The 71,322-nt window shown below is 45.5% G+C and overlaps 2 protein-coding genes and 1 long non-coding RNA gene across 7 annotated transcripts; 2 read left to right on the forward strand and 1 right to left on the reverse strand.

Moving 5' to 3' along the window:
* Window positions 1–741: 741 nt before the first annotated feature.
* LYPLA1 (lysophospholipase 1) lies at window positions 742–20,379 on the reverse strand. Of its 5 annotated transcripts, none has more exons than XR_002174402.3 (10): window positions 20,177–20,379; window positions 19,393–19,424; window positions 13,165–13,230; window positions 11,291–11,338; window positions 9,414–9,484; window positions 6,993–7,066; window positions 5,592–5,693; window positions 4,102–4,278; window positions 2,397–2,501; window positions 742–1,749 (listed from the first exon to the last, which is right to left on the reverse strand). XR_002174402.3 is itself a non-coding variant. In XM_019925337.3 (9 exons), exons 1-9 carry the CDS (start codon window positions 20,243–20,245, stop codon window positions 2,448–2,450), a joined length of 693 nt encoding a protein of 230 aa, XP_019780896.1. In that variant the 5' UTR covers window positions 20,246–20,378; the 3' UTR covers window positions 742–2,447. The 5 variants fall into 5 exon arrangements, 3 of the variants coding, with proteins under 3 accessions (XP_019780896.1, XP_073650492.1, XP_073650491.1); XR_002174401.3 differs by having other exon boundaries at window positions 742–1,791; XM_019925337.3 differs by having other exon boundaries at window positions 742–2,501; window positions 20,177–20,378.
* Window positions 20,380–20,466: 87 nt separating this feature from the next.
* Window positions 20,467–29,391, forward strand: LOC141276885 (uncharacterized). Its single transcript, XR_012327150.1, has 3 exons — window positions 20,467–20,653; window positions 22,026–22,108; window positions 29,373–29,391. It is a non-coding gene; the product is annotated as an uncharacterized lncRNA (long non-coding RNA).
* A 1,725-nt stretch (window positions 29,392–31,116) lies between these two features.
* MRPL15 (mitochondrial ribosomal protein L15) lies at window positions 31,117–36,271 on the forward strand. The gene is made up of 5 exons (XM_004321584.4): window positions 31,117–31,276; window positions 32,099–32,253; window positions 32,834–32,999; window positions 35,185–35,308; window positions 35,763–36,271. The coding sequence occupies exons 1-5, from the start codon at window positions 31,169–31,171 to the stop codon at window positions 36,098–36,100; spliced, it is 891 nt and encodes a 296-aa protein (XP_004321632.3). The 5' UTR covers window positions 31,117–31,168; the 3' UTR covers window positions 36,101–36,271.
* Window positions 36,272–71,322: the final 35,051 nt, after the last annotated feature.

Genomic DNA, 71,322 nt, shown 5'->3' on the forward strand with positions numbered 1-71,322 from the left:
CTAAAAAGTAGCAATAAGAAGAACTTCAGCAGTAGGCAAACCTCCCAATGACTCACATACATAGACACTGTCGTTACCTGTCGACAGACGTAAACAATACCATGCTCTGACCACATCTGATTGTGAACCAAGAGTTTCAAAAGGATGATGAAATCAAAGATTATCACGTGAAATATGATGCTGCTGTGAAGAAGGATAAATCTAAAAAAGAGCTGTTGAAGAGAGCACTACAGTACAGAACTCTCTTACCAGGAGGGCAACCCCAAAATGGAACAAGCAGCCTCACAAAAAGGGGAGCTGTCACTTTATTCAAAAGCAGAAGCTGAAGGACTGCTTAAGAGGCAGAACAGACGGGATTCCTTCCTGGGAAGAGTTAGAAATCAGCAGTGAGATAAAAGGAGAAGAAACTACTTGGATAACTGATTTATGACACGAATTTTAAAAAATCCCATGAATACTACATGGAAGGAAAAGACAGAGCAAAACACCAAACTTCTTAAATAGGTTAGGAACACTGAAAATCAAACTGAAGATTTGTTCAGCTTGTTAATAACACTGAGGAATAGGAAGCCTGGGCCCCGCCTGGAGAGAGCCAGGCGGGGGCCACACCACCATCAAACTTCCCTCTCAATGTGTGTTCCTGGGATTACACTGTCGCTTTCCTCCTTTTCCTTACAGACAGCCATTCCAAGGAAACGCAAATGTTAAAAATCATATTCCAAAGAGCCAGTCACAGAAAAGTCAGAATTACATTTTATTTCACATTGATAGAAACCGTGAAAAAGATTTACATTTTCCCACGTTACAGCACATTTCAATGGAATATATTTCTTGCCATAAATTAGATCTTGCTGATTTGTGTAAGTGAGACAACAGTTTACATTCTTCAAGATAAAAGCAAAATGACTTAGTAAATGATTGTTTAAAAATTGTAAATCCAGACATAAACGTATGGCTTCATTATTAACATCCTACACTGTCCATACGAAATCATTTCCATCATCAAGTAGCACCCATTTATAAAGATGCGTTCCTAACGGTGTTCTAGTCAGTTGGAATACAGCAGAAAAATTAACAACAGTTCAGAAATATCAGGCGTACATTTTTGCTACATATTAAACTGGGTGGTAACTACACCATATGTACTGAGTTCTGACTAACTTTTATTACCCATAAACTTGTTTTCAAATAATGTTAACCAATAATCGGAAAAATCTATTTAAAATCAAATAATTGCTACTTTCATGTTTGCACAGAAACTAACTTAAAAAGATCCTCTCTGACTACAGTGAAAATTTCAAATAAGTCCACTGGCAGATAAAAGTAAAGCAAATTTTTCAAATGGATTGTTCATTTCCTACAGCAGTCGGTTTCAAACATATGTGCAAAATAAGTAAACTAAAACTCTACGCTATGAGGAGAATCATCTTAGAACAAATCATCTTAGAAATTACAGTTTGTAAGATCAGTCTTAAATATTTCGGAACATACTAGAATATGACCTAATTATTCTTTCAGTTAATTACAGAAAAATACAACCACAGAATTATCCTCGTTACCTGTAACTCTGCAGGCCTAAGCTGCAGACAAAGGTCCAGTTTAAGAAGTAGTGTAGAAACTTTGAAGGGATGCCTGGCTTCTTTCTACAAGTATAAATACACTTTCAGTGCCGTCACATCTGTGATTCAGAATGTCAAATTACAGCACGTATTGACAGCAGACGTCCATGGCAAGTAGGCAATATTTGGTCTGTTATGAAGGATAAAAAAGAAGAAAGAACACTTTTCTTTTCTAGAGAGGAAAAAAGAGTATTAAATAGAAATTATATTCAGGAAAGAAAAACCTGGTCCCCAAAATAAGAGGGCCATTAATTGAAGACAGCAATATTTCTTTTTATTGACACTTAGAAGCATTATCCCTATTATTAGGAATAATGTAATAACACCTCTTTCTTATTATGCATTATAATCATTAAGTACATATGAACACATATATAAAAATACAGATACTGCATGGTGACTAAGTAATTTGGGAATAAGTCCAGAGTCTTAAGTCACAGCACGCATAGACTTTTTATGTCTTAACTGCTCATTTATACCTGAGCAGGTTTTCATTAAGCATACTAATAATTTTCAAGTGATGTAATGAAAAATCTGGTTACAGTATTTTATTATTTTGCTGAATTACATATGAGAGAAAGAAGCTAGCTGCTTCACCTACTTTAATACTAATATATTCTGGATCATGTTATACAAATACATACATAGAAACTTAAAAGATCATAAATTTCCCATGAGGAGATTTATTTAGTCTGTGTCATTGGTGTGTATTTGCAAAACATTTTAACACTGCAAACATCAGAGGTTTCAAGATCGGGCACAGAAAAAACTTTATACTCTATGACGATGATGCTGGTGTGCGCTTCTCCACAAGGCCTCTTAGTGACGTCAATCAATAGGAGGTAGGAGTTTATCAATGAACTGCTTGACATCCATCATTTCCTGTTTGGAATAAAGGGATTATTAATATGCAGTTACACAAATCAGAAATTAAATCCCTACTAAATACCACTAACTAAAACCACATTTTTACTACAATTATATAAAAAGTGGTGAAAAAGAAATGAGGCACCGATAGAAATTAGAAAACATTTCCCACGATGATTATTATCGTAATTCAATGATCACTCTCACGTATTACGAAGTCCTATGAAAATGGTCTGCATTTGCACTGCTTGAACAAAATAAAACACTGGGGGTGGCGGGGGGAGAGGAAGGGGGTCTAAAAGTGACAATAACTACACAGAGAAGACTTGGTATGTACACAACTGCCGTCAACCAAGTGTCCGTGCCCAGCTTCTAACACTCCCTCATTAGAATGAGATGCGAAATCAACAGTACCAGATGCTTTGTGCCTTTCCAAAGGATTCACACACAACCAGCCAGCTGAGGCTGAGGGGAGCAGGTCCCCAAGGCAGGCCTGGAGAGACGCAGAGGTGAATCCACCACAGAGGAAACTGCTCGGCACCTCCCGCGTCTGGCCCAGCTTTCTCACTTCCCTCAAACACATCTCCTGCTGCCACCGCCAGACCCACACAGGAGCACGCAGGAACCTTCGCCCGCATCGCCTCCTCACTCGGGAAAGAAGGCACGGCACGGCGGTGGCCTGTCTCACCCGCCGTGTGGCCCCCACTGCGACCCCACCTCCTCCAGCCCCACCTCCTGTCCCTTCCTGCCCCGAACCGTCCGTCCAGTGTTCTCCAGTGTGGTGAACAGTCTCACCACACACACACAGCCGCCTGCATCTGCCCCTTGAAGCCTCAGTGTGCTGACTCAGAGGCACCGAGTCTGGAGTCCTGGCATCTGTGTATTTGTTAAGCTCCGGGAGCGGGGGGTGGGGGTGGGTGGGCAGCGGGTGTGCTTTGAAAACCACTGCTCTGGACCTTCAGCTCCTCCCTCCTGGTACCCGGCGTGTTGCCCTTTCTGGACTCAATGCATCATCAGGGGCTCAACTATGTTCTCAGTAACGCCTAGAATCCCAGGTTCCCCATCTTTCTGGATAAGTCATATTACTACCTGCCTTCTCTGTCCCAAAGCAAATGATTTCGCCAGGCTGACAGGTGCAAAAAATGTTAACTTGGACTGTCTCAATGCTTAGCAACTGATTTTTATTCTAGTCCTTTTCAAGCCTCCAAACCTATCCTGACCTCGTTCTTACGATCACCCGTCTCAGTTTTTCAGAGCACTTTTAAAAAACTCCTAATATAACACATATCACATTCTGCTTTCTATATAGTTACTTGGATATATATCCTTCTCCCTATTCAAAATTTTCATTTTAAGTAAACTACTTTAGATTTTAACAAAGAAATGATTTTATTTGTCCTTGAACTATTTACAGTGTTTACATGTAATAAGAAATTAGTGAATGTCTGTTGAATTAAGTTGCGTAAACTTTGATCTAAGTCCTACTAACCTATGGTTCAATGTGAATTCATTAATTAACTTCTTTAAATCCCCAGTCACATGTTATTTATCTTGAAAATATCACATGCAAACAGTTGCAGACATGTCCCTATAATCACTGCTTCCAAACACTTACCTGTTGACATGAACTGTGCGTCATGCCTCCATAGGTTTTGAAGGTTACATTGGTTGGATTTACCAATGTCTTTAGCCTTTCAGCAGTAAGAGAACCAAACATTAGGGGAACTAAAGGATCCGAATCTCCATGGCACTGAAGAATAGAAATGTCTCTATTCACGCCACTGATAGGACCCTGCAGAAAACAGAACAGGACTATAGGGTCATTTATCCAAGCGTGTGGAGCATCATGCTCGGCACATACAACACGTGCTTGCTCACGTTACAGGTGATCTTTGGCCACAGAAATAAAATTCCTCCCATCCTTATACCCCCCCATCTCTTTATTTAGACTTTTATAGGACATATGATTACCCTGCCTTGTACTGTATGTTTTCCTAATGAATCAGTTCCTTGAAACACATTGTATCCTAATCATATGTTCGGGTGGCTGGACACAAGAAGTATGTTTTAGCTGAGTCATGTTCTTTGCAGCTCTTATTTGATTCTTTCATTTTATTTTATTTTTTTAAGAATGTGTATTTAATTACTTAATTAATTAATTTTTATTTTTGTCCACGTTGGGTCTTCGCTGCTGCACGCGGGCTTTCTCTAGTTGCAGCAAGTGTACGGGCTTAGCTGCTCCGCGGCACGTGGGATCTTCCTGGACCAGGGACTGAACCCGTGTCCCCTGCACTGGCAGGCGGATTCTTAACCACTGCGCCACCAGGGAAGTCCCTCTTATTTGATTTGAATAAGAAAGTTAATAAACAGCACTTACTATGTGCAAGACACCGAAGGGTTACTATATAGTGATAAGAAAAACCCCCTAGGTTTAAGGATGAATTTGAAAATAAAATAACACCCGCATCCCCCATGTGTACTATATATTGCTTTATACTGTTGAGTATTTAGAAATTACATTCTACACTAGAATTCTGCCACCAAGCAATGAACATACTGGGCATTCAAAAACATCATTTCTATGTGTAAAGAATAGCCCTAATTTTGATATGTATCTTAAAATGTACCAAAGACTTCAAATATAGAATTTATGACAGTAAGGGCTTCCTTCCTCCTTCCCTCTCCCTCCCTTTCTTCCTTTCTCTTTTTAAGGACTCATTTCTTATTCTATTCCATGCAACCCACGGTAGAGACAGTGCAGTATACAGGTAAAGCCTAGCGATAGTACATCACAGAAGTCTACGGCAGTTCTTTTTAAAAACGGGTGACTGATGTAGACTACGGGCCTTGAGTGACACTGACGTGTCACCGTAGGTTCACTGGTTAAAACAAATGCGTCCTGTGCTGTGAGATGCTGATGGGGGGCTGTGCATGGACGGGGACGCGGGTATATGGACACCTTCTGTACTTGCCGCTCAATTTGTTATGAACCTGAAACTGCTTTAAAAAATTAAATTTATTAATAATCATAACGTGACGGTGTCCTCAACATCATCTGCCACCCCTCCGCTCAGTGACGCCGCGCTGCAGGCATGCGCCAGGCACCTGTGGAAAGGAAGCCCGCAGGGGCAGCCAACAGCTGAGAGCGGTGACGCCAGCCAGCTTCTGCTGTGTGGTCAGTGCCGTGTACAGAGACAAAGCTCCTCCCTGGAAAGACAACAGGGAAAGTCAGTGGGACACAAATTCTGCCGGCAGCAACGGGAGTGATGCTTGTTCTCAACACCATTCATAAAAAAATCGAAGCGGGTGGCTGATGCCCAATACAATAGGCAAACTGGTAGAAATACATGCACGCCCCGCCGTGTCCACAAGGACCTGACTCTCCACGGTGAAGACCGTCGTGAGACCACAGCGACTGCCCAACCAGCCAACAGCAGAGCCCGCTGCTGCCCTGACAATGCCGTACGGAAGTTCCGAACTTATAGTTACTGTTTTCTTTGTTTTGGCTGCACCATGCATCAAATGGGATCTTAGTTCCCCAACCGGGGATCCAACCCACACCCCCTGCAGTGGGAGCGCGGAGTCTTAAGCAGTGGACCACAAGGGAAGTCCCCTAGAGTAACTATCTCCTCCTCAGCAAACACGTAGGACCAAAATCTGGTCTTAAACTGGTATTACTTTCCAAAACAAGAACTCATGAGAAGAAGCCCGCGGCGGACACCTCTGGAGCACTGGCCGCCAGCTCACAACACCCGTATGCTGGGGCCTGCGTGCCCTCTGACCCGTGCTGTTACCAAGACTGACTCTGCTCCCCTCCCAAGGACGACCCCACCATCTACTCAAGAACGGGAACCACTGAGGGATCCTTGAACATGGGGTGCGGCTGAAGCACCCCCGACCCAGGGACCAGGACAGATGCAGCGGCGGTCAGGAAGCGGCCGGCACAGCCCCTGCGCCGGGGTCGCTTTGTGGGAGTCCCTACCCTGATCTCACCCCGCCGGGATTACAGGGAAGTCCGCAGGGCTCGACCACTGAGAATCTGTGACAAACAGAGGGAGGGAATTCTCCTGTCTTCGACCTTTTTATTCCATTGCTTGTCTGCTCCTGGGAAGGGGACTTACACCGGCGTTTAGGCAGAGTTTCGTTCAGAGAGGTACAGAGTGTTAACTCAGGCCTAACTGCACGTGTACTAGCTATTTTAGAAAAATACATTCCAGGTTCCAATCAGTTTCCTTAAAAAATTGACTTTCAAGACATAATCTATAGGGTGAAGCCTATCACTGAAGAGAGAAAACTAAAAAAGGAAAAGAGCATGACACACTCTCTAATTAATCAATCATTATTTCTGGTCCATTCAAACTTAATTCAGCATTAACAGTAAGCAATATATCAGATTCTAGAACATCTTCTAAAAACAGGACTCCTCCATAGAAAAACGATGGAAACTACAGACTTCTAGATAAATATACTGATGACGCCGACACATCACCCAAACTTTTATCTTACCTGAGAAAATCCTCCCAAAATAATTCTGTGAGAAGGAATGCCATTCTTCACCTCTTGGTCTATCAAAGCTTTTACTAAAAATAACATAAAAGTTAAATCACCAATACTTTCAAAGTTAAGCCCACTGATATAATTTAAATAGGAAAAAAATTAATAACAGAAAACCACCAAGTATATTAAAGGTCAAAACAAGTGAAAAACTTGGAGCACTCTATTAAAATACAAAACTAGAATGGATTTTCAAAAACTCAAGATTTTGCAGCTGTTACTTAAACTTAAACTGTTCAATTATTTGTTGCATAATCTGTAAACAAGTTTTTTCTCGCATCAACAGATGGGTACGGATAGTCCTTTATCCATGGTCCATTCTGCTCATATACATTTTACAGTTCTTTCTCTTCAATGAACCATAGGCATTTGTACCTAAAAGCTGTTATTTTAAAATCGTAGGTAGTTAAGTAGTTTACATGGTTTGTGACTGACGGTGTTTAAACAGTTCACTATATTATTTTAAAAAAAAGAAAAAAAGACACAGTATACTTTTCCCTATAGCCAATAAACAATGCGGGAGAAAAATCAAATGAATTCTTTTGTTTCTGCCAAATACTCTGACATGCATCATTAACTGTATTACTTGATTAACTCCTAGAATTTCCTTTTTCTTTATAATACTATGTTTTTGATAACTGCACCTTTTACAAATTTATCTCCTCTCATTTTTGACATATGTGTAAGTTTCATCTTCTTAAGATGAAACTTGCCAACTTTGTATTTCCTTTTTACCAAAACCCTGCTTTTATTAGAACACTGCAAAAACCCCAAAGCCCAAATTAAACGTTTTTTTCTTTTTGTATAAATTTAGTTCTTAGTTAGAATAGGCTGAAAAGCAAGTGGTACCCTGATGAGTGTGTGGAAAACGGGCTAGAGGAGAGGACAGGAGTAGAGAGGTGAAAGCCTTGCTGAGAAGCCTGAGGCTTCACTGAGGGGGAATGCAGGGCCTGGGCGGGAAAGGAGATGCAGGTGGGCAGCAGCAGCCCTGCGCTGGGGAGGAGCAGGGAGCTGGGGCCACTTTCCCTCCGTTTCAAACGGCTTCACTCCTCTGGTTACACCAAGCGCTGAGATAAAGTTAAACCAGGTATGGTGACAACAGTCAGCTGTGGAGTGACGGGTCCTGATTCCAGGCCCTGGACGCACCCCGAGCCCTTTCTTCTTTGTTCACGGGCACATCTTCCCGGCCCCAAATGGAGACACCCCTCATTCCTAACTCTGGGCCTCAACCCGATTCTCTCCAATCAGACATCACGTCAGACACGAAGAATGCCACGGGCCAACCCTACCCGGGGAAGGGACTTTCACCCTGCAACCCACTGGGCCTGGCCGTCTGCTCCACAAGGCCCACCCTCCCTGACAACCCACCCCCAGACCTGACACGAGCTCTATTATAGGTTGACAAAACCCTAGCTCTAGGAGTGTAGCATTGATCCACTTTTCGATGGTCCTAAAAGTCAGTGTCCTTGGTTTGACATTCCTTAATATCCAATATGTTTTGAATGCATCTTCCCTGTCTTAAAGTTAAGAGTTCTTCTAAAAAATAAAAAGATTTTTAAAAAGGAACCTACCTACCGTTTTTGGTTTTTAAATGAGTTTCGAAAATTTCCAACAAATGTGAAAATAGGAAGACCGTGCAGGGTTCCCTGGGTACCTATCACCTCGCGTCTGTAACGAACGCCTCACAGCCAGGCCTGCTGCATCGAGGCCACCAAGTCATCACCCAGGTCATGAGGGAGGCCGGCCTGGCCACCGCGCTGTCTACTTGTCAATGTTGCAGTACATACGAGTCAAAGACACACGTGCTTCTGGGCATGGGCTAAAACCAGACTTCTCCCGGTAAGTTAGTGTTCTTTATGCTTTCACCCCACAAGTAAGCGGGGTTACCATGTTCATAAGCGAGGACGTGACTGGAGACCCTGCAAAGCAGAGCTCATACCGTTACAGGAGTGCCCAGTGAGATGATTTGTAGGAATCGCCTGGCAGGTCCAGTAGTGTTCGAGCAGGGGCCCCTCACTAAAACTAACCATTACCATAATTTTCATTATATATCATGACATCATTGGTAGCCTTATCTATGTCCTTATTTCAAATCTCTTTAATGACAATAACTGGTCACAGCCATCAACTATGCTGCGATTTTCTCCACTGGCCTACGTCAGTCAAAGCTAAACGACGCATCCGACAGCACTCAAGCCTGACAAGTGCCGTTCCTCCCCACACGCCTCACCTTCACGGGCCATTATTAACGAGTCAAACAAGACAGTGAGCCATCAGAAAGGAAGGACAGCACCACCTGCGTTTACATAGTATGTAGTATTTCATCAACAACAAGAGCACGACTGAATCTACTATAAAACTTTTCTTACTTACCACTTTCTGCTGCCTGTTTAATTCCAGTTTCATCTTCCTGTGAATCTGGTGAAAGCCCAATGATGTCAAACCTGGAAAATAAGGCAAAATTCTAAAAGAATCATTCAATTCTAAGAATATCTACTCTTGATAAGAAGATGGTAATTTTAGAGAAAAAAGGCTAACCAAAGATATTCTCTAGAACATTACACTCAAATTAAACTGTTTCTGGGGACTTCCCTGGTGGTCGAGTGGGTAAGACTCCGTGCTCCCAATGCAGGGGGGCCTGGGTTCGATCCCTGGCCAGGGAACTAGATCCCACCTGCCACAACTAAGAAGTCTGCATGCCGCAACTAAAAGATTCCACATGCCACGGCTAAGACCCGGCGTGGCCAAAATAAATAAATAAATAAATATTAAAAACAAAAAAAACTGTCTCTGGAGGCCAAACGGTCAACTTAAATGCGTGAATGTGACATCCTGTAAGTTCCCCTCACACCAACTAGATACAGATTGTATGAAAAAGTCACAGTACCATGTAATTTTAAGGTAGAAACACCTGGAGAATGACCTAGTCCAACCTGACACCTGACAGGAGTCTCAAACCACAGCCCTAAGATCTTTGGAATAAACTCCAGCCCCTCGCTTCCCTCCTAGTGCATCGTAAGTCAGCCGTCTGGAAAGAGCTACTTCACCACGGCACCTGCGCACGCGCGGCCCACACCTACTGCACACAGGCCACCTCCATCCACATTCTGCAAAACCCGTCACCGCGCACTGCAGCGACCTCAAGCCGGAGGCGGGGGCCCTCCTTTGGCCCCGACTACCTCGCTACCCGCTCGGTGCTTCCACTATGGTCTCGAGCAACGTGAGGTAGAAACTTTGCTTCTGGACAGGAATTGTGCCAGAGCGGGAAGGTGGAAGAATCAAAGGTCAAGGGAGGCAGGAACCTGTAAAAGTTGCCAAGCAATGTCCAGCAGATAAAAACGAAGGTGCAGGGTGGGTTCGAGGTGAGTGGGAACAAGCAGAGGACAAGGTGGCGACAGGCTGGAGTCCCCAGGAGGCCTCAACAGGCAGTGCAGAGACGGGGGAGCAAACTCCCAGGGGGAACAACTACGCTTGACAGTCAGGTCTGAAGTAAGTGCCTTCAGAGATGGAACAGTTCCAGACGACAAAACCCAGGGGATGCTGTGGGTGCCTGAAGCTGAGAGAGGAAAACGTCAGCGGAAAGAGAAGAGTCCAGGAAGTGACAAGCCGGTCAAGGCTTGTGAATGGGTCACTGACATTGGATCCCATAGTCACCTGAAAGGTAAGACGGTGGCAGGAGCTAGAGGGGAAAGGGAAATAGGAATCAGGTGTCAAAGTCATCAGTTTTGAACAGACCTGACGGCAGATCTCAGAGCAGCAGGAAGAAAGCATGGTCTGTAAGTGGCTCAGAGAACAAAGAACCGACTGTAAAGCACACAGGGAACGCCTGACATCACGAATGTCTCGAGAGGGCTCAGCAGGAATTGCTTTCCTTAAAAACTGGCCAGCTCTCCAGGAAGGCGAGAAGGTGGGAGGTGGAGAGGCCACGGCTTCACCAGAGTGGATGCCACACGGGCGCACGAACACGTTTGGGTACTGAAATCAACAAAGGTTTATCAAGCAGTGAGAGGTGCTCTCTGCGGTATCTCTATCCACCCACTCTCTCCTGTTTCTCTACCTGTTGGTGCAGCTCCTTAAGATTTACCCCAAATCTAACATATAAAACCTGAAATAGTCAAATAAAGGTTAAATTTATATAACTTTGCAACTTAAAAATAATTAATTAAAAATTGCTATATGCAAAAGCACTTCTGATTAAAAAAAAAAGTATAAGTAAAAAGTTCTTATTGAATAAGTGAAGTCTTACTTACCAAGAAGGCATGACCATGTTCATATTTAATGTTACAGGCATAACTGGTCTACATGGGGAAGAAAAAGAAAAGGAAAAATAAGTATAGTATACCAAAGTACAAAACCTGATAAATTCCATCAACTGAAGATGATTACTTGAGGCTCTCACAAAATTGAATGCTACAATTTGAATAGATGAGCTGCTTCACTGCACGTACACCTGCACAATTCTGTTCTCCACACCCTCCAAATGGTTCTCAAGACAGAGCCGCAGCTGGAATGGACTAAGCTTGGCGAATAAACAACATCTTCCTTCTTCAACATCTTTATTTGATACTTTCAAACCAGACACGAGAAGGAAAACAGTAACCAAGACAGATGGAAATTTCTGAGACTCTGACTAAGGGGCTAAGGACACAAGCAACTTACTGCACAGGAATGGTGACATCAATTCCCATAGGCTCAAATTACATTTTTGCTTATTTTCTAGTTCTTAGCTATGTACCTGCTTGTTTAAGAGACCTCTAAATAAATAAGGGAAATATAAGTCTTGCCTAAGTGTCCATTATACCCAACTCAATTCTGTGATGAAAAACTTGCTGGACAACCTGAATGCAGCTAGGTACAAAAGGAAAGAAAACCAAATACACTCTAACTACATCTCACCACCATCCTCCTGACTCATGAAACAAGTTTACCTTAGAGGTCACAAAATCTTAGCAAAATTTCCACGAAAACATAAACTTCCCTAGGTTGGGAAATAGCCTTAAACTAAATTCAATCTTGGAGCCAATAACAGTGTAGCAGAAATTCCAACACCATCAAGAATTCTGTCTTGCAGACACAGAGAACAGACTTGAGGACACAGGTGGGAAGGGGAGGCTGGGACACAGTGAGAGAGTGGCATGGACATATATACACCACCAAATGTAAAATAGATAGCTAGTGGGAAGCAGCCGCATAGCACAGGGAGATCAGCTCGGTGCTTTGTGTCCACCTAGAGGGGTGGGATAGGGAGGGTGGGAGGGAGACGCAAGAGGGAGGGGATATGGGGATATATGTATATGTATAGCTGATTCACTTTGTTATAAAGCAGAAACTAACACAACATTTTAAAGCAATTATACTCCAATAAAGACAAAAAAAAAAAGAATTCTGTCTCTGGCATGAGTCAGATTAATGAGGACACCGCAACCCTTTCAGGATAAAAAGAGGGGGGATGTTTTCTTACATAATCTCGCATTTTTCCTCTTTCACATTTATCGACTCTGCTGCTACGACCACTTCCGAGGATGAATTACTAAGCTATCAGCATGTATCTCACCCCACCTGTTTCTTCATGGCTACTGCTTCTCAGCACACTTTGACCTAAGACTTGCTCATCTTAGTGATTTTCTGAGTTTGCTCAAAACTTACTAGTTTCTTTCTGACACCGACAAATGTCTTCAGAATTCAAAACCAAACCTAACAGTCTCCAGAGTCTGTGCTCTTTCCACGCTGCATCACATTGCCTCGAACTGATCAAATTTAGGCGTGTTTTCAAGGTAGTGGAGATTTCTCCCAAACCTGATAGGTAAATCCCCTTCAGAGACAGCTCATGGATGTCCTGAGAACTTAACAGCACTTGTATGTCTACAAAAATTTTTCTGGCTGTGAGTTCAACTGATCTCCAAGAGAGCATTATTTTAAATTTCTCAACAAAAAGGATAAGAAAAAAATTCAACGTAACCAGGACACATTTTAGTTTCACAGAACTTACTAATCTTTATTTTGAAGCTGAACATTTAAAAGATAAAAATTAATTATATTCAAATGCTTTGCTGGAAAAGTAAAGCTATCACGATTGTTCCTCTCCAGACTCTGAATCCCAAGCCTGAAAACTGAAAACACTTACGCGTGCGGGCAGATGTACTTGATGTGGGCGCTTCTGATACCTGCAAAGGCTTCTGCCCACCCATGCCTGGTGGAGAAACCACATGAATAACGCCATTAGATATTGCTTTAAATTCCAGTAAGTTAATAACAGAAGGGTAAATCTGTGAGGGTAAATTTCAACCCCTTAAAAGACCACCACCAATCTAGAAACAACCCAAAGCTTATGATTTCAGCTTCACCTGCGGATAAAAATGATCTCTCGTGATTCCTGAAGAGCAGTGTTTTCTCTTGCATATACTTCACTGGGCTTTATAATTTATAAAATACATTTTTTAATCTCTTTATAACCTCCCAACAATGTGCCTAACAAAGTAGGCAAGACATGATATAATTCATTTTATATGAAGAAAAAATTCTCAGAGGAGTAAAGTAAAGCAGCTGTCTGATATTTCTCCATGCTTACTACACCATTAAAAATAACAACCTATGGGACTTCCCTGGTGGCGCAGTGGTTAAGAATCCACCTGCCAATGCAGGGGACACGGGTTCAAGCCCTGGTCCGGGAAGATCCCACATGCCACGGAACTAAGCCCGTGCGCCACAACTACTGAGCCTGTGCTCTAGAGCCCGCGCGCCACAGCTACTGAGCCCACGTGCCACAACTACTGAAGCCCGGCACGCCTGGAGCCCGTGCTCCACAACAAGAGAAGCCACCGCAATGAGAAACCCACACACCGCAACGAAGAGTAGCCCCCGCTCGCAACAACTAGAGAAAGCCTGCGCACAGCAACGAAGACCCAACGCAGCCAAAAAAAGGAAAGAAGTTGAAAAAGTAACTTTAATTAACGTTCTCTCCTTATGCGTATATGTACATATATATGGTCAAAACAGAATATGAGGCGTCATCAAAATCCTTCTGGCCAGAAATAAACAGTTAATCTTTCTACGTATTTCCTTCCAACTTTTTCCATGCGTATCACTTGAGAAATAGATACAGATTTCACAAGAATGGAATGATGCTATACATACATACAGCTCCCTGTGTCTTTACACTTGACATTACACCTGATACTTTCCACATTTTACCTCTATTAGAGGGTAAAATAAAGGTAACTTAAGACCTTTTTGGATTACATAGTTTTGAAATAAATGTTAAATGCTTTTCTATTAACTACTTCTCTATTTTAATCCACCTTCCCCCAAAGTGTTAAGGAAATACAGAAAACTTAATAACATTATGAACATTAACACTTATGTAACACTGCACTGAGTCAGGCACTATTCTAGAAGTTATATATGGGTGCATGCATGTGCATATGTGTGTTTCCATGTGGGTTCGTGTGTGTGTGTATGTGCGGCTTTAGTGTGAAAAGTACAAAACATGTTGAAAGAAATGAAAGAAGATCTATATAATGGACATCCTGCATTCTGGAAGACTTAATATTCTTAAGATGGAAGTGCTCCCCAAAGGGATCCAGAGTCAATGCAATCTCTACGAGAATCACAGCTGGCTTTGCAGAAACTGACAAGCTAACTCTAAATTCATTTGGACACTCAAGAGACCCAGAACAGCCGATCTTGAAAAAAAAGTATTGTTGGAGGACTCACACTTCCCAATTTCAAGTTACTACAAAGCAACAGTAATAAAGATTGTGACACTGAAAAGACATACAAATCAACGAAATAGATTTGAGAATACAGAAATAAACCCTCACATTTATGGTCAGTTTATTTCTGAACAGGGTGCCAAAACAAATCAATGGGGAAGGAATAGTCTTTTCAACAAAAGTAACTGGAATAAGTGGAAACCCACGTGCAACAGGATGAAGTCAGACTCCTACCTCACACCATGTACAAAAATTAACTCAGAATATAGCAAAGACCTAAACGTAGGAGATCAAACTATAAAACTCCTAGAAGAAAACATGCGAAAATCTTTGTGACCTTGGACGTGGCAATGGTTTTTTAGACGTGAAGACAAAAGCACAAGCAACAAAGGAAAATACTTTAGTAAATAATAAACGAGTAGGAGTTTTGGGTTCTAGCCCCAACTCTGTCTCTATCTAGAAGTGTGGCCTCAAACAGTTCATTCAGTCCAGTGGTTTTCGAAAACGTATTGCCGTCTGGGAACTTGTTAAAAAGTCTGCGTACACTGGTTCCTCGATTCCAGCCCAACACCACAGGCTTTTTCCTAGTCGGTCCCCCTTCCCGTATCCGTAATTCCGCGAGAAAGCTGGCTTCAGCTCTGGCAGCTCTGGGCCAGCAGCGCAGGTTGGGACCTGCCTCCCCCCAGGTGCCCCACCCATAGTCATGCTTCTTGCGCGGGAACACCCCCTCCCCTCACAGCTGACCGTGACACCGGAAAGCACAGCTCTGACGAAGGGGAGCGGGGAAGGAGAAAGCCAGGCCCTCTTCATGGAAACCCCTCCCTCCCCTCCGTATATTCCAGGCTTCGCTGGTCTGTATCGCCCATCTGTGTGAGATTTTTCTAGGCCAGATTGTAAAAGTTTACAAAACAAAGTTTCAAAGGCAGAAGTGGTTAAGTGGGTCAGATCTTACTGAGAGGTCAAATAAGGAGAGGATTGAAAATAATACTGTAGACTGCCAACAAATAAATACCAAATGAAGGGACTTTTTAAAAGAGCAATAACAGATCCAGACAGCAATCGTTAATGGGTGTTAAATCCACAGGTGAAAAATTGGTGAGAAACAGATATTTTCATAAAATCCAAGTATCTCCCCACAAAACACTTTTTAAGTGCAATTATATTTATTAATTTTACTGTGGAGAAACCTGGCAGACACTACCTTAACCAGATAATGCAACACAGTATCATCAGCAAAGGCACAAAAATCAACACAGTGTGGTCCCAGGACCACCACAGCAACCTCTGCGGTGTCCCTGCCGAAAGGGAGACGTCACATAAACCCAAACTGAGGGACATCCTACCTAGGAACTGGCCCACAGGGGAAGAGTGTCAAGGTCACCAAAGACAAGAAAATGGACTGCTCAGGACTGAAGGAGCCTCAGGAGACGTGACAGCTCAATCTAACTTGAGATCCTGGACCCAGAAAGGACACCACTGGGTCAACCCAGGGAAAGGCAAGTGGGGCTGGTGGATGTGATGGTAGCTACAGATCAGTGTTAACGGCCTGATTGATGGTTATACCATGGCTAGGTGGCCATGTCCTTGTACTTACAAAATACACACTGAAGCTCTATGGAGTCATGAGGCAACATGTCTGCAACTTATTCTCAAGCGTGTGAGAAATGTTAACAACTGCGTAATCTGAGTGACAGGTAGAAGGACCTCTAAATACTATTTCTGCAACCTTCATGTAAATTTGAAGTTATTTTAAAAGAAGTAGTTAAAAATTTTACATGACAACACAACGAGGGAACGTAACCCTCGAAGTAAATCTGTGAGTCCAAACTACACAAGTGGGGAGGGGCAAGCTAACAGACATCAAAGGAGTGGCAGGATTAGAAAATCACATCACAGTAACAACCTACTCCAGCAAGAATCATCCACAGACGCGAAAAATATCAGGTGAAAGTCTGATGTACGATTTGCATCTCCCCACGACTCACTCTACCTACACAGGGAGAGTAGGTGCCGTAGAGAGACCCAGAGGAAGAAAGAGACCACCTTTATCGCGTGATCCAGGTCGGCATCAGTAATGGGACGGACCGTCCCACGTGCCTCCTGACGTGATGCAATGAACAGGCCGTACCATGTACATGGTGTTCGTACCAAAAATGCACAAGCTGAACGTCATCGTGAGGAAATGTCAAATAAACCTAAATGGAGGGACCAGCCTGATCCCTGCAGAAACGTCCATGTCACAAACGCCAAAGAAGAGCCGAGGGACTGTTCCAGATTAAAAGAGACTGAAGAGCTGCAGCAGCTCAGCGCAGTGCGGCTGGGATGGAAGTGCAGGCGGACAGGATTACTGCAAAGGACACGACTGGGGCAGCTGCCAAGGTCTGTTAGACGACAGACTAGACCGGATAACAATGTTAAATGGCGCTGAATCTCCTGAATTTGGTAATTTTCTGTGGTTATGTAAGAGACGCTGCTTGTTCTTAGGAGATACATGTTGAAGTCTAGAAATAAAGAATCATGGCATCGGCAATTTATTCTCCCAAGTTTTGGCAAACACAGTAACATATTCGATAGAGATCAGTGAATCTGAGTAGAAGGTTTTAAGGAATCTGTTTTATTCTTGCAACCCTTCTATAAATTTGAAAGCATTTCAAAATAAAACACTTTTAAAATGCTATCAAAAATAAATATGTATCTCTGGGTTGTTCAACTGTTTTTCACTCTCTTCTCAAGCATATTTGTATTTTAATTTTTTATAAGACAAATGTAACATTTTCATAATCATAAGACAAGCTGTTTTTATTTTGGAAGGAAAACTGATCTTAGGCAATATAGTTTGAACTAACACATTTTATTATACATGTTATGCATAGAAACAATTTTGTGGTCAGATGTGTTTCCTGCAGAACTTTCCAGAGCTTTAAACATGCTAGTGCATACCCAGTAAATCTTCTAGAGGAGACTATGCCGTATCATATTTCCTAGACACTAAGATATAATCTAAGTGGCACCACTGAAAAAAAGCCTTTTATAAAAAAAAAAAAATCACCACCACAATAAACACACATATCGTAAGATGAATACCCATCTCAGTAACATAAAAATGTGGGGGAAATGACATATTAGAATTGAGAAAATATAGAATTATACAGGGTCCCCCAATCTTATTTGGCCATCAGAGACTTTTCATGAGAACACAGACTGCAAGACCCAAGTTCCCAGACAGCACACACCTTGGCTGGTCCTGCAAAAAAGAACCTTAACCAAGAAAGGCAAAGCTGCCCATTTCCATAGCTGAGTCGCTTAATCCCTATCATCCTCTATGGTAACCTGACAAAAGAACTTTAGTCCTCCAAAAAGTAACTCAAACATTGAATTGCCACTTGTCAGATCGGCTGGTTCTGAATTTCGTCATGTGCTCATGGAAGCAATCTAGCGTCAGCTTTCTTTCGTGCCCTCCCCCAAAGTAAATACTGTCAGAACTGGAGACCTCTACTTCTTTATATAAACTTAATTCTTAGTCAAGATGTCATGGCTGCTCTTGGTGTTTTTAATCTCACATTGTTCATTTTTTTCATCACTTTCACTCTTAACTTTGGTCTAAAGAATCTGGCTAAACTGGGGTCCACAGAGAATCTTTCTACAACTGAAGATTTTACCCCCTGGACTGATTCTTCAGACCCTGAAGCTCTCTTTATTGGGAAAGTTACAGGTGAACTAGATCCTCCCTGGGTCTCAGCATCAAGAAGGGTTTGGTGATAAAACAGAGCTCCTCTAAAACCTCTGTTTAGAAAAATAAATAAATAGTAAAGTAAGTCTGTCCTTTTCATAGGACTACCTGATGGCCAGAAACAGTCCTATAACCTTTCCCATAACTCCATGCAAGGCATGTGTCATGTACCTCTACTTGGGAGGCATAAAAGGATATTAGGAATCACTTTCAAGAATTAATCTGGCCCAGTGCCTCCTTGCAAAGATTTAATAGTTTCTTGGCTATCTTATCAAAATTTATCTTCACTTTTCCTCTAATTCTTCAATTTTGTAACAATGTTATAACAATAATTTGATCGAAGTTTCAAACAGATAACCACTGATTTAAATTTTAAAAAGCTCTCAATATAGAAAGAGACTGAGTGAAAGATAAACCATGTGGCTACAGTTAGCACAACAGAATGTGTTTGATAAGCCTCCAAACAAATCTTTGAGCTGCATTCCCTGCCCTTCAACTGATTTTTTTCTTTTAAGGGAACATCGGAGCTCTCATTCAGAATGTTCACATTGCTATTATCTCACTTATCAAAATCAACTAGTTCTTCTCAACCTGCCCTGAAATTTTACCTCCTCTGGAAAGCTGTCACTTGCATCTCTACAAACATACCTCCCATCTCTGGTATCCACTACACACGGCAACTCAAGGAGGAGTTTGCAGTTTTAATATGTTCCAGACAGAGGAGGTGAAGAATGACAAAATAAGAGGATGAGGGGAAAATTCTGGGGGTTTTCAAAAAAAGAAAGGATTCTATCTCATGACTGGACTGTACGAAATATGATTATCAATCTATTTTTATACAATCCTAGAATTCTTTGCTCGTGTAGAGTTGCATGACCCGTTTCATTAGGGTACTAACAATGGTACCTACCCTGTGTCTCCCAATCCATGAAGGAAAATCACCTAGAACGGAAGAGGAACAATGAGTAAGCAATGCCTAAATAAACCTAGCGGAATGTTACACACTCCAGAGCCCCAGTTAAGGTGGAGGCCGGAATCACAGAACACTACCTTCAGCAAGTTAATCAATCTCTACAGACCTCGCGTAAGGGGCAAAAGCACTTAACGTCTCTCGGTGCATTTCCTAAGATAATTAACGTGGGATTTTAGCACTTAAAGAGGTCCCAGTTAGACAGGCTTCTGGGCAAATGATCACATTCCAAGAAAAATAGTTTTGTCTCTTTAGGGTCAAACCATGAAAGTTCTCACGCGTACAGTATAATTTCTCCATCCCAAAAGGGAGCTTTCCGGCGGCTAAAAGTAAGTTTGAGATCCTCACGCACAAGTTTCCTAAGGAACAGCACCTCTGATCGTAAAGGACACTAAATCTTCAAACTTCTTTAACTGAGGACAGGGGTGCAAGGTGACACAATCAAGGCATCTACCTCATGCACAGACAAGGCAGCAACGTGCTCCAGAGCCACCTGGAGTTGGGGCGCCGTCCACTCAAGCGGGTGCCTCCGGGGTCCCGGGGCGGATCCGCGCGCAGGGCCCGGGGGATGCAGGGCCGGGGGCGCTGGGCCTCGGTGCCGCCCGCCCGCCCGCCGCCCACCACCGCGCCCGACCCCCCGGACCGCACGCCCCGTCCCAGCCCCGGCCCGCCGCCCACCGGCCCGCGACGCGACCCCTCGCGAGGCCCCCAGTGCCGCACTCACCACGGCGGTGGCCTTCCGGACGGCGGGCACGATGGCGGGCATCGGAGCCGACATGTTATTGCCGCACATACACCGGCTCCACCGACCGCGCGTCGGAAGCGGAAGGCGGAGCGGGCGCCTAGCCGCTGCCCAAGGGGGTGCAAGCGCCGAGTCCGGCCCGCCCACGGGCGCGCGCTCAGGCGCGTGCGCGCCCACGCCGCGCCGCGCCGCGCCGCGCCTCGCCGTACCGTCCCCCGCCCCGCCCCGCCCCGCCGGTCGCCCCGCGCGTCACAGTGCCCGGCCGCCCGACGCCGCGTTGGCCGCGGCAGAGGGCGGCCCGAGCTGACCTCCCGCCCGCGGGCCGCGCGTGCTCAGTGCGGGCGGCCGGTCTGGGGGGCGGGGCCGCGCGGTCACTCCCGACCCCACTCACTTGCGAAGGTCGGGAAGGACTGGACTTGGGGAGCAGCTTCTGCGGTATTTCCACTGGGGGCTGCACAGGTGTGTAGTTTGGGGGCCCGCGCCTCGCCTCCTTTGAACTGCAACTGGAGAGGGAAGCACTCAGTTGTCACCGAGTTTCCACAATTTGCTGATTGGTGGCTCTGGAGGTCCTACTGATTTAGGCCCCAGAACACATGACCCCATTCTACAGCGGTGGCCCGATGCCCATCAAATACCTGGCAGGATCTGGGAGGGGCGGAGATGGACACACCTAAAGGCAAAATGCCCTGACCTTCGGAGGGTTACAGTTGACCACTGGAGAAAACACACAGTGAGAGCTGTGGTTCCGTTTTATTTGGGGACTCACTGAGGGCTATGCCCTGGGACACCTCCTCTCAGCGCTGAGGACGTGCTCTGAAAAGTTTGGGCGGGGGGCGAGGTCAGTGGGTAGATGATTTTGGTCCAAGTGTGCATGCAGTCAAGCACGTGTCTCCCTAGAAGGTTGCTGCTAGTCAGAAGAGATTTAATGGTCTTAGTGCTTTTCTGAATGTGGGAAGATGCAAGAGTTTGGGTTCATAAAAATTTTCACCTGCAAGTATCTAATTATCCGAAGTCCTGTTCTGCCAGTTTTCCCCAGAGCACAGGGTACCTCATCCCGATCTCAGCCCTGAACTCCTTTCTGGAGGTGTTGAAGGTCAGCGACTGCAGCGGCTACTGACTTCACCCTTGTAGAACCAGGTGTCAAACGACAGTTTTTAGTTGTCACAATCTAGTGGAGAAACTTAGAGGATATATACAGTCTGTTAAAAGGAGGATAACAGGCCCAAAATGGAGTCACTTGTGCTAAGCCCACATCATCCCCAAACTGAAACTTACTACCTAAACTTATTCCAGTTTCAATCTCTGGCAGGATGTAATCTTAAAGTCAGTCTGGAATTTCCTAGTCGGCGCTAGTGAGTTAATCAGCCTGTCTAGACCCCTTCCATCCCCCAAAGAAAAATGAAGTAATCTGCTCTTTCCTCGTTGCCACCCTCTTTCTGCCTTTAAAAGTCTTCTGTTTGTGCGGCTCCCCGGAGCTCCTCTCTACTTGCTGGATGGGGTGCTGCCCCATTCATGAATCGTTGCATAAAGCCAATTAGATTTTTTTATTTATTCTGTTGAGTTTTGTTTTTTAACAATCCTTAGGGAGTCCAGTGTAAGGGAAGGGGAAGCTAGTGAACAAAGATCTTAAAAACAAAAACAAAACAACAAAATCTCCACTTTAATTATATGATAGCCAGAATGCTTGAAGTTTGGGGGTCTTATTCATACTCTTTTATTTTTTCCCCAATCATTCTTATACTGGATCTGAGTGCTGATAATTTTGTGGGCTCTCAAAAATGTTAAGTTGGTGCTGATTTCTCCAAAATAAAAGGGCTATTGGGATTTTCAGTGAGATTCTCATGAAGCTACAGACCAATTTGAGGACGTCTGACAACTGAGTCTTCTGATCCAAGAACTAGTGTGAATTTTTAGGTAATCTTGGATTTCTACCAGTAATGTTTTATTTATTTATTTTTAAAGTGTTTCTTTGTTTTTATAAATTTTTATTTATTTATGGCTGCGTTGGGTCTTCGTTGCTGTGCGTGGGCTTTCTCTAGTTGTGGCAAGCGGGGGCTACTCTTCGTTGTGGTTCGTGGGCTTCTCATCGCGGTGGCTTCTCTTGTTGCAGAGCACGGGCTCTAGGCGCGCGGGCTTCAGTAGTTGGGGTTCGCGGGCTCTAGAGCTCAGGATCAGTAGTTGTGGCGCACGGGCTTAGTTGCTTCACGGCATGTGGCATCTTCCCGGACCAGGGCCTGAACCCGTATCCCCTTCATTGGCAGGCGGATTCTTAACCTCTGTGCCACCAGGGAAGCCCTCTGTTAGTAATGTTTTCTACTTTTCATTGTATAGGCCGGAATACCTTTTGTCAAATTTATGCCTAGAAAATCCATATCTTATGCAATTGTAAATGGTATTTCATATTTCAATTTAATTATTTATTGCTAGATACAGGAATTTAATTTTTGCATACTGGCCTTGTATCTGAAATCTTGCTATACTCACTTAAGTTTTAGTAGCTTTTTTTTTTGGTGGATTTTTAGGCAATTATATACTTGAAAATAATTTCCATGTATCTGTGTATTTCCCAAATTTCTTTCACAAGTTCCATTGTGGTCAGAAAACATACTTTGTGTGACTTCAGATTTTCAGTTCTATTGAGACAGGTTTTATGTCACAGCATATGGTCTATTTTGGAGACTGTTCCATGTGCATTTGAGAAGAATATGTATTCTGCTGTTGTTGGGCAGAGTGTTTGATAGATGTCTATTATGTCCAGCTAGTTTTTAATGTTGTTCAAGTGTTCTATAACCTCATCAGTCTTCTGCCTATTTATTCTGTCAATTTTTGAATGAGGGGAATTCAAGTCCCCAACTCTTATTGTTGAATTGTCTATTGTTTTCTTTAGATTCTGTCAGTTTTTGCTTCCTGTTAACAATTTTTATCTTAAAATCTATTTTTTCAGATATTAGCATAGCTGCTCCAGCTCTCTTATTGTTGCTGTTTATCTTTTTACATCCTTTTACTTTGACAGCTTTATTGAGATATAATTTACAAATCATACAATTCATCCATTAAAGTGTACAATTCAATGATTTTTGGTACATTACATCATTAATTTTGTAATTGTAGTGAAATGTATTTAACATAAAATTTGCCATTTTTGCCATTTTAAAGTGTATAACTCAGTAGCGTTAATTGCATTTAAAATGTTGTGCAAACTTCACCACTGTTTCCAAAACTTTTTCATCACTCCAAACAGAAACTCTGTAACTGTTAGGCAACACTCTCCATTCCACCCTCTCCCTAACCCTTTGTAATGTCTAATCTACTTTCTGTCTCTATGAATTTGTTTATTCCAGATATTTTATGTAAGTGGATTCATACAATATTTATCCTTTTGTATCTCACTTATTTCATTTAGCATAATGTTTTCAAGGTTCTTCCATGTTGTGGCATGTATCATATCTCCATTCCCTTTTATGATTGAATAAAATACCTTTGCAGGTGTACACTACTTTTTGTTTATCCATTCGTCTGTTGATGGACACTTGGGTTGTTTCCACCTTTTGGTTTTGTGAATAATGCTTCAATGAACATTGGCATACAAATATCTGTTTGACTTCCTGCTTTCAGTTCCTTTGGACATATACCATCAGCTTTCAGCATTTGACCATGATGTGTCTGGGTGTAGACCTCCTTTCAGTCATGCTAAGAGTTTATTGAGGCTCTTGGATACGTAATGTTTCTCATAGTGTTTGGGAAGTTTTCAACCACTATATAGTCGATATTTTTCTGCTCCCCTCCCTCCTTTCCTTCAGTTACTTCCATTACACAAATGCTGGTATGCCTAATGGTGTCCCACAATTCTGTAAGGCCCTGCTCAGTTTTCTTCATTCTTTTTCTCTGTTCCTCAGATTGCGTAACCTCTAACAATCTGTATTTAAGTTCTCTGACTCTTCCATCTTTCAGTTCACACTTACTGTTGTGCCCCTGTAGTGAATGTTTGTCCAGTCACACCCTTGATGTTCCCTCCAGAATACTCTTTCTCATTTTTTGCAATATAGAAAGGCTGAGAAATTTCCAAATCTTCTCTTTTCCTTCCTTTTTCTAACATGCCCCTCAAAACTCTCCCAGCCTCTACCCATTAACCAGTTCTAAAGTCACTTCCACAATTTTAGATGTTTGTTAGAGCAGTGCCCTAATTCCTGGTACCAGAATCTCTATTAGTTTGCTAGGGCTACCATAACAAAGGACCACAGACTGGGTGGATTAACAGACAAATTAATTTGTGCACAGTTCTGGAGGTGAGATGTCTAAGATCGAGGTGTCGGCAGGGCTGGTTTCCTCTGAGGCCTCTCTCCGTGACTTGTAGGTGACTGTCTTCTCCCTGTGTCTTCACAGTCTTCGCTCTATACAGATTGGCTCTGATTTGGGACACGGGTATAAATCTGAGAATTTATAAACCATTTAAGATCACCTTGGGAGAACATCTGCATAGAAACAATAAATTTCAATATTTAGAGGTCAGATGGTGTAGGAGGAGACAGTAAAAGTGAGAGAGGTCAGCCAGGATGGAAGAAAGAAACCAGAAATGTGGGCTATCCAGAAATCGAACAAGGAAAATATTTCAAGTGGGGGTGGCCAACTGCTCTGAGTGCTGCTAAGAACTCACTTTAGAAGATAATTTCTATTTTTTAGCTTTATTGAGGTACAATTAATATATACAAATTGTACATATTTAATGTGTACATTGTGATGAGTTTGGACATATGCTTACACTTGTGATACCATCACCACAATCATGGTAATAAACATTCCATCACCTCTTAAAGATTTCTTGTGTCCCCTTGCTTTGTTTCTTGTGATAAGAACGTTTAACATAAAATTTACCATCTTGGGACTTCCCTGGTGGTCCAGTGGTTAAGAATCTGCCTTCCAATGCAGGGGATGTGGGTTTGATCCCTGGTCGGGGAACTAGGATCCCACATGCCTCGAGGCAACTAAGCCCGCGAGCCACAACTACTGAGCCCACGAGCCACAACTAGAGAGGCTGCATGCCACAACAAAAGATCCCGCATGCTCCATCGAAGATCCCGCATGCCGCAGCTAAGACCTGACACAGCCAATAAATAAATAAATATATATATATATTTTTTAAAAAGATTTACCTTCTTAAGTTTTTAAGCACACACCACACTGCTAACTATAGGCACCATGTTGTAATGTTATAGATCTCTAGACCTTATAGATCCCTAGATCATATAGATCCCTAGATAGCATTCACTCTGCATACCTGGAACTTTACACCCAGTCACCAACAACTCTCCATTTACCCCACTCCTAATCCCTAGCAATCACCAATTTATTTTCTACTTATATGAGTTTGACTATTTGATACATGATATAGGTGGAATCATGCAGTACTTGTCCTTCTGTGACTGACATTTCATTCAGCATAACATCTTCCATGTCTATCCATGTTGTCACAAATGGTACAATTTCCTTAAATTTTAAATTGGAATAATATTTAATTTTAGGTCTATCCCATATTTCCTTTATCCATTTGTCTGTCGATGCACATGGGTTGTTTCCATGTCTTGGCTACTGTGAATAATGCTGCAGTAAACATGGAAGTGCAAATATCTCTTCGAGATCCTGATTTCAGTTCTTTTGGATATATACCCAGGAGTGGGCTTGCTGGATAACGTAGCTCTATTTTTACTTAAAAAAATTTTTTTAATTAAAAAAAATTTTTTTGGCTGCACTGTGCGGCACACAGGATCTTAGTTCCCCCAACCAGAGATTGAACCCCCGCCCTCTGCAGTGGAAGTGCAGAGTCTTAACCACTGGACTGCCAGGGAAGTCCCCTATTTTTACTTTTTTGAGGAACCTCCATACTGTTTTCCAAAGAGGCTGCACCATTTTACATTTTTTTTTTTTTTTGCGGTACGCGGGCCTCTCACTATTGCGGCCTCTTCCGTTGCGGAGCACAGGCTCCGGACGCGCAGGCTCAGCGGCCATGGCTCACGGACCCAGCCGCTCCGTGGCATGTGGGATCTTCCCGGACCGGGGCACGAACCCATGTCCCCTGCATCGGCAGGCGGACTCTCAACCACTGCGCCACCAGGGAAGCCCCACCATTTTACCTTTTTATATTCTGATTAGCAGTACAAGGAGAGATTGATAATGTAGGAAAGAAAGGGGATATGAAAACTACAAAATTCTTAAGCAGGTGGGAGGAGTCCAGATCACAGGTGGAAAGACTGACCATTAGCAGGAGAAAAGCCACTTCCTTCTCTTTAATAGGATATAGAGGATGAATGCTGTTCTAGGGAAGGACTGTACATTTACTGGTGGGATGTGGAAGAAATTCTCCATCTCATGACTCCTTTTTCTAAAGTATAAAGGAAAATAATTGACAGAGAGAGAGAGGGAAAGTAGATACAAAATAGTCATCATGGAGAGTGAAAAAGTAAGTTTTCTAGAACACTGAGGTAGGATGACCAATTTGAGGTTTATGGCCATGAATTTAAAGAAAGTCTATCAACCTGAAAGCCAGTTCTCTGGGGCCAGAAAAGAGGAAAATACTGAAAACTGGTCTAGAAAGAGCAAATACAGTAATTGTAGCTTCTTATTTACATTAAATGATGATTGAAAGTGTACAGGTATATTGATAATCCATGACAATGGATTAAATTGTCAGTAAATTGTTAGTAAATAGGCAGCTAACAGAAGTTGGAAATGAGAAAGGGCAAAGGAGTGACAGGGGAGGCGTGTCAGTATCTTCATCTTAGAGGGAGGAGCTCATATATACTTCTGAAACTTGAACATCAAAGAAGCAGTTCTTATATTATTTAAAGTTCTTATATTATTTAAATCGCACAGTTTACCATGAGAGAAAATACTAGAAGGAAGTAGTTTAATATAGATCTTCAGCTATCATAAAACAAGTGAATGAATATACAATGTCAAAAGTTGATAAAAAACAATTAGTGTAGGGAAATTTTAATTTGTAAATATGGAGGCAATCACCAGAAGAAATGAAAACAGAAAGTTAAAAGTGATTGCCTATGAAGATCTCCTGCTTCTCAGTGTAGGCGCTTTTGTACAGCTGCATTTTTTTCATAACAAATGAATGCATTATGTACTATGATAAAATCAAAACAAAAATTATCTAGGTGTGAATGAAGACCTTTGAGTCAGCACCAACCTTTGATAAAACTAGGTAATTTTTTTGAAGGTGACATTTATTTTCAACCCTTTTCATGCTCTCTTCTCTCTCAATATTTGTTGTTTCCCAGTATCAAAGCCATTCACTTCTTTCCCGCCCTTGACTTCCTTCCTTCCTTCACTAAGAAAAATCACATCTCCAGTTTTTTTTACTCAACTTTGATCTTCACAAAATTAGCCTATTCTTGGTCCCATTCTAAAAATGACTCGTCAGTAATAACTGAATCACTGAAATTCCTTTCCTCCTCCTGTTCCCATCCCTGCCAAAATATTATTTAATGTGTGACCTCATTTAGGGAGATGAGATGGGAGACTTTTATGTGCATGCTTTTGTCTTGTTGTTTTTTAATCTCAGAAACAGTTGAGTTGATCTTTTTTTAATTTATTATTGTTTTATTTATTTATTTTTGGCTGAGTTCGGTCTTCGTTGCTACGTGCAGGCTTTCTCCAGTTGCAGAGAGCATGGGCTACTCTTTCTTGCGGTGTGCGGGCTTCTCACTGCAGTGGCTTCTCTTGTTGTGGAGCACGGCCTTCAGTAGTTGTGGCTCGCGGGGCCCTAGAGCGCAGGCTCAATAGTTGTGGCGCACGGGCTTAGTTGCTCCGCGGCATGTGGGATCTTCCCCGACCAGGGTTTGAACCCATGTCCCCTGCATTGGCAGGCAGACTCTCAACCACTGCACCACCAGGGAAGTCCTGATGTGACTCTTCATGTCATAGTGTATTATCATTATGGTTCATACACAGTACCTTGTGTGATTAATTTATCCCCTTTTATTTTCATCCCCAACTCCCATTCTTACATCCTTGAAAATTTTAATTAATTAGCTAAAAGGAATCAATCTATATTGACAGACTGTCACAGCACTGGGATAGGTGGAGGAAGATTATTTGGGAGTGTATGAGAAGGAGGGCCTTCCCAATGGACTTCAAATTATAGCATCTTTATAGGGTTCACTTCATTCTTTTATATAATGACTCAGTAGTCACTATTAACCAGGGCTGGAGTCAGGATGACTCTTAAATAGTTGCTGAGATGTTTTCTTATTACAAGGTCTCCTTAATGTGATTTAAACAGGGTCTAGGACAACACCCCAAGCATGTGGGTGCTTAATAAATATTATCCTGCAATGATAATGATGATGTAAAACTTCTGTAGGCTTAAAGATCGATGACTTATTCACCATACACCCTTAATTTACATTCTTACAACACAGATGAGACTCATCAAATTATTTTGACTGTTTTATATGCTTGGTCAACATGTTGCATATGGGCTAAACAAATATGTAGCCTACAATTATTACTTCCACTATCATTAACTGATGTCCACCAATAACATTACATAACGTATACAACAAAAAGCATCTACTTCACAGAAGGGCAGCACACTGTTTTATATTTCCTGTATCTCATTTATTCAATAAAATTTTTTTTCGATGATAAAGAATATTATTGGAACTAACACTCATCTAGAGCTCATTACTTAGTGAAAACAATGATTTTCTAGATAGGGGGAAAACTATGTATCTTTCTGTAGATTAGGACACATTTTGCAACATATTTTGCAATTTTCTTCCCAGAAGTATGAAATTTCTAACAGAAAGATGATGAAATATATTGAATTGAAAACCCTTAAAGGCAAGAACTAGCTTCTATTTTTTTCACTATATTTCTTTCTACACTTCTAAATAGTATGGACTTTTATCTTCATATTGTTTTATAGAACTCACATATTTGTATTTCTCTTGTAGTGCTATTTGTTCTACAAGAGGCCTGATTTTTTTTTTAACTTTTCAAAAATACTCATTCTTGGGGAATTCCCTGGTGGTCCAGTGGTTAGGACTCCACGCTTTCATTGCCAAGGGCCCGGGTTTGCTCCCTGGTGGGGGAACTAAGATCCCACAAGTGCGTGGTGCAGCCAAAATAATAATAATAATAATAATTCTTGGAAAATCTCCCCTACTAGATTTCAAACAATCTGGGAGAAGATCCTGTTTGACTTCATCCAGGTATATTTTTCAGTAACAAGTTCAGTGTCTCGCTCATAAATATTGCTCAAATAAAGGAATGAATGCAACTTTTTCTTTCTGTGTTTTTTGTGGGTTTTTTTTGCCAGGTCACGGGGCTTGTGGGATCTTAGTTCCATGACCAGGGATAGAACTCGGCCCCAGCAGTGAAAGCACAGAGTCCTAACCACTGGACCACCAGGAAGTCCCCTCTGTAGTTTTTCACACTTGATTTAAAATAACTTCAGAAATGTTTAAACAGAGAAGTAGTTGCCCTCCAAAAATTTATTTCCACCTTCACCATTTGTGATCACCAGTAGGGATGAGCAGAACAACCCCCCAGCAAGACAGTGAAACATAAAAAGAAAAATAAAAGAAAGGAAAAGAAAAGAGCATGGTCCATATTATACTCACTTAAGACAAAAATAGGGAAGCCGATACTTTTGAGTGAAAATATTGTTATGTATTTTGTGCTGCAGATATTCAACTTTATATTATAAAAAATACTACTTATGTAATAGGAGGCAAAGTGTGAATCCTGGCTCTGCTGCTTGCTATGAGACGTCGTTCAAGCTACCGCCCTTGTCAAGTCCGAAAGGCAATAACATCTACCCCACGAGGGGTTGTTCAGTTGATGAATCGAATGAGGGTGACTCAGCACGCGACTGACACACAGCCAAGCGCTCAGCGTGGCTCCTTCAGTATTAACAGCAAGTGAAGTTAGCATGTCTGTGACTTGGTCAAAGCAACACAGACGCACTCGGACAGGATGCAGAATTTGCGTCCTATTCACGGGTTGGTACCAGCCAGACACTGTAATAGCTCGACCCTGAGTATTATTTTCGAATCTCAAGGTTGCCAGCTAAAAGTCGGAACTTGCCATCTGCCTCTACAAGGATGAAGTCGGTAGCCACTGCAGCCGCTGACCTCCAACACCCCTTGAAAAGACTTGAGGGCTGAGATCAGGAGTAAGGCGCACTTTGCTCTGGGAAAACTGGCAGAACAGGTTTTCAGATAGGCATTTCCAGAAGATTTTATGAGCCCAAATTCTGGCATCTCCTTGTATCTAGAAGGGCACTAGAATCATTAACGGTGACATCTGCTCCTGTGACCAGCAGCAAGCCTCTGCCAACATGTGTGCTTGATGACACTACCTCCCTTCACGTAAATCACATATATACTGACTTCCGGAGCAGTTCCTCGGAGCTGAGGGGCTACCTCCCATGCTATAGCCCTCATCTTGCCCCAAATAACAATTAACCCACAACTCTCCGTTGTGCAATTCTTTTCAGAGGACAGGGCGTATAATTGGCTCAGCTCCAAACCGGTACTTCAGCGCCCAGAGTATCTTATTCTGGGCCCCACGTGGAGCTCGGAGAAGACCCTGCGCCTCTAAGGACCAGGCTGGGAGACACATCAGGCCAGTGACTCCAAGCCCTCTAACGCACACACCGTTTTCAACGCGTGCTTTGTGCGGCGGAAGAGAACGCAGCACATTCCGAGCCAAGGTCAAGGCACGACCTCTCAAAACAGGATCCCATCCCCAACGAACTAAACATAAAGCCGGCGCACCGCGAAGATTACACTCTCGCACACCTGCCGCCACTGCGAATGCACCCGGCTCCCGGCATGCCCCGCGGCTGGCGGCGCGGCGCGCCTGCAGCACGACAGGGGCGGGGCCTCGGCCGTAAAGCAGTGCCGGAAATTACGTAGCTCTGGCGGCCCGGCGTCCTTGCGGTTTGGCGGGCGCGCCGTTATGGCCGGCCCGGTGCGGGGCGGAGGGCCCCAGGCCTTGGACCTGCTGCGGGCCCTTCCTCGTGTGAGCCTGGCTAACCTGAGGCCGAACCCAGGCTCCAGGAAACCGGTAAGGCTGCGGGCGGCGCGGGGGCCCTCGGGGTCGCGGGTCCAGAGGCGCTGGGGGAACCAGGGGCCCCTGAGCCCCTCTGCTTAGGTGACGCGGGAAAACCTGCCCACGTGGTCCCAGTTCTCTGTAAGGTTCAGGTTTAGAGGCTTAATTACGTCAATTAGGGCGGGGGAGCGAGGTCGCAGGAAGTACAAATGATTGTCTCATTTAAAATTGGGTTTAACATGGAGTGCTTTTCCATCATAGCTTATTTTCATGGGAAAGATTTATTACATTTGATGTCTCTTTTGCAAATCATTGAATATAGCTAGAAAAGCTGTCATGGACATACTGTCACTTTAAAAATCAATTTGTTGCTTTCCTGAAGTGACAGGATGTAAAGTAAGAAAAATATTTTCCTTATAAGTTGGTATTTAAATAAAACGCTGTATATGGGTAACAATGGCATATTGACAATTAATTCCAAAATAAATGCGCTTGCGTATCATGCAAACTTTGCTTGTTGTGGATGTTTAATTCTACAATTTTTTTCAGTTCCAACCTGTCACAGTCTCCTTTTTTTCATCTCATTCTTGGAACTTTCCCTTTGAAACACAACTTGGAGTTTGGTTGCAAGAATTAGCTACATCTTCGGAGGCAGAGTTGCTCATGTGGAGTGTTTGGACTTCAGAGCAGCTAGGATGGTGCCTGGCACGTAGTGGGCTTGGCTAGTCGTGCTTGGTTGGATGAATGAAGGGCGTAACCAAAAGATACAGTGCAAAGGTGAAATGCAATTTTTAAAAGTGCATCTGTAGATCATAAAACATTTTTCTTTCCTTACAGGGAAGACGACCAAGAGGTCAGAGAAGAGGTAGGAAATGTGGCAGAGGCCACAAGGGAGAACGACAGAGAGGAACCCGGCCCCGGCTGGGCTTTGAGGGAGGCCAGACTCCATTTTACCTTCGAATCCCAAAATACGGGTTTAATGAAGGACATAGGTAAGTTTGCTTTTCTTCTTAGTGTAAAATACCTAATTCTCACTGAGAGTTACCTAAAACTAGGTTGGTAGAAATTTAAATCCACTTTGAGGCAAACTTTCATTGCTGTTTCTCTGAACCATTTTTGGTAATGAAGTTTAGCCTGAATTGGGGAAAAAGCCAGACATTGCACTGACTTGCAAAATGGAGATAATGGTGTCTGCTCGCGAGGTTTAGGGCGATTACATATATAAAATCTGACTCATTTTCGTCACCCAATAAATGGTAATCACCATTACTTTGAGTTCCATTAATGTATAATTTACATAGTGGGTTAAATATTTATTTCTTTGTCTAAATGAGTGAAGTAGATGCCTAGGCAAATAATTGTTGGTGAAACAAAGTAAGTACTTACTGGTTTTGTTTCATTGCCCCCAAATCAAGGAATATTACATGTTTATGCCATACTCAGGGGTTTTATTTTGTTAAACCATATAAACTGATGGAGGAAAACCCAGGACAAAGCTCTGAGTTGATCTGGAGATCTTGCTGGAAGGTAAGTCTGGCTGAGTTTTCCAACTACTGTTACTTTGTTCTGTAGCTTCAGACGCCAGTATCAGCCTTTGAGTCTCAACAGGCTGCAGTATCTTATCGATTTGGGTCGAGTTGATCCTACACAACCTATTGATTTAACCCAACTTGTCAATGGGAGAGGCGTGACCATCCAGCCATCTAAAAGGGATTATGGTGTTCAGCTGGTAGAGGAGGTAAGTCTGAATTAGATTGTTTTTGGAGTTACATAGATGGCTATTTCTGATTTGCATATAATCGACACCCTGCCTGCTTTATTTTTATCCCTTTTGAGTTGTCGTAAACATTATGTAGTGGCGATCGTGTTATACTCGTGGTTTTAGAAAGCTGCATGCTGTTGGTGGCGGGAGGCAGGGGCGGCTCTGTTCCCTGGTCCTGGGATGTTCTTCTCCTGTGTACCCATTCGTACTTCTCCCTCACTCTGTTTGGTTCTCTGTTCAAATGTCATCCTAGTAGGAAGATGTTTTTGACATTCTTTATAAAGGAACATTCATACCCTCATACCCGACCGTCTGCCTTATTCTGCCCAAAGGATTTTTCTTTGAGTGTATGAACACTTGACACTTATTACCAAGTAATGTATTTATTTTTCATTGTTTTTCCTCATTGTGATGTCAGTTCTTTGAGAGCAGGTACTTTGATACATTGCTGTATTTACAACATTGGAAATATTGGCTTGTGATAGTCACTCAGTATTTATGGAAGACAGAAATGAATCAAATTCAGTTCTAATTTTAGGGAAGCGGTTTTCTATTTGTAGAAGTTGGCCAGGAGTTTCATAAGCAAATGAACTTGTAGATTGTTAATCAACTACCTGTTTCTTGTATGTCAGTAATACGATATTGCTGTGTAAGTAACTTAGTGTCCACTAGAGGGGAGCATTGTTTATGGGAAAACCTTTTAGATTCCTTTGAAAAAGTACACTTGTGGATAAAAGTTTTCCAAATAAAATGATTTGAAGAGACAATACCAAATACACCATTAAACCTCAGTATTCTACTTGAGGCGAATAAGGGAACACAACTGTAGATTAACATATGGAAAAACCCATGACCTCACCAGACATTAATGCACATCCCAACAGCTTTCAGGCATGTGTCTATTAAACTAGCAAAAATCATTCTGAAATCTACACCAGGACATTGGTTGAATAAGTACAGTTATACATTATTTACAGCTCTGTAAACTGCTTGCCCTTTTCTGGATTTCAGATTTGTAGTAAATAGTGGATAATAAGACTCTTTTGCTCTTTCAGCACAACATTACCAATTTGGGAACAGAAGTCCTAAGGAAAAACAAAATAAAAGAAACCTAATTGATATAATGAAATGCTAAATATTCTTCTTATAACACTGAAAATGCTGGAACTAACCCCAATGCCCAAGGATGGGGAAATGGTTAAGCAATCTGTGGAATAGTAATTAGAAATCTCAAATAATATGGCAAGACTTTGTTTCATTGAGTCAAGAGTGCCATTGACTGTAAAAATGCCTACCAGTATCATAGATGGGAAAAATGTGAGAAAATGTGTCTTAGAATTGATGGAATATTTTGAAATTGGGAGCCAGCTTGTTTCGGCTGTACCAGAATAGCAAAAAAAATTTTTATTACTGCAAAAAGAATGGTAGGGCCACCATCTTTTTATTTTGTCAGAATCTGTTCTGCAATTAGAGTAAAATATAGCACATCCTAATGAAAGTGCCCAGACGGGACTTTAAAAAGTTGAGTACTATTTTTATTTTTGTTGTTGTCTCTGCCCCTTTCCCTAGAGTGGCCCCTCCCAAGCTCAGATACTTTGTTCTTTTGCTGGCTCGAGCCCTCTTGCCCCCCTCTTTAACCAGCTCTTGGCCTCTTGCTTACTTATGGGTCAGGAAGGTAAGTTTTTGTCTGTGTCACATGGCATAATGTGGTTAGGAACGAAGGCGCTGGGACTAGACTCCCCCTGGCCTTGTGGTCTTGGGCAAGTTGCTTAACCTCTCTGCGTTTCCGTCTATGTGTTGCCGTCTATGACATTGGTGTGGCAGTGATTCTGTTGGTCTAGAGTTGTCTTGAGGATTAAACAATCTGCTGTTACTGAAGTAATGGGAATGTGTATTTATGTTGGTGCCCGCCAAATGCATAAAATGGAATTCTAGTCATCCCTGCTCATAGGGAATGAAAATTGGTAAAACAAGTTGGCCTAAAAAACGTGGAAGAATTTGGTGTTTGATAGGACCTCAAAGCAGAGGTATTTAAAGTAGGAATAGCTGTTACGTTGCAGGCCCTTTAGAGGAGAAAACACAGTGTAGACGGGAAGCTCATGTAATTAATTCACTTGTAGCCAAGCCGTCTCCTCACAGACCTTGTTTTGACGGGTGACAGGGTGCTGACACCTTTAAGGCAAAAGTTAATATTGAAGTACAGCTGGCTTCAGAGCTGGCCATCGCTGCGATCGAGAAGAACGGGGGTGTCGTCACGACGGCCTTCTACGACCCTCGGAGCCTGGGTAAGCTTGTTGCCTCGGGGTCGCGTGCTGACTGCCACACGAGGGTTTGACTTGCTCTGCAGCTCCCTTGGCTTCCTGTTTGAGGGGTTTCTACTACTGGTGTGGCTGGTGGCGCTCCGCCTTCTCATACACCTCAGCCAGTGTGTCATAAAAAGGTTTTGTTTTTTGAAACATGGGGCTTCAATATGCTATTTCCCACGTTTAGAAATTCACTCGCTGTTGGTGATGCAGGAGTAACTTTGACTTTCAAGATGCAGACTTTTGAAAGTCAAGTGTTTCCATTTGCTTACTTAAGACAAACCTGTTTAATAAAAAAAAAAGTTTTGGGAATTAAGTTTTCCTCTTGGAAATATTTAAAAATTAATAATTAAAAGAATACCATTATTAAGAGAAAATCATTGTGTATATAGGCAGTATTTGCATCTCTCTCTTTCTATTTAAACATTTTTTTTAGAAATACTGTGCAAACCTATTCCATTCTTTCTCCGTGGACAACCCATTCCCAAGCGAATGCTCCCCCCTGAGGCACTGGTAACCTATTACACTGATGCAAGGAATCGTGGTTACTTGGCGGATCCTGCTGAATTTCCTGAAGCGAGACTGGAGCTCGCCAAGAAGTATGGTTATATCTTACCTGATATCACGAAAGACGAACTCTTCCAAATGCTCAGCACTCGAAAAGATCCAAGGCAGATTTTCTTTGGTCTTGCTCCTGGGTGGGTAGTGAATATGGCAGATAAGAAAATCCTCAAACCTACGGATGAGAATCTCCTCAAGTACTACAGCTCCTGAGTTCCTTCCAAGAGAGCAGATGGTAAAAGAGCACCAGAAAGGGACCGAAACACGTGTGTTTCCCGTTGCATTTGCTTAATTTGTAATTCTGCAGATGTTGGTGTTTTCTGTGTAATCATCTCTCTCTTTCTTATCTAAATTAAAATAAAAATACAGTAAGCAAGGACTGCATAGAGGATCTGGTGGATCTGTGTGCTTCTGTCTCCGTTCTGAGCTCCCTGGTTCTCTGCCCGAGGAAGAGTGTAACTCTTAGTCAATTTCCGGTTGAGTCTTCCATCATCTTTCCATCCAGGTCTTGTCTTACTGTTGCAAATCAGAGTGGACGTGCAAGTGGGATGGGATTGCTTTGTTGGCTGCTTGGTCAAGGTCAGAGGGCTGCTAATGAACTGGTGAGCCTCTTACTCGGTAGCCGCGAGGAAGCGCTGCTGCCCAGTGTCAAGGCAGCAAGCCTTCAGCTTGGGATGATTAAGATGTGGGGTGTGAGTTGAAGGTTTAAGACTGGTGAGTAGCTTCTAAGCAGTTCAATATTTGCTAGCAAAATTGAGACCAGAACTCCAAGGGAATTCATTTTCTCAACTCAGAGTAGACAGAAATGATCAAGCCAGTATCATTTTTTTCCTTGAAGAAGGTAAATGTTCTAATTCTAATTGATATGATTTTACTTATAGACTTTGGAAACCTTTGTTTTTCAGTCATTTTAAATGTTTTTGAAAAAATGGTCAATGATTATATAAGCCATAAAAACAACTGGTCATGTGAAAGTTAAACTCAGTTAATTTAAAAGGTTCAGCAGTCAGTAAGTCTGTTGTATCTAAGCACGTGAAAGCTTAATTTATCCTGATGCAATTAAATCTTGAATAATTCATGATAATTCTTCAACAGTAGAAATAAAATGATTCCTGCTTGTTTATTTTATGAAAATAAAAAAATTTAAAAACCTAAACAGTGCATTATTTTGTTACCTTACCTACCTCAAATATAGCTGAGCTAAGATTCCGTTTATAAAGTAATTTAAGTACGAAGAGTGTATTTCAGTTTTTATCCAGGATTATTTAGTTTGGCTTGTTATTAAACCATTTCTTAGTACCCAGAACTTATAAGAATCACTACTAGCCCCATCTTCTCGGATAGTCACCTATGAATTTCAGAGGATGGGCAACAATTTAAAAACATGTTTTTATTTTTCAGAGACACAAGTGACAGGTGTTTTTGAGGGAGAGTGATGATAAAGCACCAGAAACCATCTACTTTTTTCTGTGCCTCTTTTTCTAAACATTTTGGCCATAAAGCCATCTTACATTTCCTATGCTAGGTATCTAAGAAGTTTTATTTGAATATTGTATATAGAAGAAGAGAGATGGTAGCAAAGAAGAATTCCAAGGTGCAGAGAAAACGTGTTTTTATTGACGATTACAGTGACTAAGAGTCAGGAATAGAATACATTTTCATTTTTTAAAATCACGGGGAAAAGTCCCAAAAAACTTTCTATCATTATAAAAGTAGTCCATGCTTGTTTTGAAGTTATGTAATACTGAAGTCTAAAAAGTAGAAGTCCATGTTCTCTTACTGTTGCCCATCCCTGACCTACTACCACTGTTTAGTTTGTTTGGAGTCTCTTTTCTTTTTTTGAATCAAAAAGGCATAGCCTGCAGGGGGCTTCCCTGGTGGTGCAGTGGTGAAGAATCCACCTACCAATGCAGGGGACACGGGTTCGAGCCCTGGTCCGGGAAGATCCCACATGCCATGGAGCAACTAAGCTCATGCACCACAACTACCGAGCCTGTGCTCTAGAGCCCACAAGCCACAACTACTGAGCCCACGTGCCACAACTACTGAAGCATGTGTGCCTAGAGCCTGTGCTCCACAAGAGAAGCCACCGCAGTGAGAAGCCCGCACACCACAACGAAGAGTAGCCCCCGCTCGCCGCAACTAGAGAAAGCCCACACGCAGCAACGAAGACCCAACTCAGCCAAAAATAAGTAAAATAAATTAAAAAAAAAAAAGGCATAGATTGCAAATAAAGGCAGTGACCTTACTTCTTATTGTTACATCTAATACTGTTTCAAAGGCACTTTCCGTTAGGGAAGACTACGCCCTATTCTTAAGCCATTGCTATAGGATCCATTAGGCAAGTCCCTTCACCTTTCCCAACTGTAAAGTGCAGTGACCCATAATCTTTGTATATTACAAGCTCAAATACCATGACGATTGAGGTGTTGCCTTGGTGCTGAGGAAAGCTGCTTTGACCTCAACCTATTTGCACAGAAATGAACTTCCTTACATTTAAACACATCCTGTCCTGTGTCCGGCCTGAAGCAGGAGACAAGCCTGAGAGACCACTCATTTTCTGTGCAGAGTGCCAGCCTCGCTCTGGGTGGGTTACTGTCCCCCGGACGTGCTGCTAGAGGTTCTGTTTTGTGGTTTGCAGTTTTGTTGGAGGGGCCGGAGTCGCCTCGACAGACAGTTCTTCACGGGAAATGAGGGGGCAGTTAGTTGCGTGAAGGTGGATGACGGGGTCTCCTCGCCTTCCAGTCCCAGGATGTACTCGTGAGGCCCTTACGAGGGTCCCTGCACCACGTAAATGACTCAACTACCCTGAGCAGCAGTGAGGGTGGAAAAGGAGATGGGAGATGGCAGACGTCAGACTCGCTGAAGTTGGTCGTCTTGGGGGCCTGCAGGTGAAAGGAAGTCCGGATAGAATGATAAAGGGAAGAGTGAAAACAGGAAACAGCTGCCTGGTGACGTGTCACCCTCAGGGCGCAGGGGCTTAGTCACAAACAGCTGTATCCTGGGCTTAATCGAATAATCGTGCAGATCATTCTTGGCCAAAACAGGCACGTTCCACAAAATCCGTCCATTCTGCTTTATGAAGCCAGTCCTAAAATCACTGCGTAGCAGGGAGACTCAAGCTGAATTATGTAACAGTGCCGGGTGCTGCTGGTCATTTCCAAGGATGAAGAGTTCACATCACCTGGAGATCTAAGTAGAAAAGCCAGACGCCCTCCGTCTGGATTCCAGTCCTTTCCTGGTGTGTGGCTTCAGCCTGTTTTCAGTGTACGTGGCCTGTGTGGGTCCAAGACCAGAGAAGCTTGAGTTGAATATGCATTGGGAAAGATCTTTTCATGCCTGGAAGTAGTAACTGGATTTCCTCGGTTTATTTTCCTTTTTGAATGTTACTTTATTCTTTGGAATGTGGAGCGGCTCTGCAAGGGCGGAGAAAACGCCAGACGGCAGCAGAGGGACCCAGCTCCGCGTGTGTCAGAGAACAAAGCATGCTCCCTGACTTTAGTTAGTGCAGATCCTGGTGGCCACGTCTGGGAGGCTGTGCTGCAGACAGTGTGCCAGGCATGGCATGGTCTTGCACGTGTAAACTTCAGTGCTGCTTCAGGCCCCAATGGCAGCCGGATGACCTGGGGTGCATCCTTTAACTGCAACACCCTCTCCTGTGGTTGAGGGCTCACTGGGTTACCAGGGAGAGGCTCCAGGCACGGAGGCCAATTTGCAGAATTGCCAGGAGAGTTGCCCTGGGCTCAGAGGCCGGTACTAGCTGTGTGACCGTTACTTAACCTCTCCGAGCCTCGGTTTCACCATCTGAAAAAGGGGATAATGACAGATCCTAACGCATCCAGGGATGATGGGGATTGAAAGACGTCAGTATTTGTGAAGCACTTACACTGCGCCTGACACAGAAGTGCCTCTGAGTGTTGGTGAATTAAGCATCTTATGTGGTCCACCTCGTATGTGGTAGCTGTTCCATAAATGTTACTTCCTTTCCGCCGTAAGATTCATACAGTCTGTGGTCAGCATCTTGTCGATGAAAAGAAGGGCATGCTAAACTTCATTATTTTAATCAGGATCTGCTGAGAAAGGACATTTTGAGATGATCATATGGTTTTTATCCTTCAGTTTGTTAATATGGTGTATCACATTGATTGATTTGCATATATTGAAGAATCCTTGCATCCCTGGGATAAATCCCACTTGATCATGGTGTACGATCCTTTTAATGTGCTGTTGGATTCTGTTTGCTAGTATTCTGTTGAGGATTTCTGCATCTATAGTTATCAGTGATATTGGTCTGTAATTTTTTTCTTTTTTTTGCGGTATGCGGGCCTCTCACTGTTGTGGCCTCTCCCATTGCGGGGCACAGGCTCCGGATGCGCAGGCTCAGTGGCCATGGCTCACGGGCCTAGCTGCTCCGCGGCATGTGGGATCTTCCCGGACCGGGGCACAAACCCGTGTCCCCTGCATCGGCAGGCAGATTGTCAACCACTGCGCCGTGTGCACTTGAGAAGAAGGTGTAATCTGCTGTTTTCAGATGGACTGTCCTATAACTATCCGTTAAATCTGTCTGGTCTGTTGTGTCATTTAAAGCTTGCGTTTCCTTGTTAATTTTCTGTCTGGATGATCTGTCCATTGGTGTAAGTGAGGTGTTAAAGTCCCCCACTATTATTGTGTTACTTTCAGTTTCCTTTTTTATAGCTGTTAGCATTTGCCTTATGTATTGAGGTGCTCCTATGTTGGGTGCATATTTATTTATTTATTTAAAATTTTTATTTATTTATTTATTTTTGGCTGTGTTGGGCCTTCTTTGCTGCACACGGACTTTCTCTAGTTGTGGAGAGCGGGGGCTACTCTTCCTTGCAGTGCATGGGCTTCTCATTGTGGTGGCTTTTCTTGTTGTGGAGCACTGGCTCTAGGTGCACGGGCTTCAGTAGTTGCAGCACACGGGCTCAATAGTTGTGGTGCATGGGCTTAGTTGCTCTGCGGCATGTGGGATCTTCCCAGACCAGGGCTTGAACCCATGTCCCCTGCGTTGGCAGACGGATTCTTAACCACTGCGCCACCAAGGAAGCCCAGGTCCTCTGCTTTGACAAATGGAGTGAGGGACCTGCAGAAGACTCTTTCCAACTCTATAAAGAATTGGAAAGAGAATTCTCCTTTTTTCTACAAGTGAGGAAGCACAGGCTTTCAACTAGACACACACACACACACACGCGCGCGCGCGCGCGCGCGCGCATACACATGCGCCCCCTTAGCCATCAGAAATGAGGCAAGACTGCCACCTACTGACCACATGTGAGCACTTCGTGGGAATTTCCAGGTGTGATCTTGGTCCCACTTAATTAGGATTGTTAATTATTCATGATTTATACATTCAGCAAACCCGAAGTGCTCACACAGCAGGCCCAACAACAGGCACTGGGACTACTAAAGTCAGAAAGGCAGAGTGATCACCTTACACGCACCAGTAGAAGGGAATGGAGAAGCAAGTGAAGGAGAAATTGAATCCCAGAGCAGTAGGTGCTGCAGGTAACCTGCTCCCAATACTCTAGTTCACCTTTAATTTTGAAGGAAGTGGAAGCTGCCTCTGGGCACGGCAAACCCAAGTTCTTCCTTGGTGGCCGTCGGTGACAGGAGGAGGAGGAAATCAAAGCCAAAGTAGTAACAATGGTTTACACTGATTTTCACTTAGCTCCCCCAGAAACCTGTGAAGTGGCTTTTGCCAAGTTTCCAAAAACGACATGTATAGCACATTAATAGCACCGCCTAGCGTGTTAAGGACACAGGAGAAACTCTCACTTTCTGAGACTTTATATTAACATACACATTTGAAAACCAGCTGCAGACTATTTAAGAAAGAGACGCCCCAGGAGGTGTGCGCTCAGGAACTAGCGTTACCTGTGGTGGCAAAGTGGTTTAAAGGAAGAGATTTTGAATGAGATGGTTCTGCATGTGTGTCCTGAGTGGGCTGCTGACCCAGGAGGTCTGTTAAAGCTCAAAGCTTCAGCAGCTTCTCTTGTGAGATGGCAAGGTCCCTCAGATGGCCGTGGTGCTGGGTGTGAGAGGGAAGGTGTACGTCATCGGCAAGTCTGGGCACAATGGGGGTCCGAGAAGTGGGAGCACTTGTTATTTTGTGAAGACATTGTATGGACGGCTTCGGGGAAGAGGGTCCCCATAACACAGATTTCTCTCCTCGTGCAGCAGAGTCTCGGAGCACACACTTAGCCGGGGCTCCCTGCACCTGCCACCTGTCATTGCATGCCCACCTGCTTTAGTCTCTCACCTGGAGAACTCACCTACCTAGACCAGCGGGCTGGGCACCTGCTGTAATTTAGCCAATGCCAGCTGCCAGGGAGATGAAATAGAACATGGAAACGCTGCTCTTAGAACTGTTCACAGTAAGGCAGTGGGCAAGGGAATACGTGAGCATGTTCTTAGATGTTGTACTTACAAAATAAGGGTTGAACGTTAAAGGGAATTCACTTAGGGCAATTGGTTTTTCTGCAATTAGTAATCAACATCACCAACACAACTAATATAGTGCCCCTTGTAGAAAAGGGGGAAAACAAGTCTGACTTATGAACTTTTAACATCTAAAAGGGTCTTTACATCTAATTACAACCTTCTATTTAGACAACTAGACTTATCATCAAATTCATGGAAATTCCATGAACGAGCAGCATGTGTATCCCCAGGGAGCTTGTTAGCAATACAGAGTTTCAGTCCTCACCTCTCACCTGAGTAATAATCTGCATTTTAACAAGATCACGGATAATTTCTGTACACGGTCAAGTTTGAGAAGCACTGGTACCGTTTATGGAGCTTGCGTGTTGCAGTACCGCACCTAGGGCACTAGGTGGAGCCATTTCCCCAGGTTTCTTATACTTCAGGGTGCATTTAGAACCACAGCTGTAAATCGTTTTTTGCAATAAAGTTCTTTTCCTCCACTGGAATAACATTTTGCTCTTTAAACAAAGAGAAAACAAAGAGCATAACAAAAAACGTATAAAGTTGTATTTGATGAATGATTGTGGAGAAGGAATATCTTTAAATTTCTCTATTAAGGTCTAAAATATTTTAGAAAGACTAGAACAATCATTGTTCTAAAAGTCCAGGCAAATATTTGAAAGTGATATGACATTATTTGTATTATCGCTTGGGATGGAGCTACAATAAAAATAGGTATATTAAATTGAAGAACTTTGGCTTTGAACTACAGGTGCTCGCCTGTGTATGTATAGTTTATTTCATGAAGTCCATCCATTAAAGAAATGACATAAATAAGCCATGATGAACCTTTAACCCGTGAAACCTCATCATCAAAGACTTCTAGTCAAGGTCACTGGTAAAAATGAACTTCCTGCTTCTTTTCTTTAGAATAAACAAAGAAATCTATAAATTCAGACTCCAGCCTTACCAGCTACGGGGAACCCTGCGGCTGGGCTGAGTGATACAAAGAGAGCTGGGAGCAGCCGCTTGCCCTGCACCCCTGGGCCACACAGCTGCTGCCACGGGCCACCCAGCACTGGCAGCTCAGCCCTTTGGCGGGGGTGAGACCTGTGGTAGCTCCTCGGAGCTCTGGCTTCTCCACCTCCAGGTTTCAGGAGCGGGATCCTTGGAGAGAGCTTCCCAGTTTCCGTGGGGCCCGACTGCACTGGAGAATTCAGGGGACCTTTTCTACCAGCGCCTGGTCCCCCTTCCGTCCCAGCAGATACTCCCCCTCTAAGCTGCTGTTGTAAGATACAGATGAGGACGGCTCAAACAACCTGACAGAGAAACGAGAAATTCAGAGAAGTAGTTCGTAAGCGCCTGAAATCTGCACCGCCTCACCAATGATGAGATAAAAACCAAAGAACCCGGGGCCGGCGAGCCTGTGTGGAGCTGGGCTCTCTTTTCCTCCTTAATGGGACTGCATCTGGGCACAGGCTTTGAGAGTGCAGCTGGATGGTATTTGTCAAAATACAAAATACGCATATTTTTAGGCTCAAAGCCACATTGTAAGCCAGAAATGGTGTTGGAACACTAGAAGCCTGACGTCCTGGCCTGCAAATGCAGAGGGAAGGCAAGTGCCCCTCCTCCGCTTCCTTTTCCCGGGCGCCTGCCACCCAGGTCTGCCTGTGCTGCTTATTCTCATCTTACAGGTAAAACCGAAGAGCTTTGGTCCCTGTAGCCAATGACTTGCCAAGTCAGGATTTCACAGTATTCTTCAGATATTTCCCTTAGAAACACCGACTTGCACCAAAGCAAATGCAAGGGGGAGGGACCGATAGTGGTGAAGGGTTAAAGGTCTTATATTTTTCACGAAGGATTGTGAAATAAAGGCCATTCCAGTTGGGCAGAGCAACCCATCAGCTGCCTCCCGCCGGCCCCCCGGTCATTCATGCAGTGGGGGCTGGCCTTTGTTCCACTCGCTCCTCCGACGGCCCCTCCCCGGGGAGAGCCCTTCCCATCCCCCACCCCACTCTCACACGTGGGAAAGGTGTGTGAGCTGTCACGGTCCGAGATAGAATTCAGTGTTCCAAGCCCTGACATCACACAAAAGAGAACCAGCAAGGCCGTTCTGGGCTCCCAAGAACACTGGGTAATCACCGAGTTAAGCTTAAATAATTAGAGATGGAAAAAGTAGGAAAAAACAGTTATTTAGGCACCTGCACTGAACCCCAAGGAACGTCCCTTCCTTGCTGGGGCTTCTTTGAGCCGTTCTGAGTGCTGGCTGCTGGTCATGCACGTTGAGCTTCATCCCGAGGACACGGGCTACCTGCAGGGCTGAAGAAACCAGGTTCACTTCTCCGTCCCTCTCCTGGTAGCTCCCACCCCGATCTCAGGTTTCTTTGAAAGCACGCAAATGGTAGAGCAGTCAGCTCATTGTACCTTGTCTTCCGGCCACACTGCTCAACCTGCAAAACTCAGAGGAAAAGGCTCATCTTTGTAAAACATTCATAATTTGCTACAAGCATTTCTTTTTTTTTAAATTGAAATATAGTTGATTTACAATGTTGTGTTAGTTTCAGGTGTACAGCAAAGTGAATCAGTTATATGTGTGTGTGTGTGTGTGTGTGTATATATATATATATATATATATATATATATATACATACATACACACAATTCTTTTTCAGATTCTTTTTCCTTAGAGGTTATTACAAAATATTGAGTATAGTTCCCTATGGCTACAAGTGTTTATTCAAAGCAGAAAAGAACTGATGTTTATTGAGTGCTGACAATGTACTACAACTAGGTTCCCTATAGAAATGAACTCCAGGTCGTGACCACCTGCTGGGCCCCAGGCAGGAACATCTGTCCTTCCTGGGACCTGAGGCACAGCCCGCCCAGCGTCTGGAATCCGGCGTGGTCACCAGGCCTGTCTTGCTGCACACGCTTGCTTGTCTTCCTGGTGGCGTGGAGGGTACACAAACCCTCGCTGTCTCAGGCAACAAACGTGTTGAGGGTCACTTGGAAAGGACCTTGTCTGTGCCCTGAAAGCGCAGCCCCCCCGGGGGAGGTCAAGAAAGCAGCACTCGGAGGAGGGGTGTCTGAGGCTTGACGCCAGTCCAGGAGAAGACGGTGCAGAAGTGCTTTGCAGAGGGGCTTCCCTGGTGGCGCAGTGCTTAGGAATCCACCTGCCAGTGCAGGGGACACGGGTTCCATCCCCGGTCCAGGAAGATCCCACGTGCCACGGAGGAACTAATCCCATGTGCCACAACTACTGTGCCTGCAGTCTAGAGCCCGTGAGCCACAACTACTGAGCCCACGTACCACAACTACTGAAGCCCACATGCCTAGAGCCTGTGCTCCACAACAAGCGAAGCCACTGCAGTGAGAGGCCAGCGCACCGCAACGGAGAGTAGCCCCCGCTCAGTGCAACTAGAGAAAGCCCGCGCACAGCAGCGAAGACCCATGCAGCCAAAAAATAAATAAATAATTAATTAATTAAAAACCAAAAAAACAACAACAAAAAAAGAAACGCTTTGCAGAAGTGCTGCCGGTGGCTGGTGCCTGGGGTGACAATGACCAGACCAACAAGCCATTCGGAAGGAGATCTGGGCTCCAAATTGAGAAAGGTCCGGAAGTATCCTAATTTATTTTTCCTTTTTATGTCTGTATAAGACTGCCATGGTAAAAACTTGCATCTGACAAGATCTAAGAAGGATTTTTTACCAAATGTAAAATAAAAAATTGGAGTGATGAGAAAGCGCTGCATCATAGTTTAACTGGCAGCGTTTTTCTCCTTCTTAGTGGCTCATAAAATAGCACATCTTACAGTTGACAACATTTTAGGCTTGTTGAAATACGGTGTTTTAGGTTGATTTTACATACGAGGAACTGAGGCGCAGAGAGGTTAAGCGACATGCTCAAGGCTGCACAGCCGGTTGCTGCTAAGATGTGGACAAAACAGGCCGCCTCCGGGCAGCCCCCCGCGCCGCGGGGTGTGGGTCTTGGCTGTGGTTTTGGTTTGCCTCCTGCTGCCCGGCTTGCCTTTGTTCCTGCCGTTTTCTGAACCCGGGTCTCCAGGCGGTCTGACCGGTTCAGTGCATACGTCTCTGCCGGCATCCGCCCGGGTCAGCTTCTCTTGCTGATAAAAACGCCTTGAAATGGCGGCTGCTGTGGATTCACCAGGACTGACCGGACCCTGAGGGCACAGGGAGTGAGAACTGGGCTAAACGGGCTCCTTTGCATTTGTCTTTTCTTCTTCCAGTTCTGCCTCTTGGTGATGCCCTCTGGCCTCCCGTATTTCCCGCTGAAATGCGACCCTTGCGTTTTCTGTACCTTCTCTTCACGAGTAGCTGGATGCCATTGGGTGTTCGCAAAAGTTCCTGCCATCACGGTACCCAGACCGGACTGTGTACGTTGAGAGCACTCTGAGTGTTGCTCTGTAGTGATGCAGACACTTGTAAGTTTATTGTTTGTAATTATGTGTTTGCTGTCTGGCTTCCCCATTAGGCTAAGGTCACGGGCATAGGGGTCTGGGCTGTCTTAGGCCTGGTACCAGGTAAGCACTCAGAAACCATATTACTGAGCTGAAATTTCAGAGCCTGAGGGCCTCTGAGGCCCTCTGATCATATAGTGCTGGTGCACAGATGCAGGAGCAGGTGGAGGTCCGGGGAGAGGATGCGCCCCGTTCTCCGTCACTGCGGGGGAGGGGCTGGCAGCGCCGGGACCCAGACGTCTTCGCTCCCAGTTCGTAGTGCCGTCCGCCAGGCCTGGGTCTCTGTCTGGGACCCACTGTATACGTCCTTCCTGAATATTCTATAGAGAAGAAGTCAGCGCCAATTTATCACAGCTACACAAATGTGTCTGTAAACGGTATTTTGCGGTGGTTCAGCAGTGGCTTGGGGATTGACGAGGAGGAAGCTGAACAGTGGGCGAGTGGAGCGGGAGCCCAGGCATCCCGCGTGGAGTGATACTGAGTAACAAGAAAACGCAGCCCGAGCTGCGGAAGCTGCCGCCACACGTGGCCGCAGTAGCTCCTCAGGAGCGGGGAGCCAGGCGTACCTCTTTGCCCCGTTCCCCAAGCCTCAGAATATGCGCTTTGCTCCTTCAGCAGGGACAGTGCTGTCTGGGCCGGCGGTGGGGAGTGACGGGGTGTTGCTGGATGCAGGGACCCGGCTCTAAGACATCTCTGATTCAGCCCCTGTTTGGATAAGGCTGGAACCTGAAATCCCCTCCCGGGGCCTTCCCTGGCGGTCCACAGGTTAAGACTTCGCACTCCCGGTGCAGTGGGCGCGGGTTCGATCCCCCGTCGGTCAGGGAACTAAGATCCCGCATGCCTCGCAGCGCGGTCTAAAATATAAATAACTAAATGAAATCCCCTCCTGTATGGTACCTGCAACATCCTTTCCCTAGACCAGGTCCCTGGAACCACCTTCCTCGGGCGGGTGTGCCCCCCTGCAAACAATGGCAGCTTGACCAGAGCACGCTGGACTAGGGGGGCGGGGAGCCCGGGTCACCCACACTGTGGTCTGGAAAGGAGTCGTGCGTCCAGTCCTCAGATGGGGTCAGCGGAAGCGACGTCAAAGGCACACTGCATTGTGCCTCAGACAAGGTGTGAGAGGGGCCGCCCTTTGCTAATGTGGCCTGCCTGTAATTCCAGTCACACCGAAGGAGGAGAAGAAAGGGGCTCGGAGCTCTTGTCTGACACCTGGGACCCTTTAGGACTGTGAGAATGCGGCCATGCCAAGACAAAGGGATGCAGTAAAGATTCGTGTCAGTGCTTGCCGTTGGTCACACTGGCTTCCTACTTGACCTGAGGGGCCTGGGTTCGGGGGATGCTCTGAACAGGAGCTCCAGGACGCCCACCTGCAGCCTGCCCCAGATGCTGTCACCTTCTTACGGAAAGATGGGAAGGACTCGGGGTGTGTGTGTGTGTGTGTGTGTGTGTGAGAGAGAGAGAGAGAGAGAGAGAGAGAGAGAGCCACAGAGACCAGGAAAACACAAGCCTAATCAAACCATCAAGTCCTAGTTTACAAGAAGGACAGGAGCTTATTAGCTACCAAGGGGATTAATTGTATGAATGGGAAACAGTAACCACTGGAAGCAAGTGGTAGTGGGGAGTCCAAGCTACAAGCTATGGGGAGGGACAGGCAGGTGTGTTCTCAGGAGTCCTTGCTAAGCACGTGGCTCATTACAAAGACCTTCAGAAGGGCTGAAGTTAACCTTCAGCGTTGACGGGTCCCTCTTCTCTCATGCTAGACAGCTAGTCAATCCGTCACGGTTTCCTTATTTACAAATGGCACTCCGCGCAGCCTCTAAGCATGAGATTTTGCGGATGAGGATCCATGACACTTTCACACACAAAGGCTAATCGAGGTGTAGAGAGCAGTCTTTGGAAGAGAGAAGAGGAAACACCACCCTCTGGCCTGCGGTGCCGCCTCCGTTGGTGGTAGGCGTCTGGACCACAGAGGAAGCTGCAGCGAGTATGCTGGCTGCCCCTGCCCTGGACCACTGTCTCCCAATCCGTAGAGGATGGCCTGTGTCTTCCGTGGACGCCAGCTCTGATGGTTCATCACCTCGTGGTCCTGGCTTCATTCTTAGTGACTCTTCTGCATGCTGGCTGTTGAGATAGGGCTGGAGACATAAAGCCTCGTGGACAGAGGCCTCGGCCTCCCCCGACACCATGCTCCCAGGTCTCCCGTGGAGCACAGCAAGCGGCCCTGCTCCTCTCCCTTAAGATGCTAAAGGGCCTTAGGGTCATTTGACGGCCTCCATCCCTCGCTTAGGAACCGCAAACTATTTGCTTTGTAAAAGCCCTGTGTTCGGACTTCCCTGGTGGCACAATGGTTAAGAATCCACCTGCCAATGCTGGGGACACGGGTTCGAGCCCTGGTCCGGGAAGATCCCACATGCCGCGGAGCAACTAAGCCCGTGCGCCACAACTACTGAGCCTGCGCTCTAGAGCCCACGAGCCACAACTACTGAGCCCGTGAGCCACAACTACTGAAGCCTGCGTGCCTAGAGCCTGTGCTCAGCAGCAAGAGAAGCCACCGCAATGAGAAGCCCGTGCACTGCAGTGAAGAGTAGCCCCCGCTCGCCGCAACTAGAGAAAGCCTGCGTGCAGCAGCGAAGACCCAACGCAGCCAAAAATAAATAAATTCTAAAAACCCTATGTTCTCTTAAAATCCTTTTTGGGTAAGCTTTTTTGTCACTGGTTTTTATGATGCTGCTGATGTACTCGGAACCCAGAGGCCAGTTCACTTTCCAAAAAGATAATCTCTTAGAAATGGTTCTATTTCTTTCTCCGGCTGTTTGGTGTCAAGATGACAAGTGGCTCGTAGGTGTGGGGTCTGTGTAGGAAGTCTCCGGCATGGCCACACTGAGAATGTTTATTGTAGAAAACAGGGAGCTTTTGCCCTGTGAGGTCACCTCCTCCGAGCCACCAGTGACTTTCTGATATTCTATCACAGGAAATTCCTGGTGGGCCACAAAAGCACTCTTCCGAGTGCAGCTGCAGAGAGAGAGAACATAATTGCTGCATTGGACAGTAAGGTCTGGGGACCCGGGTTCAGGGGTGGCCAGCACCTGGGCCCTGTGAAATACAAACTGGGAGGCTCTTTGTACAATCTCGACATAATCCAAGGAACAAAGGTCAGCTGACCTCTCATTGTAACACATTTCATGCAGAGAAAAAGGTACAAGAGGATGTCTTTTGTGTCCCAGTGCTGCAGTGGGGAATTATATTTAGATTGGGTTTCTTTGAGGCTGTAGTAACTGCCCACCTCCACCTCCATCTTTTAGCCAACACTTGCTGTTAATTATCCACATCTCAGCTTAATAGTTTGGGCAAGACAGTGGCGTGTTTGAAGCATCAGATTTTGAATGGAAAACTGTCTTACACCAGTGATTCTGGACCCAGAACATTACCACGTGCCAGTACTTTCCAGTCTTTCTCCAAAGCCTCAGTTCCCTGCGTGACACAGGCCAAATCCCTTGATTTTCTGGGTCTCGGTTCCCTCATCTGTAAATAAGGGAGAGTCGTGCATCTTGAAGGCCTCTTCCTGTTAAGATCCTGGGATTCTAGACTATTATATATGAAATAGATAACCAACAAGGGCCTACTGTATAACACAAGGAACTATACTCAGTATTTTGTAATAACCTATAAGGGAAAAGAATCTGGAAAAAAAATGTATGTAGAACTGAATCACTGTGGTGTACACCTGAAACTAACACAGCATTGTAAATCAACTATACTTCAATAAAAATAAATAAATTAATTAGAAAAAGAAAAAGATCCTGGGATTCCAGGCCTTTCCATATCTCTTCCTAGCAGAGGAGCAGACATGTTGGTCATGCTGGCGGGTGAGGAGGCTGAACCCCATTCTTCTGGGTCCCGCCAGGACTTGAGAATGTTCCAGTGCATGTGCTTTTCCCTGGAACACCGTGGCTCTGACGGTGGTGTACCTATTAGAAGGAGGAACACCAGCCTGAAAGGACACTCAGGTTGAATTAGAGCTTGACTTCTCTGAAATAATTACAACCCCTTATTTGAGGTTTTTTCTGGGCTCCTTGAAGACCACTTCAATAGTGATTTTTTTCTGGAGTCCCGTGGAACAAACAAACGTAGGTTCTGCATTAAATCTTGAATATCTTCTACAATATGGTTTGAGTGCCTCCAGTGGGCCAAGTAGCTTGAGCTGGTCCACCTTGAAGGCCAAAACTTCATGTGATGTTTTTGAGATGCTGTCATAGGACTGGCCAGGAGAACTTAAAATGTGCCCATGATTCTCTCTGCAAGTCGGATGGAAGGCTGAGTTAGGGCATGAACTGGAGGGGCCAAGGCCATGACAGAGTCGGGAAGCAGTGAGTCCAGGGTCTCTGTGGTCTCTGCTGGCAGCCTGGGCTTTTGAGCCACCACTGGCAGCTGCTCCTCACCTCCCAGCAGCCACAACAATTCATGGAAATTAATAAATGCATTTATTGGGAGAGGTCATGGGTAAAACAGGAAAATCAGTCCCCCCGCTTCCCAGACAAATACTCCAGGATCGAGTTTCAATAGAAACCAGTAGCCTCCTTCACAGCACTGAGTATTAATAGCAAGCAGAAGCGGTTCAAGTTCTTAGGTAGTTCAGCAAGGTTAAGTACGCTTCTTGTGTTAGTTTAGTCAACAAATGCGTTTGGAGGAGGTTTGTCTCACAAAATACCGGGTACTAGAAATTCTGGAATATGAGGGGACTGCGTTAATGAACCTGGCTGTCCTCCCCTCAGGCTGTGGTCAGAGAGAAACAGAATTATTTTTGCTCAAAATTGACATAGAGTTCAATAGGGTGAGACTAGGGTGAGAAGGGTCTTTTCAATGAATGGTGCCGGACAAATGGATATCCACATGCCGAAGAGTGAAATCCAGCCCCTTCCTTATGTCACACACAAAACTAACTCAAAATAGATCATAGGCCTAAATGTCAGAGCTAAAGCTATTACATTTTTAGAAGAAAACATGAGAGTAAATTTCTGTGACCTTGGATTAGTCAATGGCTCTTTAGATATGACACCAAAAGCATAAGCAACCAAAGAAAAAATAGGTAAATTTGACTATATCAACATTTAAACTTTTGTGCTGCAAATGATATACCAAGACAGTGAGAAGATAACCCACAAAATGGGAGAAAGCATGTAGAAATCACATATCTGATGGGAAAGTGGTATCCAGAATATATAAAGAACTCTTCCAAGTCAACAAAGAGGTGTTACAGAATTTTTTAAATGGACAGCATTTTTTAAATGGGCAAAGGATTTGAATAGCTATTTCTCCAGAGAAGATATACAAATGGCCAATAAGCACGTGAAAAGATGTTGGACATCATTAGCGTCCCATTAGGGAAAAGTGAATCAAAACCACAAAGAAAGGGACTTCCCTGGCGATCTAGTGGTTAGGACTCGGTGCTTCCACCGCAGGGGGTGTGGGTTCGATCCCTGGTCATGGAACTAAGACTCCACGTGCCGTGCCGCGAGGCCAAAAAAAAAAAACCCACAAAGAAATACCACTTCAAACCCACTAGGATAACTATAATCAAAAGACAACAATAACAAGTGTTGGCCAAGAGATGGAAAAAATGGAACCCTCCTAGATTGCTAGTGGGAATGTAAACTGGTACAGCTGGTAAGAAAAGCAGTTTGACAGTTCATCAAGATATTAAACATAGAGTTACTATATGTTTCCTCTTGTACGTGCCCAAGAAAATTAAAAACACACATCCATACATAAACTTGTACACAAAGGTGCACAGCAGCATTATTCATAATAGCCAACACATGAAAACAACCCGAGTGTGCATTAATTAATGAATGGATGCACACCACGTGGTGTATCCACGTGTGGGGTACAGTGGATGTTATTTGGCCATAAAACAGAATGACGTGCTGATACCTCCTACACCAGGGGTCCCCAACCCCTGGGCCGCAGACCGGTGCCGATCCTCGGCCTGTTAGGAGCCGGGCCGCACAGCAGGAGATGAGCGGCGGGCGAGCGAGTGAAGCTTCATCTGCCGCCCCCCCTCCGCTCCCCATCGCTCGCATTACTGTCTGAACCATCCCCCCGTCCCCTGTCGGTGGAAAAATTGTCTTCCACAAACCGGTCCCTGGTGCCAAAAGTGTTGGGGACCACTGCCCTACACCATGGATGAATGGGCTGAGCTGCATGAGTGAAGCTGGGCACAGAAGGCCACGTACTGCATGATCTGATTATGTGCACTGTCCAACATAGGCGGGTCTAGAGAAAGAAAGTCAGCTGGTGGTTTTCTCAGGCTGGATCAGTGACTAGTTGGAGGAAAGACTGCTAATGGGTTTTGATATTTGGAGAGATGTGATTATCCTAAACTCAGACCACAGATGTGATTATCCTAAACTCAGACCACAGCGCTGTGAATAGACTAACGCCGTGCATGTTTCACATGGGGGTAAATTATATCCGAATCCACCTTTAGAAGAGTTGACGGGTAGGTAGGTGGGTAGGTAGGTAGGTGATGAGACGTTGTGATGTAGCTGCTGGCTCTGGGCCTGCTGCACCCCACGCCCCCCTTTCTCCTCCTCTCAGATCCTGAACCCAGGCCGCCAAAGAGAGGCCTTTTCCCACTGGACTGTGACAAGGGGAGGGGGCTCCCCTACTCCCTCCTCCTACTCATCTGAGTCCCACAGACAGAAAAGAAGTCCCTCAGGCTGCTTTTGGTTATGGAGAAAATAAAAATATGGTAAATCACACCGAAAAAACTTACATACAGATTAGCATGGCTTTCTCTGCAGGGCTTAAAAGATGGCTTTTAGGTCCTCCTAGAGTCTTTTTAAAGTATAAATATTTGCACATTACAGATGTGACGCTCTGTGGCACGCTGTGTAGTCCTTTCCCTGTCACGTGTTCACAGTACGTACATACATATTGAATGTACGCTTTGTTTTTGCTGTTCCATTCTTCTCTTTCAGAATCTTAGTCCCTTTGTTCCTCATTAATGTGATTTACTCTGGAATCCTTGTTAACCACAGCTGGTGGGGGAACCATGAGGACGCACCTCGTAGGGTTTCTTGCAGAGTGTGGTGGGACCCAGCTCCGTCGGCTGACCTCTGACCCCACCTCCGCATCACACAGGGGACACGCTGCCCGGAGCTGCTCCCAGGGGTTCTAAGGCCTGTGCCCGGGATGCCTGGGACGGGCCCCTTTGGTGCGAGGACTCCCTGTCAGCCTCACTGAACCTTTTCCAGAACTATCCTTCAGTCTCCCAGACTTCAACCGTCCTCACAAAACAGGGACCACATCACGTGGGACACGGCTCTTGATCGCCCCTGGCAGATGGACCGCACTGCACCCTGGAACCTCTCAGGGCTGTCAGTGCCACTGACACATTTTTGGGTTACGGTGTCATCCGATTCTGAGCGCGGCCTCTGCCAGCGCCCCGCAGCCCGTGAGACAGCGTCTGTGTTTGGCTTTCTGGACCATTTGCATCCTGACAATGGTGAGCCTTTTATCGCCAAAGGCGCTGACAGTCAAGTATTTGATGGAACTTCGAGCTCTGCGCCACTCCCAGGCATCCAGTGTGGCTCAGCATGGAAACAGCCTCCTGCAAAATCGACTGGAAAGAGTATGGGACTCTACGCCCTCACCTGTTCCTGGCCCACATGCCTGAGGGAGAGGGTCCGGTCGCTGGATCAGGCAGTCCCCAGGAAGGAACTGTCTTCTCTCGGCGGCCTCCAGGGCAATGATCAGGATGAACAAGGTGGGGTGACCATTAAGACCTGGGAAGGGGTTCTCCTACTTGCAAACTGAGGACTTAGCCTCCATCGTTTTAGTGATGCTGGCAGAAGGCAAGAACCCGCTGGGTCAGAGACCAAGGACATGGCCACTCATGGCAGTAGCAGTTGGTCAGAGTCCCGCGAGCCTTCCCCACAGAGCAGCGTGGTGAGGGGCGGGTGGAAGCTGCGCGTGTAGGGGTCGCATCCGTGAAAGGAACCCCAAGTTTAAGGAGCCCCGAATCTTTAATAGTGAACAGCAAGCCTGCGTGCTCCTTGCCCCAGAGGGAAATGTTATTACCCCGGAAAGTTAACACAGCTGCCCCTGGATCTGGAGCGAGAGATTGCCTCTACCCTCCAAGGCTGTTTGCTGGACAGACCTTCTGGAAGAAGGGTCTAAAACAGAGAGCCAGTGCCTTTGCTCATAAGGCATGTGGCAAAGCACCCCAGGGAACTGTGTCTCAGTAGGTATCGAGACCTATTTTGAACATTTGGGGATTCTGCCCTTATGAGAGCTGGGTATGATGCTCCTTTCTTTCACCTAGAGGTAGCTTTGGCTGGCCTGGAGGTGCACTCTCTGGGGGCAGCCCAGGCAAAGGGAGGCCTTGAACTTCCTTCTGGTTCAGCCACGTGGATTCTCTCGTTGGGTTAACGTGGCCCTAGATCATGAAGATAATGACCACATGCTTGAGGACCCTTTTTCCCAATTCCTCCTACTGTGGCCTGTCTGGGGACTAAGGGATGTGATGGACTGAATGGTGTCCTCCTCCCCACGGTTCATATGCTGAAGTTCTAAACCCTGGTGTCAATATATTTTTAGATATGGCCTTGAGGGAGTTGAATGAGGTAAATGAGGTCATAAGGGCGGGTCCTAATCCAATAGGACTGATGTCTTATAAGAAGAGGAAGAGACACCAGACCTCTCTCTCTCTCTGCACAAGCACAGAGGAAAGGCCATGTAAAGACATATTGAAAAGGCATCTGTCTGCAAGCCTAGAAGAGAGGCCTCGCTAGAAACCAGCCCTGGCACCTTGATCTGACTTCCCAGCTTCCAGAACTAGGAGAAAATAAATGTCTGTTGTATAAGCCCCCCAGTCTGTGGTATTTTTTTACGGCAGCTCATGCTAATAAATGTGTTCGTCGTCCATTTTATAAACATGCCCTGGACTTCCCTGGTGGCGCAGTGGTTAAGAATCCTCCTGCCAATGCAGGGGACACAAGTTCGAGCCATGGTCTGGGAAGGTCCCACATGCCGTGGAGCAGCTAAGCCCATGCACCACAACTACTGAGCCTGCGCTCTAGAGCCCACGAGCCACAACTGCCGAGCCCGCGTGCCACAACTACTGAAGCCTGCGTGCCTAGAGCCCGTGCTCTGCAACAAGAGAAGCCACATCAATGAGAAGCCCGCGCACCGCAACGAAGCGTAGCCCCTGCTCGCCGCAACTAGAGAAAGCCTGCGCACAGCAACGAAGACCCAGCGCAGCCAAAAATAAATAAATAAAATAATTTAATTAAAAAGAACATAAAAACATGCCCTGTTCGTCTTGCACTTGACCCTCCCAGAGAAAGGTCTTGGTGAGAGGAGGGGAACATTTAAGATCAGAGGTGAAGTTATAGGTGCCAGGCCGGCCACACCGATTTTGCGCCAGTAGAGGGACAGCACCTCCCAGGCACCTGGGGAGGGGACCGTGGACTTCAGGACTTGCGGGGGCTTGAGGGACATCAATGATCGTTTTCGAAGCCTTTCTCAAAAAGGAAAATGGCCTAGTGCAGCTCCTTTACACTGTCGGGAGGGAATCAAATTTGAGACTGATTGGGTCTGCCATCCTCCTCCAGGTGACTTTGACCATGAGTGCTCACTCTTTACTGAGAAGCCTACTGGAAGTGGCAGTGGGGGGCCCTCACATGCAAAAACAAAAGCATCCTCCTGACACCACTGGATGCCTTCCCCACCTCCGCCCTCTCCGTAGCCACGGCTCCACTGTTCTGCGGGCTGAATGGATACCGCTGCTTGGGTGGTGTATCCAAACAGGACAGGTTGCAGGGCATGCCCTTCCTAAAAGCAAGGACTGGACTCAATTTTTCAGACTGAACTGGGACCCACAGACCTACCAGCTGGCTTAGATGCTGCATCATTGGCGTTGTCCGTCTTGTCACAGAAACCCGGGGTGTGGGTCTCATTGAATGGCCCCAACAATTGTGAACTTCTCTCCAGGGGCATGGCGTGCACTCCCAGTGCTGTATGTCTAGTCTGGAAGCCAGGGGTTAATCTGCCTTTCTTATGAAGACACAGGGACCTGACCCCTAGGAGTGGTCCTGGGAGACCTGCAAGTATTTAAGAAAATACTACCCGGAGATCACATAACACTCGGACAGCCGTGGGGCCCTCCCCCAAAGCGGCAGTACCTTGGTCCTCAAGGGAGCGCCGTGGAGGGATGTTGGCTTCTTATTTATGTGCCCCTGTGAGCAGTTTCTCCTACAGCAGGAAGCATCCGATTAGAAAAGGTGGTGTGGAATCTGCCCCTGATTTTAGTTGAAGCAGTCAGTGATATGACCTCATCCTTGAAAGCCGGTTAGGTCGGTCTAAACTCATTGGTCAGGGTTGTTATGGCTGATAGAATGCCCTAGACATCCTCCTTCTGTACCTGGATTAATGCCTTGGGCCAAGTTAAAAGAGCAACACAGAAAGTTAAGGGAAAAGCCACTTGGATTTCTCTAAGGCAGACCCTGATGGTTTGTGAGATTTGTTCAGCTCGTTGGCTCCAGGGCCCTGGGGGGCACGGTTGGGGTCAATACTGCAGGCTGGCCTCACCCTACTGCTCGGACCCTGGGAGGCAGTAGCCTTAACTAAGGGCCATGAGACTGCTTGAGGGGCCGTGGTCCCAGCCTCTGCTAGTCAGATAAATTGGAGTGGATGACAGTGGTATTTTTATAGGAGTGTCTACTAGGAACCAAGATGGTGCAGAAATGAGGGGTGGGTATTGTGTGGAAATAATTCTCTGTGGGTCTCCTGAGTTCCTGTAAGTCATGCCAGCGGAAGTACTGACTTACTGGACTTTGAGTAAGAGCGAGAAGCAGTTGGAAGGTTTGGGCGTGATGAGATTTACGCTTTGGCAGGATGGCTCTGGAACCAGTCCTGAGAGATGAGTAAGGAGGCAAAGGAGAACACCAGGTGGTCACTTGGGGGCTCAGCCTGGGTGTCGGGATGGACCTTTCAAGAGGTGGTTGGACTAGGTATTTTGAAGGTAGAACAAGCCGAATTTGTTGATGGATTAGATGGGAGTGTTCGAGAGAGAAGCACAGCTGTCTTGTGGGATGGCCTGAGCTTTCAGTGCCGCGAAGCTTGTGATTTGTCGACTAATATAAGTACTCAGTAAACAGCAGCCTCTCTGGACACACGGTCCTCGTCTGCCTGGTGCCAGAGGAGGCATGTTACTGCCCCTGCCATTTGGTAACTGAGATGTCACTTTCCCCGGACGCCTTTCCTGATGCCTTTGGGCAGGCTAGGTGTCTTCCACGTGCATCCGCCATCCCCCCTCCTTTGCACGTGGCTGCTTGTAGCCGAGCCCCGTGGACCGTTCCTACCACTTCTGTTCCCCTGCAGCCGGCCGGCCTCACCTCCCCTGTTCATTACTGAGCCCTCTGCACCCAGGGCCACATCTGCAAGACAGCCAGCATTCAGCCCAGACTTGCTGATTATTGGTAACAGCTTGATAGTAATAATGTCGTGGGAAAAACGGTAGTTCCTTTATCTCAAGAATGGAGTTCGGCGTTCCGTCCCGGGGGCTCCACTTACACTGAAGAGGCGGGGACAGGTAGCTCTTCTCCCTGGCTAGCTGTGGCCCAAATACGAAGGGCCAAAGACTCATGGCTCTTTTGGTATTCGTTTTTATTTAAAAATATTTCAATAAGATGTTATTTATCTTAATTACTAAGTTTTTTGGTGTCTGGGAAATGACTGTATTTTGTGCCCTGAAGGTGCTTCACCCACGTCATCATTCCCCTGCTGGAGAGGCAGGTCAGTGACAAGGAGGGTGATGTGGGGTGTGGGTTTGGGGCGTGACATTTTTCTGAGTGTTACATGGAGAGTTTTTTTGTTTGTTTTTTAATTTTTATTATTTTTTATTTTGACCGTGCTGTGAGGCTTGTGGGATCTTAGTTCCCCGACCAGGGATTGAACCCAGGCCCCCTACAGTGGAAGCGTGGACTCTTAACCACTGGACCGCCAGGGAAGTCCTGACAATCTTTTTTTTAAATATTCTTTTACATTATGGTTTGTCATAGACTATTTTTTTAACATCTTTATTGGAGTATAATTGCTTTACAATGGTGTGTTAGTTTCTGCTTTATAACATAGTGAATCAGCTATACATATACATATATCCCCGTATCTCTCTCTTGCGTCTCCCTCCCACCCTCGCTATCTCACCCCTCTAAGTGGACACAAAGCACCGAGCTGATCTCCCTGTGCTATGCGGCTGCTTCCCACTAGCTATCTATTTTACATTTGGTAGTGTATATATAAGTCCATGCCACTCTCTCACTTCGTCCCAGCTTCCCCTTCCCCCTCCCCATGTCCTCAAGTCCATTCTCTATGTCTGCGTCTTTATTCCTGTCCTGCCCCTAGGTTCTTCAGAACCAATTTTTTTTTTTAGATTCCATATATATACGTGTTAGCATACGGTATTTATTTTTCTCTTTCTGACTCACTTCACTCTGTATGTCATAGACTATTGAATATAGTTCCCTGTGCTCTACAGTAGGACCTTGTTGTTTATCCATTCTGTATACAAAAGTTTACATCTGCTGACCTCAACCTCCCACTCCATCCCTCCCCACCCCCCCTCCCACCTTGGTAACCACAAGTCTGTTCTCTGTGTCTGTGGGTCTGTTTCTGTTTTGTAGATTGGTTCATTTGTGTCATATTTTAGATTCCACATATAAGTGATGTCATACGATATTTGCCTTTCTCTTTTTGACTTTCTTCACTTAGTATGGCCATCTCTAGTTGCATCCGTGTTGCTGCAAATGGCATTATAAAATAGGTTAATATTTCTTATCTCACAGGGAGATAAAGAGGCTAATCTGATACACATCTATATTTGTACATAGACCTGTGTACAAATGCTCAGTATACTTTAGGTTCCCTCCCTTTGCCAAACTCCTTGGAATTCAGGAAGGAGAAGCGGGCACTGTAATTAAGTTTGGAAGGTAGATCTGCTCATCAGCGTTAGGTACCCAGAGGGCCGGAGGGGGGCTGGGACACAGAGGCTAGCTACTATTTTTCTGAATCTCAGTGGCTGCCCACCCTGAGCCCACACGATATTAGATCTTCAAGCAGACACTGGGCAGGCGTCCCAGACCCCACAGATATCCTCAGGTCAAACAGGAAACTCCCTCCGGCCGTCGGGTAGGAGGGGGGGAAAGTGCTGAGTCATGACTTTGTTTCCTTCTGATTCTGTGTGGTTCTTATCGTGTCCTTCAGGAAACATTCCCACACCCAGCTATTAATAATGATGATGAAATGAAGTGTCTGACTCCATGGGACTCGATCCGGGGTGGAGGTGAGGGTCACCTGCCCGGCTGAGCTACCCCTGTATCAGTCCAGGAAGGAAGGGACCTCTCTGGAGATAGCAGGGCGCTTGCTGACAGGCCTCAGCTTCACGCAACGGTGCGACCCCGGCCTCCCCGAGGTCGCGGCCGGGCGGGAGTGTGGATGTTGTCATTGGCAGCTTTTCTCAACCATTTCCAAGATCCCTTAGTGGGCAGAGAGCCGGCAGAGACCTGGCATCTACGGCCTCACAAAGCCCGGGATGCTGGCCCCATCGCATTGCAGGATGAAGTATTTGTTTAGATTAATAGGGAGCTCCACTCACAGCCTCACAAGGTTTGAAATGTCTTCCCGGGGGACTTGCTCTAACCCTTTATTCCCTCATCCCCCTTTTCCGTTAAAGCACGAGATTTCACTGATGCAGGCCCGTCCCTTCCTGTCCTCCTCCTCCTGTCCTCAGGTCTCCTCCGTGGGCCTGACCAGGGCTGACAAGTGGGAATGGTGTCAGATAATGATTTCTGTTTGGTGCCTAGAACTTTCCAGAAATTATGGTCACTCGAGTGAATCACAAGAGAGACGTTGATTCTATTTTTCCTCTCAAGAGGGCAAGGACAGTTATGGCCCTGCCTCTCTGAATAGGTTTTCTTAGGCAATTGCGTTATTGGCTTCAGAAGCTCATTCTTCTACCCACAGCCTGAGTGGAAAACTTCACTCAGGTGATGGGATATATAGTTTGCTCTCATTGCCCAACAAATTCAGATCTCATCGACATAAAGGAAAGTTTATTTCACCTAATTTTGGTCCCTTCGCCTGATCGAATTCATACTTGAGGAGTTTTAGCAACAGAATTTAATTTCCAGCATTGAGATCAGGTTGATGATTAACTCAAGGAACCCAGGAAGAATTCCGGTTGCAACCGGTTACCACAAATAGAGGCGTCAAGCTTACTAGAGCAATAAACCCGGGGCAGTCACTCCACGCCCGCGCCTGCACCGCTCCCCACGGCAGCCGGAGCCGCATGTGGCTCTTTAAATTTAAACTAGAATTAGGTGAAACTAGAGAGTCAGCTCCTCCGTCGCGCCAGGCACGTTTCATGTGCTCACCGGCTCCATGGGGCTTGCAGCACCTGCATCACGCAGGCAGACACGGAACCTTCCCACCGTCGTGGAACGTTCTCCGGGACAGAGCTGGTCCAGGCTGTTCCGTCACTGACATCAGATGAGGGGGCGCGTACGCCATGAAGGGCAGCACACGCATGTCGCGTGTAATTAGGGCGGACGCAGACGGGATTCCAGATTTCCTAGACGGAAGTGTGATGGGATAACGTGGCTCTCGGGTGCACGTCTGAGCGTTTTACAAGTCAGCTCTCCGTCCCGCTATCATCCGCAGCGCTGAGCACCCACGTTTCCTGGGAGAAAGGGGAGGAAATCCCTGTCACTGTAGCTCCCGGATTCCCAGGTGGTCCTCAAACAACCAGCAACCCCCCTTATAAGCCTCCGGGGCTTCTTTCCATCCAACCCTGAGCCTCATGTTCTACGGCGGCACAGAGCCTGTGGGGGGCACGCAGCTGTGCTCCCCCCAGCCCCACCCCACGGTCATCCCCACAAGATGCAGTGGAGATGGTACCGCAAGGGGAGGGCTCCCACCTGACTCTCACCTGTGTCACATCTTAGCTATGTGACTCTGCCAAGTTCCTTCACTTCCTTGAAGCAAAGCTTTTGTTTTTGCTTCCTTTAATTTGTGTAAATGGGGATAAGACATTCCCTCGGCAGGACGGTGGTAAGAACTGATGGAGCTAATGAGCGTGAGATGCTCAGCACAGACCCGCACGCGGGATCCAGCACGTTAGGGCTGCGATGAGCAGCGGCTGTATGGACCCAAGAGCTGTCCTCAGTTCTGGGAGAAACAGTGCTTTTCTTTCTCCTGTAAAACAATGTAAGACGCTCAGATACTTTGTTGTCCAGGTTTAGGTCTGTCTAAACATCTGTGGGATGTGGCTGAGCAGCTTCAAGTAAATGTGCCAGCGGCAGTGTGTGTTTCTGTAAACCCTGTTGACCGTCTACCTGACAGCCAGCCTTCCCCCCTTTTTCCTTCGGTAACAGAATCCAGATTTTGTTTCAGTGTCTGGTGTCCAGGGCTCCCTCCCCAGGCCCAGAGGGTTGAATCTTGATTGGTTCAAGTGCTCAGGTTAATATTATTTGTCTTGCCGGTGACGTAATTCTGAGAAGTGAGACCCAGAGAAAGTGTGGGGGAGAGGCAGATCCAAGGATGATTTTCTGTCCGTAAAAATGAAGGAGAGACACATGGAGACGCTGGACCCTGTTCTTTCACCCAATGTGCCGTGTGTAGTGACTGGAGCTATTGCCCTCTTGTGCCTGTGAGGGGACAGACCCGAGGACAAGGCCAGCGTGCCTGGGTGGCAGCAGGGGAAGAAGGAAAGACCCTAGTCCAGAAGGACATCTCAGCTGTTACGTTAACCAACCCTACAATCACCCTATTTCTAGAGTTCTTAGTTGAACCAAATTAAAAGTTGGAATTTTCTGTTATTTGCTGCTGACAGCAGCCTAAGTGACACATAATACAAATAACCAATACGTTTGCACTTTTAGTTACATGTGTCTTACATTCCAGACTCAACCCTGTGTCCTTCATCTTTGTACAATCTCATGGCATCCATCTCAGGGTCCTGCATGTAGTGAGCACTTAACATGTAGTTGTTCAGTGAACATGGGCGTGAAATACGGCCCCTGAGGTTCCAGACGACTTCCAACGGACCGACCACCCCAAGACAGCAATAGTGATGGTTGGTGGGGAGGCCAGGCTGAAGGTGATTACTTGGATGGACTCTACCTCGTCCTAGTCTATGTGGCGTGTCACCCCTCTAGGAACTCTGACTTTGACTCTTTCCACATCGTTTAGCCCTCACATCCCAAGCGTTGACAAGGTCTGGTCGTATTACTTTGGCCTTTCAGCTTATCCAGGGTAATCAGGTTTTAGGGGAGAACTGGCTTACACTGTCCAAGCAAGTGAAATGGGTCTGACACAGAAAGGCCATGTAATTTTTCTAATGGGAGCTGTGTCTTTTCAGGAGGGACGTTTATTAGGGAAATGAAATCAGGACAAAAAGGCTGCCTGGTGCATGGGTGGAGACAGAAAACGAAGGAGCCCTCTTGATGGTCAGTCCCCTGGATGCCGGCTCCTGGTCTGGGTGGCCCCTTCGACCCCACTGCCCCCTTCTCGCCACGTCCCCCTGCAGCTGCCCCCCGGGCCCCCCTCACTGGGGGTGTGGCTACAAGAAGACGTGAAGAGTCCTCGGTGGACTCTGGGCTTTCTTTTCAATTAGTGATCATTTCTGATGATCCGCATGTGTATCCTCACTCTTCTCACAACGTCAGCGTCTCGAAGGCTGTGTGTTAGCCACACAACAGGCTCCCCCCGGCCGAGCATCATCGCCGTCCACCGTTCCTACCCGTAGGCTCCTGGGCAGTGAAAGTGCCGGGCGGCTGAGCTCCCTAGTAGGGTGGTCCCCGGGGAGAAAGGTTCAGTAGGGACGGATGATTTTCTGTGGGGCGTGAGGCAGAGGGTTTGCGTAAGGTTGTGAAGAGCTGTGTGGTTCTTTATCCCAAGCCCTGTGTCCTTATCCCTGGCCGGCAGCTTTCCAGGTTCCTGCTCTCATCTGAAAAAGGGAAGCAGAGTTTTCAAGATGAAATCTCACTGGGATGCTGTAAGTGACTCCATCTTTGTAGCAAGAGATTTGGACTCCTTCATCCAGATTAGAGAAGAAAGAAATGAGTGAGAGAAAAAAAGAAAACGTACCCGGGAGGGGAGTAACAGAGAATACAGGTCAGGAAGGAGAGCTTAGTGATGGAAAAATGGAAAAAGAAGACAAACTAATTAGTTAATGTATAAAATAGATAATCAACAAGGACCTACTGTATAGCACAGGGTACTCTACTCAATATTCTGTAACGACCTATATGGGGAAGAATCTGAAAAAGAATGAAAATATGTATATGTATAAATGAATCACTTTGCTGTACACCTGAAACTAACACAACATTGTAAATCAACTATACTGTAATATAAAATAAAATTTTAGAAAATTAAAAAAAGAAAGTAGTTAGAGGCTTAAAAACAAGAAAGAAATAACCACAACACTGAGAGCAAAGAAAATTCACTTACAAGAAGAAAATAAAAATGATCCATGAAATAGAAAAAGAAAACAACTAGGTATAAACCAAAGTGAAGAAAATTGTGATATAAAAGAAGGCTGACATATGTCAACCTGACCACTTTTACTAAAATAAAAGTACATTTTCAGCATGCATTTTAAGCATTTAACTTTTTTGCTGATACTATAAATATAGTGAAATAGCTTTCTTGATGTCACAAATGACGGTTGCCTGCTATGCCTTTCACCGTCCTTTTCTTTACAGAACCTAGAATATCAGAAGTGAAAGAGGCTTGGAGAATATCTAATGTTTGATCACTCTGGAGGGAAGGAAACCTCAGTCTGAAGAAGTAGCTTGTCCAGGTGGTGTGGCTGGGTGACACAGGAGAGCCAGGACTTGACCTTCCCCGAGGTGGGGCTCCCAGCCGCTCTGGTGTCCGCCAGGCTCCCCCTTTCCCTCTAGCCTCCCAAGTTTCAGACCTTTTCCTGTGCCCCTAGCTAGTAAAATTTAGTTGGCCTGAGGCTCATTCTTATTGCGCCTTATGAATTTAAATTAGTATTAAAATTACTAAAGAAGTAATACTCTAACGTGAATATACATCAGTATGGAAACGGTTACTAAATAGTTAACATTGTAACATATTACAGCTTCATAGCTAATATTTATAGAAATTTCACTACGGGCTGGGTATTATGTTCAATGTTTTACATGTATTGACTCATTTAATCCTTAAATGAGTAACAATATAACATGGTAATGATGGAATTATTGACAACTTAGCTAATATTTATAGAAATTTTACAACGTGCCAGGTATTGTGCTCTTATGGGTTGAACTGTGTCCCCACAAAATGCATATGTTGAAGTCCTGACCCTCAACACCTCAGAATGTGACCTTATTGGGCAATAGAGTTGTTGCAGATGTGATTAACTAAGATGAGGTCATTAGGGTAGGTCCTAATCCAATATGACTGGCATCCTTCTAGGGAGGGCAAATTTGGACACAGAGGCAGACACAAATACAGGGAAGAGCAAGTGAAGAGACACAGGGAGAAATGGCATCTGCAAACCCAGAAGAGAAGGCTGGATCCTTCCCTCGTGGTGCTCAGAAGGAACCAACCCTAAGAATGCTGGATTATGGACTCTGGCCTCCAGCACTGTGATACAGTAAATGTCTGTTGTTTAAGCCACCCAGGTTGTGATGTTTTGTTACAGCAGCCCTTGCAAACTAATATAGTACTAAGAGTTTTACAGGTATTAACTCATGTAATCCTTACCATCAAACCTATGATGACATCCGTACTGAAGACTGACAGGGAAAAGTTAGATACCGGTAGAAGGAAGCAGTCAACCTAATCCAGAATGCGGAAGAGTCCACAAGATAAAATGATACGCTTTCTCCAACAAAGCAATGTTTTGATTTAAATGGAGAGAGAGAGAGAGAGAACTGTTACAGAATAAACATGGCTTAAGATACGTAGTAACCATGTTCAGCATTTGGAGCTTATTAGCATTCTGAATTAATAAACCAACTGTAAAAATACATCTTTGAGACAACCAGGGAAATTGGCTATGGACTAGATATTAGATGATGTTAAAGAATTATTGTTAATTTTGCTGGGTGTGACATGGCACGGCATGGTGGTGATGTTAGAAAATGTATAACCTAATTAGCCAGAGATGGGAAAAAGCCTTGATACCTGGGATTTGGTTTAAAGGAATTCAGAAAAAAATATTTGGGACTAGGTGATGCACTAATTTCCATAGTTCATTCTACTGTTCCCTCTACCATTAAAAGTATGTTTGAAAATGTCCATAATAAAGAGGAAAAAAAAGCTATGGGATTCTACTATTGCTGTGTTACAGGTGAGGAAACTGAGGCTAGGAGAGGTTGTTTCTTTTTTTAATCCATTTATTTATTTATGGCTGCGTTGGGTCTTCATTGCTGCACGTGGGCTTTCTCTAGTTGTGGCGAGTGGGGGCTACTCTTCGTTGCGGTGCACAGGCTTCTCATTGCAATGGCTTCTCTTGTTGCGGAGCACAGACTCTAGGTGCGCGGGCTTCAGTAGTTGTGGCATGCAGGCTCAGTAGTTGTGGCTCACGGGCTCTAGAGCGCTGGCTCAGTAGTTGTGGCGCATGGGCTTAGTTGCTCCGCAGCATGTGGGATCTTCATGGACCAGGGCTCGAACCTGTGTCCCCTTCATTGGCAGGTGGATTCTTAACCACGGTGCCACCAGGGAAGTCCCTAGGAGAGGTTTTGTAAGTGCCTTGGAAGAGCTGAGCTGTGACCAGTCAGTCTGGCCCCAGAGTGTAATTCCAAACAGGTATTTAAAAGTATTAATATTTAATGACAACGTGGTAAATATTTCCTATCCATTCAACACCGGTCTTCTGAGATGTGCCTCCCTATCTGGGTATATCCCCATTGGGTACGTGGGGACGAGCATCCCCATTTCAGAGGTGGAAGCAGACGTCAGAGGTGATTTGTGAAAGGTCACATTTTCACTGCAGAGAGTGGAATCCAGATTTCTTGACTTCTGGTCAAATGCCAACACCAGATCGCGTGGCCCGAGTGCTTCGCGTGTAAGAGGAAGGAGTTAGGGCTAGGATTTCTGGATCGCGGTCCCCTGTGGATGCTTCCCCTTGGTCAGGTCACTTACTTCCGTTATGGGCCTCAGGTGTCCAGCGTATGAAATGGAGAGAAGGGCCTCCACCCCCATGCCTTGCCCACGGGGCCAGCCCTCAGGTGCTGAGACCTGCAAACATGCAAATAGGATGACCCACCGGAAAAGAGGGCGGTGAAGAGCAGAGACGCCGGCCTCTCCTCTCTAAGCTGGATCACGTATCAGGTGGTGTACACAGGAAAATGTGGTCAGCGGCTTCAGAAAAAGACCATTTAATGTGGAGGCAAAATGGGGCTTCGGGAGGTTCCCACAATTGCCAAATCATCAGATTTACGCTCCTAAAATTTCAGCCTGAGATAAGAGTCAGGGCATCCCTGGGCGACTTTCTCCTGGCACTGTTGATTGTGGATGGTACCCTTTTAGCCCCAACTTCTCAGAAGCAGCCTGTGCTATCCATCAGGGCCTGTCCATCCAGTTCAAGTTCACGGTGATAAATCTCGAGGCCTCGGAGGGTCCTCACAAAGGTGGGTGTGGTCTGCTGATAGCATGCATGATTAAGTGCTTTCCTGTGTCAAATATAGCCGTAATATACCACAAACAGGCAGTCGAGTTTTATACAAACTGATCTGGCCGCTATCAGCTGCTCTGACATTTTATACTAATACTTAAAATAAATCTCGAAACAGGAAAGAAAGTACAGAATTATTGTTTCAAGCGGGCTGTGCGAGCTTATCTTCAAAGTGGCAGAGCTTCTATTGTGTTCAGAGGACGGCTCACTCCACTGGCGTAAAGGTTAGTGGCCGCGGCCGGTTCCCACGTGAGAGCTGGCCCAGGGCTCCATCGTTTTCCTTTCCTTCGTGCTCACCTGGGGACCTCTCAGTGTACCTGGAAGCGACAAATACTGTTTAGAAACTATTTAGAATTTCTCCTTAAAATCAGCCAAACGATCATGATGCTGAGGGTCCTACGTAAACCTTGGTCTTGACCTCTACATCTTTGCATGTGTGTGTTTCCTGGAAACAAAAGGAAGCTTGTGCTAGTCTGGATTTTCTTTTTGGAATGAGAGCCTGAGGGAGAAGTGTCCCATGAAATTAGGTTTAAAAACCCTAATTTTTTCTAAGAGAACATAGAAATCATCTCTCTCATCCAGTAATTCTCAGCTCCTGCAATGCATTGGAACCACTGGGGGAGTTTTTTAGAAATATTGATCCCAAGGACCTACGACCAGAATCCAGTTTAAGAGTTCTGGAAATTTCTAGGGGCATTGGTGTGTTTAAAAATCTCCCCAAGGGAGTCTAACGGCAAAAGGGTGGAGAAATACTGCTTATTCCAATGGCTCATGAGACGGAGTGGCATCCGAGGCTCAAAAACGAGGGGCAGCTGGGGTCCCACAGAAAGCGTGAGGACAGAGCCGGGCCGGGACGCAGCGCTCTTCTCACTTTGTTCTGTGCTATAATTTGTCAGTACCCTTAACTGAAATAAATCTAAGAATGGATTGAATGCTAAATACTTAGTTTGCAACCTTGGGGCTGGGTTTCTTCCTCATAGCTTTATTTCATAATTCAAATTTCTTTTTTATTGTAGACATATCATAGGACTTTATTTTTATTTTATCACTTCTGGAAACTCCTTTATTTCTCGGTCCCTCCTTCGTCTCTCATAACAGTTTCATGTAGGTTTAAATTATGAAAGACTTCAGAAGGCGGACGCTGTTCTTCACTCTGTAAAATCGAACCAATAATTAAAAATAACATAGCAGAGAGGACAGAGTGGAGCTGAGTTACGCTGGGTGGCTGCGTTGAGGACCACTTCTGATTTTATTTGTATGAATAAGAAAGCTTATTACTGCACGCATTAACGTCCTCGTTTTTGGTGAATATTTTCAAAATTATTTTTTACGTAGTAAAAAATCCTTGGTAAATAAAGCAGTGTAGTATTTGATTATGGAAATTACACTTCCAGGGTTTTCTGGCTTAGTCCTATTTTAAATACCCTGTCTTGGGAATTCCCTGGCGGTCCAGTGGTTAGGACTCCGTGCTCTCACTGCCGAGGGCCCAGGTTCAAGCCCTGCTCAGGGAACTAAGACCCCACAAGCCACGCGGCACGGCCAAGATAAGTAAGTAAGTAGGTAAATAAATAAACACTCTTATCTTTAGAGTCCCATAAAAAGTAGAAAGGACTTAGAAGTTTCATGACAGGTGATGTCCCTGAGATCATACTTGAAGTGTGAAAACTCATGGTCAGCACACGTGTTCCAGTTTCTGGCGTGGAAAAGATGGTCACCCTGGAGATACCTCCGTGATGCTGGTGGAGCCTGTTCGGGGCCCTAAGACTTAGGTGTGGGGCACTGCTGGCCTGCAGGTGAGGACTCCTTCTCACCCGTGTGGAGCAAGGGCTCCCGGGTCCAGGGCGACAGCGCGGCGTGGAGGCCCCGGAGCTGCTGCCCCATGAGCTTGTCCAGCTGGCACATCTGGAGAAGCCCAGGAGGCTGCTTTGGGTGGTCAGGACCCATCCCCGCTCTCCGTCCCCTTTGGGCATGCAGCCCCCCGCCCCCTGACTCTTCCCGTATCACTCGCTCTGCTGTCTCCGCCCCCGTCCTGTGTGCTCTGGGTCCTTACTGTGTCCGGAGTCAGGCCTGACACCGCCCTCTCCTGCCGGGCGTCACAGCAGCCTCTTCACTGCTGTCCTGCTTCACCGTCGTCCTCTCCCTGTTCCTTATTCTCCTACAGCACCTGGTCACGCTCCTCTCATACTCAAGAACCAGGAGATTCATCTAAGACCCCACCATCTCCTCCACACACTTTCCAACACCAGCCCTCGGCCTCACCCCCGGCCTTTCTTTAGGTTCACCCTCTACACCCCAGGATCTCAGAAGTGGCACTAGGGATCACAGATGTCTGCGTCCTGACCCCAGAGGGCCTGTTCATTAATCTGAGGGTCAAACGTGAGCCTGGGGACTGTCCTGCGTCCCCCCAGGTGACTGCAACGGGCAGCCGAGTTGGAGGAACCTCCGCTCAGAGCCTGTGAGCTGCTCCCCTGGCCTTTGCACAGGCTGCTCCCTCGGTCTGAATGTCCCCTCCCACCCTCGTCTCTTGGCCACCTGTCCACAACTTCCTCGCAAGAGGAGGCTATCAGAGAGTTCAGTGTGAGCGGCTGGGCTTGGCGGCCAACAGGAGATTCAAGGGAGATTCCACACTGAGAGGGCCAACAGATCATCATTTTGTAAGAATATGAGAGGAAGGGCGTTATGTGGAGAAGGGCCCTCCCTCCTGGAAAATGGGCTTTGTCTCTTAATTCTGGCTGGCTGTGCTTCCAGGCCACGTCTTATAAGACAAAGGAAGATTAGAAACGAGATTCTTTGGGGAGCTCGGAGGCCATTCCATTTGTGAACTTCTGTGTCCTCTACAAATTCTTCGCATAGCCTACTTGCTTATGCGCGACTCTCTCCCACCACTGGGTGTTCCAGCGACACGGGTCCTCAGGCCCCCAGGTCTGATTTGCCTCATTGAGGGGGAGCAATGGAGGCAGGGAGGGGTTGTTAAAACATCTTCAGGAACTGTACCAGTCACAAGCATCACGCCCCAAAGATAGGATCGCAAATTGGCTTGGACCACCCTGTTCTCTTTGTACAGATAGGGAGCGATTCAGTTGATTAAAGCAGCTTGAAACTGATCATTTCCTCCTCTGACCATCTAATGATATTTCACACTCTTCCTCCCCTCACGAGCATCTTGGACATTTTCTTCTTCTGATCCATGCAAGACCTTACGGACTTGACTTTAGAAGACTGTAGAGGAAATTTAAACAGAAGCCCAAGTTCATGGAAATACAGGACAGTCTTAGGTCAATCCCAGTCCCAGCCCCACCGTATGCACCCTGATCAGACGAGACGCTATTCAAGTCACTGTGTTTAGTTCCCAGGAGTAATAGTAAAGAACACGCAGTCTGGATTCATTTGTGCCAGCTGCACTGTGTACTAGTGAGTGACCTGAGCACATTCTAGCCTGTCGACCCCAGTTTCCGCTCTCAGGAATGGGTATGATACCCAGAGTTTGGTAGGAGGTTTAACCTGGTGGTGTCTCATGAAGAACTTACCCGGCACTTGGTAATAAACGTAACTTGAAAAAAGCGATTAGGATTTTGTTTTTCCTGGCAGAGTCTTCATCTGGGCATCATTGCACCACTTTCTTTAAATAGATTAGACTAAATAGTTCTCACGAGTTAAAGGTGATACAAGAAAGAAAGAAGACCCCCTGCCCAAGGTCAAGTCCTGGTGTCACAAGGGGCCATCTGTGCCTGACCAACGCAATCCTCAGAACATGCATTTTACACCTAGGTCCCTGAGGAGAAGATAGATTTCAGGCCACAGAGGGGCCCCGGG

This window comes from Tursiops truncatus, chromosome 17 (assembly GCF_011762595.2).
Source record: "Tursiops truncatus isolate mTurTru1 chromosome 17, mTurTru1.mat.Y, whole genome shotgun sequence".
Classification (NCBI taxonomy): Eukaryota; Metazoa; Chordata; class Mammalia; order Artiodactyla; family Delphinidae; genus Tursiops; species Tursiops truncatus.

Bases quoted from the DNA above. Each gene is read 5' to 3' on its own strand.
- LYPLA1 (XM_019925337.3), bottom strand. From the start codon at position 20,245: ATGTGCGGCAATAACATGTCGGCTCCGATGCCCGCCATCGTGCCCGCC. The intron at 11,339-13,164 runs GTAAGTGTTTTC...TTCCCCATGTAG, and splicing joins AAGTACATCTGCCCGCACGC to ACCAGTTATGCCTGTAACAT. The intron at 9,485-11,290 runs GTAAGTAAGACT...CTTATTTTCCAG, and splicing joins AACATGGTCATGCCTTCTTG to GTTTGACATCATTGGGCTTT.
- MRPL15 (XM_004321584.4), top strand. From the start codon at position 31,169: ATGGCCGGCCCGGTGCGGGGCGGAGGGCCCCAGGCCTTGGACCTGCTG. The intron at 32,254-32,833 runs GTAAGTTTGCTT...TTTGTTCTGTAG, and splicing joins GGGTTTAATGAAGGACATAG to CTTCAGACGCCAGTATCAGC. The intron at 35,309-35,762 runs GTAAGCTTGTTG...CATTTTTTTTAG, and splicing joins CTACGACCCTCGGAGCCTGG to AAATACTGTGCAAACCTATT.